This window comes from Rhinatrema bivittatum, chromosome 16, assembly GCF_901001135.1.
Source record: "Rhinatrema bivittatum chromosome 16, aRhiBiv1.1, whole genome shotgun sequence".
NCBI lineage: Eukaryota > Metazoa > Chordata > Amphibia > Gymnophiona > Rhinatrematidae > Rhinatrema > Rhinatrema bivittatum.
Genome location: NC_042630.1, coordinates 11,007,832 through 11,079,920, shown reverse-complemented (window position 1 = coordinate 11,079,920; position 72,089 = coordinate 11,007,832). Strand labels below are relative to the sequence as shown.

Here is a 72,089-nt window from a genome sequence, read left to right as displayed (position 1 = left end):
CAGTCTGTTAGTGGCTCACAGCTCACAGAAATGAGCTCCCTTGTCAAATGAAGAAAAATTGTTAAGCTCATAGGAGCTTTTGAAGCTCAGAGTGCAGTTTATTCTCAAGCCTCTGAATGCCTACATTGGTCTTTGGCCATATTACCAATGTTAATGACAGAAAAGACCTCTGTTGAAAATTGCTTGGAAATACAGTTTCCTTGTATAAATAACATTGAAAAGAGAAACACTACATGGTCCTGCAAACTATAATCAATGTATGTGTATTATTTATTTATATGGCTGTATATTGTTTATTTATTTGTTTGTTTGTATATTAGGATTTTCCACGTTTCTTTTTGAATGATTGTTCAACCAAAGCAGGGTACAATTTAAGTAAACAAAGGTACAACAATATAGATACGCATCACAACAACATAAACAAGCAAACAACCAATGGGGATCTTTTACTAAGCTTTGATATTTTATCGTAGGAGGGGCAAGATATCATGGAAGAGTACCCCTGTGATATTTCTCCCCTCCATGACAAAATATTGTGGCAATATAGATACTTTATTTTTTATCATGGGAAAAGTCTTCAATAAAAAAATAGCATGGCGGGGGCCTGAAAAACTTGTGATGGCAGCTTACTTTGCACAGGGCTGCCATTGTTTTAAAGGAAAGTGAAGTCCAAAAATGAGTGAAAAATCCATTCAGAGGTCTTGGGAAAACCCCCACCCGTTCACCCCTTATTCAGAGGAATACTATAATATGCAAGTAAACTGCTTTCATTTAGTAATTACAACGATGGTATATTGAATGCAATAACCTAAAGTAAACTAATCATGCTCTTAGCAATAAAGGAGGTCAATGACCTAAAGGGAGCAAAGGTTAGCAGAAAATTTGCAAAATTAAGTGCAATGTCTGTCTATGAGGACATAAACAAATAAGCTGGGTAAACAGCATGCAACATTTAACTATGGGAAATTTCAAAAATATAGTTCTCATTATAATAATTTTCTTTTTGGAATATTAATCTCATGAATCAACTTTGCCTGTAATTTTGCTATGCTACGTGCTAATAGTTAATGGGGTACGTTGCTAGATTTTCATCACTGCAACTGAACTATTAATTGCCATTTTCGCATACAAAGCATCCCTTTGTGATTTTCTTCTAATAGGTTAGCCTAGCCTCAAGGTCAATAATATTCATATAGATAACATATCACCTGTGCGAGTAGTATTTCTTTGAAAAATTACATAAAATACATCTGATAAAAAAGCCTGCATATTTTGAGCCTAAACACACCCTTAAGGAATGTGTCCTCGCCATGCTGCTAAAATTACGTGTGTTGTGGAATCCCATGTGCACTTGCACATTTCCCAAAAGGACAGTCTTGGCACATTAATCCATTATATATTGTTTTGAAACCTGCCCTGCAAAAATGTTACTTTCCACTGCACACATGTCCTGTGAAAATACGAGCTATCTACCATTAAAAATTTGGGGCAACACATATTATATTATAGTTCATACCCAACCTCAATTTTGGAAACAATGGATGAGTCCTGAGCAAGATGCTCCCATCAGAACTGAATGCTTCCAGTCGCTAATCTGAACAATTTTAATGAGTACCTCTAGTGCACAATTGCTTTACTTTGCTACGATTTTCTTTTATATTTTTAAAACAAGTTGCTAATATTAAAAAAAATAATTGAGGCATGCTGATTCATTCATAGCCACTGGGGCAGTGGGGAGATTCAGTGAAACCTGGTGGCTGGCTATAGGGTCCATGATAACTGGGTTCTTGGCCCCTACACCTTAGGATTACTGTTATGATGTCTGGATTGAGTTGAGAAGAAATATATAAAACTGTGGACAAAATTCCCTAATAATTTGCAAATGAAAGCTCATAAAAGCAAAAGAGGCAGATTCCAGAGGTTAAAAAAAGCAGTAGAAACCTCTAGGTCAGAATTATCTAAAGGAAAAAACTTATGTGAAATCAAAATCTAGTAAATGCTTTGTAAAAATGGATAATTTTTTGTTGGCCTTAGAGAAGGTATCACAAACTCAAGACATTTTCTCCCTCATTATTTTCCTCAGGGCCCCTTTCACCTCTTTATTCCTCAGGCTGTAGATCAGCGGGTTTAATAAAAAAAAAACTGTTAAATTAATAAATAAAAGCAAAAACTCATCTGCATAGCCTGTATCTTGCTGAAAATATGCAAGCATGGTAGTCCCATAGAATAAGGTAACATCAGCAAGGTGAGAGGCGCAGGTTGAGAAAGCCTTGCTTCTCCCATCTGTGGAATGCATCCTCAGCACGGTGGAGATAATGTATATGTATGAGGAGAGAATGACCAGGAATGGCATAAGTAATAAAAGTAGTATGTCGTTGAAAAAAGTATCTGCACAAGACAACCTCAATATGGATGGCCCATCACAGAAGACGTGATGGGCCATCCTTCTTAGTGTTTGGGTAATTGCCAGGTTCTTATGGCCTGGATTGGCCTCTGTTGGAAACAGGAGGCTGGGCTTGATGGACCCTTGGTCTGACCCAGCATGGCAATTTCTTATTTTCTTATGTTCTTACCTTAGACCCACAGAAAGGTAAACTTAATATGAAAGTAATCTGAACAATCTGAAACACACCACAAAAAAAAATCCAAGAACCCACAGCCATATGAACACACCTTTTGTTGCTCCTAAGAGTGGAGTAACGCAAGGGGTCGCATATGGTGACATAGCGATCATAGGCCATGACACCATGAAGCATGCATTCCTCACTGCCAAGAAAAAAGAGGAAATACATTTGCAAGGCGCGTCCAAGGAATGAGATGCTTCTGTCCTCAGCCAAGAGGATCACTAGTGTTTTGGGGGCTGTCACTGTAATAGAACAGATCTCTAAGAAGGACAAATTCCTGAGGAAGAAGAACATGAGGGGTGTGGAGGACAGGGTCTACTGTGAGGATGGTAAAAAGAGCAGACTTCTCATCATAGTAAAGATATAGATGAAAAGTAACAGCACAAGAAGATCTTGCTTCATCGGCAGACAGAGATCTGAGAATCCCAAAAGGATAAATCTGTTTGTAAGGGTCTGATTTTCCAGTGACATTTCTTTGTGTTTTAATCTGAGGTGGACATAGAGGACACAGTTTATTAATGTATTTCTCAGCCAGCACAAGTATCTATCCTTTAGAATAAAGGAGGCACTCTTACTGCTTGGGATAACTTTTATTGGAACAAGAAATAAATATTTGAAAAGAGGTTAAACCTGATTACTCCTTAAATGTTCAATCAAGAGAGTTGCAAACTTCAAAATCCATGCTGAGTATTTTAATTACAATGAAAATTCAATTCAATACAGTCCCGCGACACAGCCATGTTTCACCAGTGGGGCTGCGTCGGGTGGGACTCACAACAGTATCTAGAAACAAAATGTAATAATTAAAATCAAAGTACAGGAACAAAAGTTGTATGGCTAAAACACAGCAGTGAAACTGAAGGATTTATTATTCAGTCAACAAAACGTCCTCTACACAAGGGAATACTAAAATCTGTATGTAAACTGCATTGATTTATTAATTAAAAAGGTGTAATATTAAATGCAATAAACTAAACTAAACTGATTACACTTAGAAAACAAGGAGGTCAATGCACTAATGGGAAAAAAGTTAGCAGAAAGTTTTCAAAATTAAGTGCAATGTGGGGCAGATTTTTAAACCTGTGCGCGGTACCCAGCACGCACAAATGTACGCCCACTTTTATAACATGCGCATGCAGCCGCGTGCATGTTATAAAATCCGGGGTCGGCGCGCGCAAGGGGGTGAACACTTGTGCACCTTGCACGCGCCGAGCCCTAGGGGAGCCCCGATGACTTTCCCTGTTCCCTCCGAGGCCGCTCCGAAATCGGAGCGGCCTCGGAGGGAACTTTGCTTCGGCCCTCCCACCTTCCCCTCCCTTCCCCTATCTAACCCGCCCCCCAGCCCTACCTAAATCCCCCCCCCCTACCTTTATTTTGTAAAATACTGTGCCGGAGGCCTCAGTCCCACCCCCGCCCCGCCCCTTTCACAAAGCCCCAGGACATACGCGCATCCCGGGGCTTTGCGCACGTCGCCGGGCCTATGCAAAATAGGCTCGGCGCATGCGCAGGAGCATTTACGTGCGTGACCCTTTTAAAACTCACCCCTGTATGTCTACCAGGACATATGCAAGCAAGCCTGGTATTAGAATAGCATGCAATGTTTTTCTATGGGAAATTTAAAAAACATACAACTACATTTCATTATAATTATTTTCTTTCTGCAATATTGAGCCCATAGAGCAATTTTACCTGTAGTTTTGCTATGCTATGTGCTAATAGCTGATGATGTACTTTGTAAGATTTTCCATTAATTTGAATAAAATTGTGCATATGGAAAACTGCATGTGAAACTTTACAAATGCCACTTCATACACTACAATAGCAAACAGAGCACACCATCACAAATAATGTGCACTATTTGCCGTTTTTACACACAAAGCGGCATTTGTGATTTTTTTTTTCCTCCCATTATTATGTTAGCTTCATGGTCAGTAATATCCGTGTCTAGCATATATCTTGCATGAGTAGTTTCTCTTTGAAAATTAGCATAAAAGGCATGCACTAAACTTGCCTGCGTAACTTTGATCCAACTATTTTATGCGAGCAGCTGAATTGGGTAAAAGAGAGCATGAATGTTTCAAAATAATATGTAAGTGCTATTTTTCTCCCCCAAGCTAAATATACCCATCAGGCATGCATCCCCACACTCCAGGTAAAATTACAACATGTTGCGGAAGTCCACATGCAATTCTATCCAATTCGAGGAGGGTCATTTCCCAACACGAGATTCTTGGCACATTAATCTGTTTAAAATTACTTTGCCCTCTAAAAGTTTTATTTAACACTGCACACTTGATCTGTGTAAATGTGGACTTTTTTTTTTCATTAAAAATGTGGGTCTCCACACATCATACTGCAAGCTGGCTATATTTTAGACCAAACTTCCATTTGTAAACAAAGAACAAATCCTGAGCAAGGTGTTCCTATCAGAACCCAAACTAGCCAGTCGCTAGTTTGAACAATATTAATGGGTTCCTCTAATGGAGAATTGCTTTCCTTTACTGCAATTCCTTTTCTATTTTTAAAATCAGTATCTGATATTGTAACAGAAAAACTCTGTCATGTAGATTCATTCACAGCCCTTATTTTAAGGCATTTTAAATGCCATCGTTCCAAAAGCACAATGCTGGCCTTGGGACAGTCAGGAGACTCAATCGTCATGAAATGGAGACACCTGTGGCTGGTTTTTCGGTCCATGTTAACTGGGTTCTAGACAGATCTACAGTTCATGGCCCTTGCCTGTTAAGAGTGCTGTGATGATGGCTGTGCTTGAGGGGAAATATATATAATAATTGGGGGGAAAATCCCTAGGGATTTAAAATGAAGGCTCTTTGCACCAATGCCCAATAGAGGCAGATTTCAGAAGTAAAAAAAAAAGCACGGTAAAATGAAAAGTAATGATCTGAGGAAAGAGCCTGTGTGAACTCAAAAGCTAGTAACATCTTTGGATAATTGGATTATGCTTTGGTTAGTCTAAGAGAAGGTATCAGAATCTGAATAAAAACATTCTTTTCTTCAGGGCCACTTTCACCTCTTTGCTCCTCAGGCTATAGATGAGCGGGTTTAACATTGGATTGACAAAGCAATAAATAAAAGCAAAAACTCTCTCATCTGCATAGCCTGCATTTTTCTGAAAATATGCAAGCATGGTAGTCCCAAAGAATAAGGTCACCACAGTAAGGTGAGAGGAGCAGGTTGAGAAGGCCTTGCTTCTCCCAGCTGTGGAATGCATCCTCAGCACGGTGAAGATAATGTAAATGTAAGAAGACAGAATGACCAGGAATGGTATGAGTAATAAAAGTACAGAGGCTACCAAACGGACTATATCATTAAAGTAAGTGTCCGCACAAGATAACATCAACATTGGTGGAACATCACAGAAGAAATGATGGATTACCTTAGACCTACAGAAAGGTAAACTTAAAATGAAAGTAATCTGTCCCAACTGTATGACAAGACTCACAATCCAAGAAACCACAGCCATATGAACACATCTTTTATTGCTCATAACAGTGGAGTAACGCAAGGGGTTGCATATGGCGACATAGCGATCATAGGCCATGATGCCAAGAAGCACGCATTCCTCACTGCCAAAAAAAAAAAAGAAATACATTTGCAAGGCGCATCCAAAGAATGAGATGCTTCTGTCCTCAGCCAATAAGTTCGCCAGTGTTTTAGGGGCCGTAACTGTCGTAAAACAGATCTCTGTGAAGGACAAATTTCTGAGAAAGAAGTACATAGGTGTGTAAAAGACTGGGTCCACTGTGAGTATGACAAAGACGAGCAGGTTTCCCATCACAGCGAGGATGTAGATGAGAAGCAACAGCACAAAAAGGAATTGTTGCATCTGCAGAGAGAGATCTGAGAATCCCAAAAGGATAAATCCGCTTGCAAGGGTCTGATTTTCCAGTGCCATTTCTTCACATTTTAATCTAGAGTGGACACATGAGGACACAGTTTATTAATGCATTTCTCAACCAGTGAAGGAATCTAGTAAACGTATTGCTTTAAAGAGGGGAATTTATAGCTTGTCATGCCTTTTATTAGACCAGTATTAGACTTGGTAAATACCCACTTTTAAATGAGGAAATGCTATATGCGTTAAGAGGTGCACATAAAACAATGTAAAATAAAAGGGAAAATTAGCACTGGGGATGTCATTCCCCCACTATCTCCCCTTCTCCCACACAAGTAATTATGATCTCTGTGGCCCTGACATTTCACAAGCAAGCATCACAGTGGGGGCCCAATGACTCTGATATCATACTTATCCCCATTATTTATTTATTTAAATTCTTTTAATATACCGATGCTCAAGACAAAGTCTTAACGCACCGGTTTACAACAAAACCAGGGGAAACCATAATTAACAGAATGAAAGAAAGTTACAATGAACAGGGAGTACAATTCAGGACAATTGAAAGAAAATTGTGTGCGTTACCTTTTTTATTGTTTTTATTGAGTGCGTTACCTTTTTTATTATTTATATTGAGGTCCATATTCAAAAGCCATTTAGATGGATAATGTATTAGTCATCTTTCCAAATGACTTACCCATCTATTTTCAGCATTTATCTGGCTAAATTAGCCAGCTAATAAGTTAGACAGAATTAAGCCGGCTAAGTTAGGGACAGTCCAGGGGCATAACTGGGAGGACCTATTAGCTGGCTAAGTCTGAATTAGCAGGCTAAGTTTGGTCGCATCAAAGAGCTGTCCTAAAGTTAGCCAGCTAATTAAGATATTCAAAAGTGTGGCTGCACTGTTGAATATGCCTCCAAAGTTAGTCATATAAGTTTATCTGGACTGTGAATATAGACCTCATTATGTATGTACTATTATTTACTCTGCCCTGAACTTTGGAGTGACAGGAAACATATTTTTAAATAAACAAATAAAATAAATATGCTCCGACTCAACCATCTACCAAGAGCTTGATGGACCTAACATAACATTCCTTATTGATTGTCCCTTCAAAGCTCAACTTCTGATCCATGCCCTTCCATAAATGTATCCCTTATCCTATGAATAAGCCCCCATGAAGGTCAATCCCCTCCTCAAGGCAACCCTCCCTTACCCTAGATTCCTCAGATTGCCAGCCTCTCGTCCCCACCTTCTGTGGTCAATATCCTTTCTATTGCAAAGAGCTCCAATGTTCATTAGTGGGGGAGACTATCTAATTGTGCACAAAAACCACTAGGTGGAACCATTTAGTGGATTGCAGCTGTGTTGGAAGGATCATAGAGTACTTCTTGCTTGACATTATCAAATTGGATTAGAGGGTTCAAGAGCTATATTTCAAATCATACACAACAGGTAAGATGTAGCTGTCCATATTCATCTTGGCATCATTTGACTATTGAAGTACCCCAAGGGGGTCGATTTTCAAACAAGCCCGCATCCTTGCCCAATGAATTCATTTATATTCTTTTTTCATGAGCCTGTAAATCATTATATCTTTCTTCTATTTTCTTATGCATTTCATCCCAGTCTAGATTTCCACTTCTTTTGTTCCTATAACCTCCAAACTGGAAGTTCTTTGCAATGTTAATATTAATTCAAATCTCAGCTTTGTTTATTATAAATGAGATATTTCCATGCAATTTAATGCCATTATTAAGAGTGATTGCTGTCTTTTATCATTCCTGATTATAATCTGAATGATTATAACCTGATGTCGAAAGCTAATGTCATACATCATCTTTTGTGAAATTTTACAGTCTGTTGATGTTGTTCCAATTAAATGCATCACACTCTGTAAAGAATCTGCTCAAACAATGAAAAATAAGAGGAAAATGCATTTGGTACCTGTACTAGAATATCCCTTATTGTCTTCTTGTTTGCTTTGGCACCTTGGTATTGATGAAACCTACGTGGTCTCAGAATTTCAAGTACTTCTTCACCTTTATTGTTGTCCCATAAAATACACCATATGACCTACTAAGATCTCTTTGTTAATGAGACCAGGCAGTATAAACATTTTGCTTTTTATCTACAGATAACTGGATATTTGCAGCACTGTTATCCATCTAATTATCTGTTATCCATCTAATTATCTGTTATGAATTCCCTCCACACGCCGGCAGATGGATAACAGTGCTGCAAATATCCAGTTATCTGTAGATAAAAAGCAAAATGTTTATAGTTAACCTTTCATTCTTCATGCCCCTTGACATTAATTATCAGGGAGGGTTTGTTTTCAACAATTTTTAATGAGAAAATTTGCCATCACAGATGGCACATGTGCGCCACGGAAGTTGCACAGAGGTGCATTTCAACTCTTTCACCTGTCACCGTCTCTCCCTCATCCTATCACCACTGTAGTCACTACCACCAAAGGTTCACTGGTGTCATCGGACATTGGCAGCAGCACCAAAACTCACACTGCTCCCTCAACTCTACAAAGGCCTGGGAGAATGGAGTCACGGTCTTCTGCTTCTCCTCCCACGGTCTGGTCCTCCCACTCTGTTCCTGGATCCTCTGCTGAAGTGTGACATGTACGGGACATAATCCCTTCAATAAGGATACTATTTAAACCCAGTGCAGAAGTGCTGGTTTTTCACTGACCCGATGAAGAAAGGAGAGCTCTTGAATGCACATTACAGATGATTTAAGTTCATCTGATAAAAGGGTATCAGTTACAGTGTGCCATAGTCTTTTGCCTATGATATTCCTTCCTTTGCATGCACATACACACAAGTTTTAGAGTGCCCACACTTTTCCAGACTACTTTAATGTGCATGGTAAGGTCATATTTCATAGCACACTATATTTAGGGGTAGATTTTCAAAGGGGTACGCGAGTACGATACCCCCCGAAAACCTACCCCAAACCCCCCCCTGCGCGCTGAGCCTATTTTGCATAGGCTCGGCAGCGCGCGTAAGTCCCGGGGCTTGTATGGAGGGGGCGTGTCGGGGGCATGTCGGGGGCGTGCCGCGAGTGACACGGCGTTTCGGGGGCGGCGCCGCGGGGCGTGGGTTCGGGCCGGGGGCGTTCCGGGGGCGTGACCACAGCCTCCGGACCAGCCCCCGGACCGGAACTCGGAGCACGGCAGCTGGCCCGGCGTGCGCAAAGTTACGCCTGCTTCCAGCAGGCGTAACTTTGCCGACAAAGGTAGGGGGGAGGTTTAGATAGGGCCGGGGGGGTGGGTTAGGTAGGGGAAGGGAACGTAGGCAGGCTGCGTGGCTCGGCGCGCATAGGCTGCCGATTTTGGGCAGCCTTGCGCGCGCTGACCCCGGATTTTAATGGATACGCGTGGCTACGCGAGTATCTATTGAAATCCCGCGTACTCTTGTTCGCGCCTGGTGCACGAACAAAAGTACGCCTGTGCGCAGATTTATAAAATCTGCCTCGCAGCGTGCAAACAAGCACCTTAAAGTATTTGCTAAAATTTATTGAATAGGCTGTTTATTTATTTATTTTTAAAACTTATATTAAGCACGTATTCAGGGTGGATAACAAGCAAAACATTCATAAAATTTTAACCTAAATAACTTCATACAATAAAAAACAAATTAAATAATTTAAATACAACATATAGGGGTGGATTTTCAAAGGGTTACGCATGTAAGTTACGCGTGTAACCCTGAGAATCTTCTCCTGTGCGCGCCGAGCCTGTTTTGCATAGGCCCGGCAACGCGTGCAAGCCCCAGGATGTGCTTATGTCCCGGGGCTTGAAAAAGGGGGCAGGGAGTGGGCAGGGCGGTCCGGTGCGGGGGGCGGAGCCTCCAGGCACAGCGGCCATTTGCCACTGTGCTCGGGATCGCGGGCCGGCACGCGTAACCTATGCCTGCCCGGAGGCAGGCGCAACTTATCAGATAAAGGTAAGGGTTTTTTTAGGTAGGGCTGGGGAGCAGGTTAGGTAGGAGAAGGGAGGGGAAGGTGGGGGGCGGAAGGAAAGTTCCCTCTGAGGCTGCTCCTATTTCGGCTTGGCATGTTGCACAAGTGTGCACACCCTTGTGCGGGCCGACCCTATAACATGCATGCAGCTTCGCGCACATTATAAAATCGGGTGTAGATTTGTGCGCGCTGGATTGCACTCACAAATCTACGCCCACGCGTAAATCTTAGAATCTGGCCCATAGAAGATAAATATATAAAATACAGAAAAACATAACAGATCAAAGACTGCCATCTTACAAATCCACAATCATTTGCCTACCGTTTAAATCATCACAAAATACACCAAATATCCATGCACCTTCACAGATTGCCACATAGAGGCTAAGAAATTACCTCCACACATTAATCCTGGAGTCGTTTACTGCAAATTGCTAAAAGCTTTTCAAAAATAATGTCTTCACTACTTTTTTTAAAAAAGAAATGCAAGTTAAGGGGTAGATTTTAAAATGTGCGCACATGTAGGTCCAATTTTGTAACATGCACACGCAGGAGGAGGAGCAAGATGAGGAGAAGAAGAGGGACACTCAGCTGACAGCAACTCTGACATGCACTCAATATGTCTGCCAGCATGAAGGTGGCTGGAAGAAGGGCAGCTGAGCAGAGGAGGACCTTGAATCTCCAAAAGAGGTGCAGGCCAGAGGCCAGTCCAATGGAGAGGCACATTATGGAACAGAAAGTCTGATAGACGGAGGAGATCTCAGACTCAGGACTCATATCCAGGGCCTGAGAGATATCAGAAAGAAGGAAATGCAAGGTGCAAGGCAGAAACTAAGGGGCATTCATGAGCATCAGGAGGCTCAGACTGCAGTGAAAAGGGCAGTGCTGCAGAGAATGCACTCCTGCAGTCCACAGCTTCCCAACAGCTCTGTACTATATGATAGAGATGTGCAATCGTTTATCATGAATTAGGCAATTTCAATGAAATTGCCTAATTCGTCGTGGGTCGGGGCCCCCGAACCCCGAAACAGATTTTCCCCGAACTTCGGGGAAAATTTGTTTTTTGGGTTTGTATGGGGGGAGGGGCACATTTTATTTTTTTAAATAAAAAACCACCCCCAAGCATTACAATTAACTATAATACAACCCCCCCCCCCCCCCACCACCACCCCATCCCTCCCCAAGGCTTACTAACATCTCTGGTGGTCTAGCGGGGTCCTGCAAGTAATTTCTCCCTCCATGCTGTCAGGCTGTTGGGCCTGCCTCGCATCAAAATGGCACCGATAGCCTTTGACCTACTATGTCACAGGGGCTACCGGTGTCATTGGTCAGCCCCTGTCACATGGTAGGAGCAATGGATGGCCGGCACCATCTTGTGCTCCTACCATGTGACAGGGGCTGACCAATGGCACCGGTAGCCCCTGTGATATAGTGAGGGCAAAGGCTATCGGCGCCATTTTGAATACTGGCAGCTGACGGCCCGACGGCATGGAGGGAGAAATTGCTCGTGGGACCCCGCTGGATCACCATGGATGTTAGTAAGTCTTGGGGAGGGATCGGGATAGTGGGGGGTTGTATTTAATGTATTATTGTACATTTTAATGCTTGGGGTGGATTTTTTAGAGCTTTGTTTTCCTGCATAGTTTTTTGAGCCGGTTTCGTTTTTCCCATTTAATTTTTTGTTCGTTTTTCCAAAAAACTAACTGAGGAAAAATGAATTTTACCCCGAAGCATCTGACTTAAAAAATGACCCCGAAGAAAAAAACGAAGCTCATCTCTACTATATGATACCTCCCTGGATGCAACCCCCACCAGCCTTTGCTGCACCACCACCCTGGATGGGGCCTCCCCAGACTGGAGTTCCACCTGCTCCATTGGCAGCTCCAAATAGCTGCCAATGGACCACCAGCTGTACCACCAGCTGTACCACCATCCATTGTGGTTCCACCTCCTCTTCTGCCACCATTATCCACACAAATGCAGCCTATAATATCACCACCACCACTGCCACAACCACTGAGTCTAAGACCACAGGTAGCTGATGAGGAGAGGTGCACCTCCATTTCAAAAAATGAATAAGATCAGAGAAAGGTATTCCAAGAAGAGTTAGAATTCAGGACCAAATACTGCCAGTTGCTAGTCTGAACATTTATAGTGGGTACATTTATTGCACAATTGCTTTACTTTGTAAAATAAGACTCTAATTTCTTAACAGAAAAAATGTAAGCATGCAGATTCATTCACAGCCTCTGGAGCAGTAGGAAGACTTAGTAATCATGCAGTGGTGACACTTAGTGGCTGATCTTACAGCCCATGCTAACTGATATCTAGAAGGATCCACAGTTCATGGTCTTGCCCCTTAAAATTGTTGTTATGATTGCAGGGCTGAGTTGAGAGGAAAAGTATAAATGGGAAATTTCAAAACAGGTGCAATATAAATATATTAAAAGAAAATGATAAATAACTAAATAAATAAATAAATAATCTTTAGGGAGTTGCAACTGAAAGCTCAGAGCAGCATAACCCAATAGAATCTAATTTTCGAGGTCCAAAAAAAAAAAGCAGAAGGAGACCACCAGGGTCAAATGAAAAATAATCATCTGAGGAAGGGGCCTATGCAATCTTAAAAGTGAGTTAACATCTTTAAATAATTGGTTGCCTCAGAGAAATTAACACAACATAAAGAAAGACACTTTGCGTATAAATCTGCTTTACTTTGCTATCATTTCCTTTTCTAATTGTAAACTCAGATTCTGATTTTTTTCAATAAAAAAAAAAAATTAGGCATGCTCTTTCATTCCCAGCCCCTGGAGCAGTAGGGAGCCTCAGTCATCATTCAATGGTGACATCTAGTGGCTTGATTTAGGGTCCATGTTAAGTGGGTTGGAGAAGGGTCCACAATTCATGGCTCCACCCCTTAGAAATGTTGTTCTGATGGTTTTCCTGACTTAAGAGGAAATGTATAAACTTGGGGGGAAAAATTCCTAGGGAGTCGCAAATGAAGGTTCCTAGTATCTTAACCCAATAGGGACAGATTTCAGAAATCTAAAATAAATGCAAGAGGAAACCACCAGGTCAAATGAAAAATAATCATCTGAGAAAGGGACCTGTGTGATCACAAAAGCTAGTAACATATTTAAATAATTGGATAATTCTTTGGTTGGCCTAAGAGAAGATATCACAACATAAAGACACTTTTCCCCAAATTTGTTTCCTTAGGGCCCCTTTTACTTCTTTGCTCCTCAGGCTGTAGATCAGCGGGTTTAACATAGGATTGATAAAGCAATAAATAAAGGCCAAAACTCTGTCATCTGCAGAGCCTGCATCTTGCTGAAAATATGCAATCATAGCATTCCCAAAGAATAAGGTCACCACAGCAAGGTGAGAGGAGCAGGTTGAGAAGGCCTTGCTTCTCCCATCTGTGGAATGCATCCTCAGCACGGTGGAGATAATGTAAATGTATGAGGACACAATGACCAGGAATGGTATGAGAAGAAAAAGTAGAACTGCAGCCAATCTGAAATTCAAATAAGTGTTTGTACAAGACAACCTCAATACCGATAGACCATCACAGAGGAAATGATGGATTACCTTAGACCCACAGAATGGTAAACTTAATATATATGAGATCTGTCCAAACTGCAACATAGTACACATAATCCATGAGCCCACAGCTATATGAACACACTTTTTGTTGCTCATGACAATGGAGTAACGCAAGGGGTTACATATTGCAACATAGCGATCATAGGCCATGATACCAAGAAGCACACATTCCTCACTGCCAAAAAAAAAGAAGAAATACATTTGCAATGCACATCCAAGAAACGAGATGCTTCTGTCCTCAGCCAAGAGGACCACTAGTGTTCTTGGGGCTGTAACTGTTGTAAAACAGATCTCCAAGAAGGACAAATTCCTGAGAAAGAAGTACATAGGTGTGTGGAGAACAGGTTCCACTGTGAGGATGGTAAAAACGAGCAGGTTTCCCATTACAGCCAGGATGTAGATGATAAGCAATAGTAGAAAAAGGAATTGCTGGACCGTTGAAGAGAGGTCTGAGAATCCCAGGAGGATAAAGCCACTTATTACACAGGTCTGATTTTCCAGTGCCATCTCTTCACGTTTAATCTAAAGTGGATATAGAGTGCACAGTTTATTAATGCATTTCTCATCCAGTGCAGGAATCTAGTAAACAATAACATATTGCTTTAAAAGAAAGCAGTATACTAAAGAACCCACTCAGAGTGAAAAAAGAAACAAATATTAAAAAAACATAATTTCACCCTAATATGCAATGCAAATGAATCTAGAAATATTTTTTTAGCTGGATCTCATAAAAAGGCACTGAAGACTATACCATGTAAATGGTGTCCTGTGTCTTATACATTGAACAAGTACCTACTTTGCATTTATAATCATTGACCCAAAGGAGAATCCAATCTAAGGTAAGCCCAAGTCCAAATATCTTGAGGCTCCAACAGGAAAAAGAACTTGATGTACACCAGTAACTTAGGCTAATGCTGTCTCTTAAGTCTTATGCTTAACCCAACATAAACCCAACACCGCAGCATTTCAAATTTAACTCTTCTTCAGGGGTCAAGGTTAGCACCCGGTGAAAAGGCTAAAGCCAAATGGGCAAGAAATACCTCTTGAAAAATCAGAGCATAGTTTAAATCGGAGGTTGGACAGGCTGTCACTCCCACTGCGTTCTGTGACAGCCTGTCGGCTCGCACATGTTATAAAATCGGCGCGTCCATGTGCACACACTGGGAACCGCAAGCACATGGACGCCTGCATACCTGTTCAAAAATCTACCTCTATGAACCAAATTAAGGAGGTAATTTTTAAAGGAGTTTCACACATACATGTAACAATTGCAGGCCTAAATATATGTTTGTAAGTTTCGAGCCTCTAAAGTTATGTGAATTTTCTGCTGAAAACTTAAGGTCCTAGATTCAGCTAAAAAATAAGCACCTAATTTAGATACTCTGCTTTTTTAAATATTTGCCTCAACATATACAAACCAATCTTTTTCAAAGCTCTCACATATTTTCTGTCCATTGAATACTTCAGCATGGTTTTCCTCACTATTTAAGGCATTGTCTGTATTGATCCGTTTTTATGGATATGATTGCCTTTGAAAACCTTTTCATAGCTGAAGCAGTCTCATGCATTCTTCATGGCCTCACCTTGCTTTGACTTTTATTTGGACACAACGTAATATAACGTCCTTCCATCAGCCGCTGCGAATTATGGGCCAAACTAAAATCAAACAGAACATTAGCTATGCTGTATTTATTTATTTATTTATTTATTTATTTGTACATTTATATTCTGCAATATTCATAATTCTACATGAACAGTAAAACATTCATAAAAAGCACACAAATGACAAAGTAAAACAAACACGAACCACTACCATGCCTCATGCCTTATTACACAACTTATAATCAATATAAGTCAAAAAATGAAGTCTCAGCAAAACTGCTAGTGGCAAAAGTCATACCATGTCCCGCATCCACAAGACTCAAGGGCTAATAGCAAAGAACATGACACATGTTGTCTCCTGCATTCAGGAGTCCTGAGTAAGCAACAGGATTTTCAGGTGGATAGACTTGCTTCAGCTCTTAAGCTCTTAGGATGCAAGTTCCAGAGAGTAGGATCTGCAATGGAGAAGGTCCTATCCTGGTTCTCTACTAAGTGAGTTGCTCTGACTTGAGGGAACATCTAAAAGATTCTTCCCAATAGAACAAAGAAAATGCAAAGGTCTGTAGATGTATTTTTAAAAAAGCACTAAAATAAGAGGTGCATCACTGATTAGGCATTAATTTTGCATTAATATAAGAATTTTAAATGGGATACAAATTTGAATGTGTAAACAACATAGAGAAATTTAGAGAAGATCCACCTTGGATAACAGAGTTAATTTCTGTAAAAGCAAGTTCCAATCTAAACTATAATCAAATCTACTCTGATTTCCATTTTTTAACTCCTCTTAATACTCACAAATTGACTGCTTTGAGGATGACAAATTTCCCTGATAAGGCAGGCAAAACTGGTGCTATTTGTTTCACAGATCTGAAATGAATTATAATGAAATCTTAATACCAGCAGTAGATGATATTACAACTCTGAGTCTCCAACTTATAAAAAAGCACACTAGGCGAAACTGTGCAAATTTGAGTCATCAAAATATCCAGAAACACCCAGGAAATACCAAAATACCCAGGAAACACTACAGAAGACAAAGAAATGCAGACAACAAATTAGCATGGCTACATCTGAAATGGATTCCAAGTTGGACTGGATTGACCTATTCTAAATTAATGAGACATTAGGTTGGATTGCAGACTGACTTGAAACTGTTAAAGCTACAGCAAATCTGTACTCTCTTGTTCACTCATCCTTGCAATAAATTCATTACTATTCTTCTTTCAAGAACCTATAGATCAGGATATCCTACTTTTATTTTCTTTATATCCCATTTGAGATTTCCTGTTCTTTCCTTCATATGATCCCCAAACTGGGAGCATTTGCAGTCAATTATTTGTAATGTTTCTATTAATTCGATTAATTTATTATAATTGAGATATTTCCATGCAATTTAATATATTTTTATGGTGCTTTTCTGTCTTTTGTTATCCCCAATTATATCCTAAGGAAAGGGACCAGTGATGATACCGAAAAATCACATCCTACATCATTGTTCCAATTAAATGCATCACACACTGCAAAGAATCCATACAATGAAAAAGAAGGGGAAAATGGTTTTTTTTTTGTACCTCTGATAGAACGGATTCTAAAAATATCCTTCTCTGTCTTCTTGTGTGCTCAGGCAGCTTGTAAAAGAAGAAACCAACGTGATTTCAAAATTTCATGCACTACACCACCTTTAATCTTGATCGCATAACCTACAAAGATTTCTCTTGCTTTATATCTACAAATAACTGCATGTTACAGCACTGGACCCCATCTGTCCCTGTGTTTGGGGGAATTCATAATGGATAATTGCCAACATGCTAATTAACCTTTCATAAGTCATTGTCCCTGGACATTAATTATTGGGAAGATTTTGTTTTCAACAATTATTTCAAGAAAATTGGTGAATATGGTTTCGTAGTAAAAGAAATAATGTTAAAATATGTATGCCACACGCATTGCACGGAGCTGCATTTCATAGAAACATAGAAACATAGAAATGACGGCAGAAGAAGACCAAACAGTCCATCCAGTCTGCCCAGCAAGTTTCGCACTTTTTTTTTTCTCATACTTATGTTACTCTTGGCTCTTAGTAACCTTTTGGTTCAATTTCCCTTCCACCCCCACCATTAATGAGAGAGCAGTGTTGGAACTGCATCTAAGTGAAATATCTAGCCCAATTAGTTAGGGTAGCAACCGCCGCAATAAGCAAGCCACATCCACGCCCACCTGCCCACCCAGACTAAATAATTCAGTCCTTGTTGGTTGTTGTCTGTATATAGATCCACCTTTCTTCATTCCCCCTGCCGTTGAAGCAGAGAGCTATGCTGGATATGCATTGAAAGTGAGGTATCAGACTTTCTCCCCTGCCATTGAAGCAGAGAGCTTCACTTAACTGTTTCCCTCTTTCCTTGCTACCCCCCCCCCCCCCCAGCATAGGCATCAGGTGGCAAAGGGGTAACAAATGCCAGCCCAAAACAATGTTTCTTCATTTTCATGCGCAGAAATGCTAATTTTAGAGTGCACATGCTAGCGTTTCCCAGACCACTTTAACATTCGCAGTAAGCCTTTATTGCAGCGTATTATTTTTAGCATATACAAGTGGGCCGTGAGGCACTTGATAAAATGTATTACACAGGCCCCTTTGACTGTCGGGTTGGTTCAGAAGCAGCTCAAGAAAACCTTTTTTTTTCTGAGGTTACGGGATGAGATGGCGCCCTCCCCCAAAGGCGTGGCACAAGTAGAATCTTCAATCAGGCCAATGGGAAGGGGGTTTCCAATTATAGTTTTGCTAGCAGGGGTTTCCCTTGGATTCTGTACCTTTCAGCGATTTGAAATGCAGGAGATGGGCGGAGTCCAGGGTCAGAGTTCCCAGAATTTTGGCAGGAAACTAGCAACCCTGGTGTAATCTCAGTAACCCTGCTATCTACCTCCCACCCTTCTCCGGTATCTATTCCCCCCCCCCCCCCCACCCTTGAGGGGTGGATGAAGATTGGGAGTAATGTGTGTGTCATGTATTCTCTCACACTACCCCCATACAATCTTTGCTCCCCTCCCCTTCCTATACCACTATCCCATGCCCCCTTTCTTTCTCTCCCTAATCCTCCCCACCCACACACCACCCTTTCCCTATTTCTTCCTTTCCATCCCAGTTTGCTTCCATTGCCTCTCACTCTCCCTTAAGCTTCCCTGCTCTCTCACTCACATCCTTCCCTATCTCCCTTCTCACTCACACCCACCATGGATCCATCTTCCTCATGCTGGCAGCGGGTGGGAACCCTGCAGACTCATCAGTAAATCACATCGCTGAATTGGTCTTTTGCTCCATGCAGATCAGTTCTTTCTATGCCATAATTTACAGTTTGCTTCCTGAGGAGCAAAAGACTCAATGTAGGCATGTGAATACATGCTGACTGGCAGCACAGAAACACCTTTCATTTGTTGAATATACTTATGTCCTTTTATGAGGAATCCAGCATCACTGGTCAAGAAATAACACGTCAAACTGACATGCCTAAATTCAGATGAGTTTGCTTCTTCACAGCGATTTCATCTTCCAAATCAAGGGGCGGATTTTAAAAGAGTTAAGCGCATAACCCTTAAAAAAAACCCCTGTGTGCGCCAAACCTATTATGCATAGGCTCGGTGGCACGCACAAGCCCCGGGAAACGCGTATGTCCCGGGGCTGCCTTTCGTAGAAACTTCAAAGCAGATTGCATTCAGGTATTTTAGGTATTTCCCTATTCCCAGAGGGCTTACAATTTAAGGGAACATCTACTAAGTTGTGGTATTTTTCCCAGAGTGGAAAATATCACGGGGTTTACTAAACTGTAGGGATGTGAATCGTTTTTCAACGATTAAAATTATCGTCCGATAATGTTTATATCGTCTTAAATTGTTATAGAACACGATACAATAGAAATTCTAACGATTTATCGTTAAAAATCGTTAAATCGTGTTAGTGCGCACTAACTCGAGTTAGTGCGCACTAACTCCCCGTTAGTGCGCACTAACTCGATTTAGTGCGCACTAACTGAAAATGATACAAATAAACACTTTCCAGGTCACTGAAGGTCAGTTAGGAATGAATATGTGTTCCTATTGGCTGGCTGCCCTCTTATCTATTGATATTACCAAGGTTACCACTGAGGTGATGGTTGGGGGGATGGGAAATGGAACTGGAAACTAACGAACACCAACAGAAAATGAAACAAAGTGTTCACACTTCCCAGGTCAGTAAAGGTCACTTAGGAATGAATATGTATGTATGTATTCCTATTGGCTGGCTGTGCTCTTATCTATTGATGTTACCAATATGGTTGGGGGGATGTGAAATGGAAACAGTTGGAAGCTTGACAAAAAAAGTAATGTAATGATCAGCACTCACGTGACTAGAACTTGTTTGTTTATTATTTTTGTTAGCAGGCACCTGAAATGCTAGTGCATGTTGAATTTGCCAATCACTGTGCATTTTAGAAAGGTGGTCCTGGCTGGAACTGTACACAGTTCAAATATATGTAATTGATTGTTGGTAAGTGTATTTTTTAAGTAGCCACACTGGCACCAGTATGTTTACTTTTCCTCCTACTTAACTCACTAGCTCAGCTTTGTAAGAAGGGCTTCTCTGCTTGTGTGTTGTTTTTGTTTGGTGTGAGGAGAGCAGAAACATCAGATCTTTATTCAATCTACTACAGTCATCTCTTACAGTGCCCTATCCCTATTAATACCAGGAGTGTTGTGATCTTCCTGCACACAGTGCCCTAACCCTGATACCAGTCTGAGACAGCTCCCTCCCTGCATTACTAGTGAGAGGCTGGCTTCACAGACAGGGGGGAGCTGCCTGACCCTCACTCCTGACTTCCCCCATGTCCCAGCTAGTGAATGGTGTGTGGGTGAGGGGGGGGGGGGAGGATGGTGAAGTCTGAGACAGCTCCCTCCCTGCATTACTAGTGAGAGGCTGGCTTCACAGACAGGGGGGAGCTGCCTGACCCTCACTCCTGACTTCCCCCATGTCCCAGCTAGTGAATGGTGTGTGGGTGAGGGGGGGGGGGGGAGGATGGTGAAGTCTGAGACAGCTCCCTCCCTGCATTACTAGTGAGAGGCTGGCTTCACAGACAGGGGGGAGCTGCCTGACCCTCACTCCTGACTTCCCCCATGTCCCAGCTAGTGAATGGTGTGTGGGTGAGGGGGGGGGAGGATGGTGAAGTCTGAGACAGCTCCCTCCCTGCATTACTAGTGAGAGGCTGGCTTCGCAGACAGGGGGGAGCTGCCTGACCCTCACTCCTGACTTCCCCCATGTCCCAGCTAGTGAATGGTGTGTGGGTGAGGGGGGGGGAGGATGGTGAAGTCTGAGACAGCTCCCTCCCTGCATTACTAGTGAGAGGCTGGCTTCACAGACAGGGGGGAGCTGCCTGACCCTCACTCCTGACTTCCCCCATGTCCCAGCTAGTGAATGGTGTGTGGGTGAGGGGGGGGGGAGGATGGTGAAGTCTGAGACAGCTCCCTCCCTGCATTACTAGTGAGAGGCTGGCTTCACAGACAGGGGGGAGCTGCCTGACCCTCACTCCTGACTTCCCCCATGTCCCAGCTAGTGAATGGTGTGTGGGTGAGGGGGGGGGGGGAGGATGGTGAAGTCTGAGACAGCTCCCTCCCTGCATTACTAGTGAGAGGCTGGCTTCGCAGACAGGGGGGAGCTGCCTGACCCTCACTCCTGACTTCCCCCATGTCCCAGCTAGTGAATGGTGTGTGGGTGAGGGGGGGGGGGGGGAGGATGGTGAAGTCTGAGACAGCTCCCTCCCTGCATTACTAGTGAGAGGCTGGCTTCACAGACAGGGGGGAGCTGCCTGACCCTCACTCCCCCCATGTCCCAGCTAGTGAATGGTGTGTGGGTGAGGGGGGGGGAGGATGGTGAAGTCTGAGACAGCTCCCTCCCTGCATTACTAGTGAGAGGCTGGCTTCACAGACAGGGGGGAGCTGCCTGTCCCTCACTCCTGACTTCCCCCATGTCCCAGCTAGTGAATGGTGTGTGGGTGAGGGGGGGGGGTGGATGGTGAAGTCTGAGACAGCTCCCTCCCTGCATTACTAGTGAGAGGCTGGCTTCACAGACAGGGGGAGCTGCCTGACCCTCACTCCTGACTTCCCCCATGTCCCAGCTAGTGAATGGTGTGTGGGTAAGGGGGGGGGGGGAGGATGGTGAAGTCTGAGACAGCTCCCTCCCTGCATTACTAGTGAGAGGCTGGCTTCACAGACAGGGGGGAGCTGCCTGACCCTCACTCCTCCGGGGTATTGTGATCTTCCTGCACACAGTGCCCTATCCCTGATACCAGGGGTGTTGTGATCTTCCTGCATGCAGTGCCCTATCCCTATTAATACCAGGAGTGTTGTGATCTTCCTGCATGCAGTGCCCTATCCCTATTAATACCAGGAGTGTTGTGATCTTCCTGCATGCAGTGCCCTATCCCTGATATCGGGATGTGTGCAAGAAGATCACAACACCCCCGGTATCAGGAATAGGGCACTGTGTGCAGGAAGATCACAACACCCCCAGTATCAGGAATAGGGCACTGTGTGCAGGAAGATCACAACACCCCCAGTATCAGGAATAGGGCACTGTGTGCAGGAAGATCACAATACCCCTGGTATCAGGGTTAGGGCACAAGTTCTAGTCACATTGACTGATCACATTGCTTGTTTTGTCAAGCTACCAACTGTTTCCATTTCCCATCCCCCATATACTGTCAGTAGGAAACTTGGTAACATGAATAAATAAGAGGGCAGCCAATAGGAATACATATTCATTCCTAAACTGACCTTAACTGACCTGAAAAGTGTCAAATTGTATCATTTTCATTTAGTGCGCACTAACTCCCAGTTAGTGCGCACTAACTCCCGTTAGTGCGCACTAACTCGAGTTAGTGCGCACTAATCGGAAAAAAACGATTTTTAACGATTTTTTAACTAAAAAATCGTGCCTAAGACGATTTTCTTGCCCTGCCACACGATTTCTATCGTTAAGACGATATGGAAAACGATTCACATCCCTACTAAACTGTGCTATTTGGTATTGCAGCTTAATAAACACTGCAATATTCTCCCCAGTGGTAAAATCCTATGGTGTAACTGCCCCTACAAATTTTGCACTGTGGTAGCCCCAAGCTATGGGGTTCCCATGTCAAAGGGACTGATCAGCCTGGAGCAACACCCTCAACTGTTGCAAAGACACCAGGGGTCTCTGGAAATCCCCTGTCCTCCCCACCCCATGATTCCTGGAGGAGGCCAATGCTGCCAAAAAAAGTTTTAAACATAACAACCCTAGGGCGCCGGATCCACCCCAATCCTCAAACCTGCCCTTTTTCAAATAATTGCCCTCATGAGACCAGCTGCCCTCTCTTCCAACCCATATCTGGAATTACTAAACGTGCCTTGGTGGTCTTTCAGTGTGTCCCCTAGGCTCCAGACCCATGATGGGGCAAAGTCAAGTTATTGGCCAGCCTGGTGCTGCGCTCCCCCACTAGACCACCATGGCAAGTTTGGTAAATCCAGGGGGGGATTGAAAGGGTGGGCTAGATTGATGTGGGGATGGCCTCCAGGGGATTTGATTGTTTTGGCAAAGGAGATGTGTTGCGAGGTTGAGCACAGGGCCTGTAAACAGGGGTTACAATGCTTATAACTTTTTATGGGGAACTTCATCTCCCTCCATGGGTGGTAGGGGGTTGTGACAGGGGGCTCAGGCTCTTTGTGAGTGACATGAGTCGACTGGTTTAATATGCCCAAGCAGATGTTCAGTCCCCTGAAAGTCAAAGTAGCATTTTAACTGCAGAAAAAGAGGCAGCCAGTGGGAGATAATAACTTGGACGAGGGCAGGGGATATGTTTGCAGCACTTGGGAGGGGTGTTACTTGGGGCCGATTTGCTGCTTAAACACATTTCCCTGTGAGCACCGGGAAGCCCATTAGGATTCTGATGATCTCAGGGGGAGACAGCTAGCTCAGGATGAAAGAACACAGCTCACAATTTTTTGAGGCAAGCCGAGTTATTTTGTTTGCATATATTAGGCCAGTAATGAGATGATTTGCATGCTAATCAGCTCTTTTGCATACTCGCAGTGCAGGGGCAGAATAATGCACAGTATTGTAAATACTGCATGTTATCACTGCAGTAGTCCATTTACAACAGGAAAAACACCTAATCAACTTAGTAAATAGACCTGTAAGTTTGTACTTGAGGCAAAGAATGATTCAGTGACTTGCCCAAAGTCTCAAGGATTTGAACCCTGGATTCCCTGTTAACTATTTCCCAACAGAACAATCTAGGTACATTAATCCATTTGAGACTGTCTTAAAAACTACCCTCCAGGGGACTGCAAAGGAGAGAGCCAGCTGTCCTACCTGCTGAGAGAGCCCTGAATTGCTGGGGAGTTTGTTTCTTCTTGCCCCGCAGTGGTTTCGTGATCCCTGGCTGTCCTGGTCATCTGATATCATCAACCCAGGATGCCAGGAGGGGCCTACATGATCCAACCTGCAGCAGAAAGTGGACCAAGACTGTGGAGGAGACATTCAGCTGTCCTACCCGCCTGGAGAACCCTGAACTGCAGAAGAGTTACTTTCTTCTTGCCCCGTGGTGGTGTCTTGATCCCTGGCTGTCCCGGGCATCTGATATCATCCATTCAGGATGCCAGGAGGAGTCTACAAGGTCTGACCTGAAGCAGCGTGCAGTCGCTGCCGGTGCCAAAGCCACACGGGCCAAAGAGGCACGCGGCTTGAGGAGCTCATTGATGTCTCTTCATTGTTTGCTTAAGAAGATCTTGGGAAGTAAGTCTCTCTCCTTGGAATTTTCTTGCTTGCTACTCTCCTCTTGGTTAGATGGGAAGAAGAGAAAGGGAACTATTTGCTTTCCCCCTCCAAACCCCTCACCTTTGTCTCACTCAACCATAGAGGGGGGTTATGTGAGCATTGAGCTCTAGTACTCCTTCAGGGCTGATTCAGCTTGGCAAGGTTTCCCATTCTGCTTTCTCTGGGAATTCCATCTCCCTAAGCCTTGCTTTTCACTTGCCACCTGCTTTGGATTCTGTGGTTTCAGCAGGTTCTCAAGAAATTTCATTGCAGCCTCAAGGTGCTTTGAATGTTCATCCTGTGGTGGGGAAACCTGCTTTGATTGAGACTCAAGATCTTGATAGGAACACCAATGAGCCTTTAATGATCCCAGCAATGTTACATCAGCCAATTTTACTGAGAGGCCAGCACAAATTGCATTGGAGACACTTTGGACTGCTATTAAGGGACTGGAACAATCTTTAAGGTCCAAATTTGAAAATGTGATTACAGTTGTTAGGCAAATTCAAAAGCTGGTTGTGGAGCTTGATCAAGTAATCAAGAGAATGTATTTTTGTTATAGAAAAACAGTCCTTGGGGAAATGCAATGTGGCTTTGATTAAGGGTCTGGAATTTATTCAACGAAGATTAGAAGCTTTAGAAAATTGTTCCAGGAAATTAAATTTGAGAATACTTAATTTTCCTAAATCTATTAGTGTTTCCCCAATTGAATTGCTTAGGAAATTCTATGTGGAGGTTCTTAAAATACCTCAGGCTTCAGTTCCACCGATTACTAAGGCCTTTTATCTATCTTCTAGACAGACTGCCTAGTAGTCTCCCCTTACAACCTAAAGTCTTAGATAACTTAACAAGCTATGCTTCAAGACTCCCAGATTGAAATGCAAGGTTCTGCTACTTTGCTTGCGGCATATGCTATGGAGCTTGATCGTATATGAACCATGAAAATGTTTTCTGTGCTCCTGATTAAAGTTTTCTTGGCCAACAACTGACATTATTTCCTGATGTTGCTAAGGTGACCCAACTGAGATGGAAAGCTTTTTGATTAAAAAGTGATGTGTAATTGATACAGGTATATCATTTCTTCTTCAATTTCCCTGTAAATGAAGTATTAAATTAGGTTCAATTAGAAACCTTTTCTTTGATCCTGACCAGTTAGAAGAATTTTTACAGAATACAGAAATACCCTTGTTTGTACCCTCTTAGCTTAGTATGTCCATTGGCTTTATGATGCAGTGGATTATATTAATTATTATATGAGCTTACTTTTTCTTTTATTTGTTATAATGAATTCAGTCCCCTAATTGAGATGTTATATGAATGACAAACTTTGAATTGTAATTTTCTTTATTACCTTAAGGAATGTATCCTTTTGTTTTGGTTGTTCAATAAATTGTAAATGTCAGTTTGACTTATAATTTGAAAAACTGGAAAATAAAGAGTTTAAAAAATTACCCTTCAAAAGATTTTTCTATTGCATATATGATGGTCTGTCTTCCAATAATAATTTGAGGAAACACATAACATACTGCAAGTTGCCTCTACATGACGGTTCAGACCCAACATCTATTTGGAAAAAATGGATGAGACCTGAGAAAGGATCTCTGAGCAGAGCTGGAATTCAGGAAGAAATGCTGCCATTTGTTAGTCTGAACAACTTTAATAGAAACCTCTAATTCACATTTGCTTTACTTTGCTATGAAAATCAGACACTGATTTCTTAACAGAAAAATTCAAACACGCTGGTGGATTAAGAATCTCTGGGTCAGTAGGGAGACAGTCATCATGCAATGGTTACATCTAGTGGCTCGAGTTCATGTTATTTATTTATTTATTTATTTATTTAAACCTTTTCTATACCGACATTCAAGTGAATATCACATCGGTTTACACAGAACTGGGGAAACCATTAACTAAAGAAATGCGAAGTTACATAAAACGTAAGGGAACTGAACTAGGAGAGAAGGCTAGAATAGCAGAGTCAGAGGAGTAGAGAAAGGCTTCACAATTAGGGGATAAAGGGGAGGCATCAACGTGGAGGTTGAAATCTCCGAGGATGATGGATGGATAGTCAAAGTCCAGATTCTCAGCTAAGAATTCAATGAGGGGTGAGGGATTATTTTCAAGGAGGCCGGGGGGAAGGGGGGGGAATAGGTGAGGCAAACTTGCAATGAGGGTAATTTAAAGGGTCCGATTTTGAATTTCTGAGAGATTAGTCCAAGTTCCTTTTTGGAGGCAAGGAGAAGACCTCCGCCTCTGTTTTTTGAGTCTGGGTAGTGAGATAATGTCATAGGATTGTGTGGGAAGTTGGTTCAGTTGGTTCAGTATCATAGGATTGTGTGGGATGTTGGTTCAGTGTTAACTGAGTTAAGGAAGGTCCCCCAGTTCATATCCCTGCCACTTAGAAATGTTGTTATGATGGTTGGGCTGAGTTGAAAGGATATGAATAAAACAGGGGGATAACCCTATGGAATTTTAAATGATGGCTCATTTCAGCAAAGCCTAACAGAGGCAGATTTCAGAAGTCCAAAAAAAGCAGGAGAAAACCACCAATTTAAATGAAAAACAATCATCTAAAGAAGACACCTGTGTGATCTCAAAAGCTTATAACATCTTTGGATAATTCTTTCGCTGGTCGAAGAGAAACTATCACAACCTGAAAGACAATTTCTCCAACATTTTTTTCCTTATGGCCCCTTTCACTTCTTTGCTCCTCAGGCTGTAGATCATTGGATTTAACATAGGATTAACAAAGCAATAAATAAAGGCAACACTTCTCTCATTTGCAGAGTCTGTGCTTTGCTGAAAATAAGCAAGCATGGTAGTCCCAAAGAATAAGGTAACTACAGCAAGGTGAGAGGAGCAGGTTGAGAATGCCTTGCTTCTCCCATCTTGGGAATGCATCCTCAGCACGGTGGTGATAATGTAAATATAAGAAGACAGAATGACCGCAAAGGGTATGAGAAGGAAAATTACGGATGCAACCAACCTGATTATGTCATTGATATAAATGTCTGTACATGACAACCTCAATACAGGTAGACCATCACAGAAGAAGTGATGGATTAGCTTAGACCTGCAGTAAGGTAAACTTAATATGAAAGTTATCTGTCCAAACTGCAACACAACACTCATAATCCAGGAACCCACTGCCATATGAACACATCTTTTGTTGCTCATGAGAATGGAGTAACGCAAGGGGTTACATATTGCAACATAGCGGTCATAGGCCATGATACCAAGAAGTACACATTCCTCACTGCCAAAAAAATAGAAAAAATACATTTGAAAGGCACAAGCAAAGAATGAGATGCTTCTATCCTCAGCCAAGAGGACCACTAGTGTTCTGGGGGCTGTAACTGATGTAAAACAGATCTCCAGGAAGGACAAATTCCTGAGAAAGAAGTACATGGGTGTGTGGAGAGTGGAATCCAATGTGAGGACAGTAAAGACGAGCAGGTTTCCCATCACTGCAAGGGTGTAGATGAGAAGCAACAGCACAAAAAGGAATCGCTGAATCTGCAAAGAGAAATCCGAGAATCCCAAAAGGATAAATCCACTTATTGCATGGGTCTGATTTTCCTGTGCCATTTCTTCACATTTTAATCTGAAATGGACATAGAGTATACAGTCTATGTATTTATTTCATATAATTTTTTTTTATTTTAGTCAGTCATGCTAGTCGGGTTACAATCAACATTAAAACATTAACAAAGATAACGACTTAAAATAACTTTTCAAAAAATAAAATTGTTTAAAAAATTTTTTTAATACTAGCCAGCTATCACAAAAGCTTCCCGAAATAGAAGCGCTTTAAGTTATTTCCTAAATACTTTACCATCAGGAATATTCCAAATCTCTAAAGGACAACTCTTTCATAATGTGGGCCCTATGACAGAGTGGACAAGTTTCCTTGTCTTCTGAGCATGAACAACCTTAAACACTGGTATCTCCAATAAACAATTATTACTGGAATGTAAGACTCTTATCAGAACACATAAAAGGAATCATTCTGATAAATAACATGGTGCATTATTTTGCAAACAATAGAATAAACTCCTTATATTTTATACGCTGTTCCAGTGGCAATCAAAGCAATTGGCATAAAAGTGGAGTAACGTGATCTCTAGAGGAGTTTTAAAAACTGGCCAGATACTCGTGTACTTGCCGCTGCGAACATAAATGTAAAACAGGGGCGGGATGTGGGCATGGTCTAGGAGGGTCATGGGCATTCCTGGATTCAAGCTTAAAATTTGCGTGTAAATACGCACACTGGCGCATGCCAGGGTCCTCTGCCGCGTAACGTTACTTCTGCTATGGATGACGTGTAAGTTGTAAAACAAAAAATCCTAGGTAGATCATTGGGAGTTTAAAGGTCGGGGCTAACAGGGGAGAAGGGAGGCTATTAAACAAGGAGGATTTGGAAATTCTGTCTCTTACCTACCTGAACTGAAAATGAACTGTGAAAGCTGGCAATGGCATTGGCACACGTGTCTTTTAAAATCCCCCCCCCCCCCACCTATGTGGTAGAAGCTGCATTTGTGTGCATAGGCGCACATCCACTTAAAATGTGTGCTCTTAAAATGCAGCTAGGCTGCGTTACAACATGTAAACACATAAGTGCGCATGTTACAAAATGGCCGCATCCCTGGGCATGGGCCGACAAATGCGTGCACATGTTGAAAGTTATCGTCTTCATTTTTATTTCTATGTGGAAAATATACAAATAAGCAAAATAAACATTAAACAAGCGGAACCTGAAGGAAAACCCCAAAAATGAAAATGACCCTGTATATGTTCCCCAATGAAATTTCAACAGGAATTATCTTCTCTCTCTCTCTCTCTCTCTCTCTCTCTCTCTCTCTCTCTCTCTCTCTCTATATATATATATATATATATATATATATATATATATATATAAAATGTGCTTGGAATGTGCATGGAATGAAGGGTGCACCCGCACACCCCTTCTATCAGTACCCGCAGAATGGAGAACCTTCCTTTCCCTGACCAGCATCAGAAACTGTGGCACAATGCACTGTCTTGCCTTTACTGACAGGCTGAGCTGGAAGGGGTGACCCCACTCAAGAAATGCAGTGCCTGCGGAGAACTGTTCTGATGCCTTTGTCTGTGCCCCTTGACAGATATCTTCTGTCTGTGTCAGCACAGAATGAAAGGGTGTGCATGCCTGCTCCTATTTGTTCAAGATCTCCGAGGAAACTCATTCACTCTCCCGCGTTCACCAACTTGCTGCCAGTTGTGGTACACAAAAATAGCACAATTAACATGATCTGGCTCCAGTATGTTCTTGGACACATTACTGTATGTCCTGACACTTTCGTGTGCCTCCTTCCTCTCCAAACATATTCCTCGGTCCATTGGCCTCCTCATACATGCAAAACCTATCATTCTAAGGATGCTTGTCACCTATTTTGCCACTATCTCATTCCTCACATGCAAACACATTGACATGTTGACTACAGACTCATCCCTTTTTTCACTCAACGCACAATTGTTTTCACTCAACGCACAATTAAACTCTGGAATTTGTTGCCAGAGGATGTGGTTAAGGCAGTTAGTATAGCTGTGTTTAAAAAAGGATTGGATAATTTTTATTTTATTTTTATTTAACATTTTTATACACCGACATTCATTAATAACATCACATTGGTTACCAGTAAACAAAAAATGCAGCCACAGATGCTTTACAGTAGAATAGTAGATAAGATCTTGGCGGAGAAGTCCATTACCTGCTATTAATCAAGTTGACTTAGAAAATAGCCACTGCTATTACTAGCAACAGTAACATGGAATAGACTTAGTTTTTGGGTACTTGCCAGGTTCTTATGGCCTGGATTGGCTACTGTTGGAAACAGGATGCTGGGCTTGATGGACCCTTGGTCTGACCCAGTATGACATGTTCTTATGTTCTCCTTACACAAACAACCCTCTAAACTTCGCCTGTTTCACATCCACTCACACACAGACATTCTAACATCCAGGCTCAACAATTCTCCTATCCCCCTCCACATATTCAGCCTCTCCATTTGTTCTCCCCAACAAAACACACACACACACACACACACACATACATATTCCATTCTCCTTCCTCCACTCTATTCACATACACTCCACACTCATCCTCTCCACACACAAGCCCCCACACACTCACTCATTACTCCTTCTGCCAAACCTCCATACACAAGCACATAAGATGATGACTCTACTTACAGACACACACTTCAAGCTTCTCCTCCCTACTCTCCTGATATACTCCATACACCTCCTCTTACAATTGTATACACACACACACAAACACATAAATGTTTGCACTCGCACATCCATCCACAATCCTCACCTTCACACACATACCTACATGCACACACATACACACACACATATTAGAGACACACACACACACACACACACACAGATTAGAGACGACTGAGAAAGGCAGGCAAAAAATTCAGGTGGCTACATCTGAAATGGAATCCAGGTTGCGATGGTCTAACCAATTCTAAATTCATGAAGCATTAGATAGGATTATAGAGTCTCTTGAAACTGTAAAAGCTACAGCAGACCTGGTCCCTCCTGTTCACTCACCCTTGCCCAATAAATTTCTTTTTTATTCTTATTTCATTAATCTATAGATCAGCGGATTCCTCTTTTCTTTTCCTTCTACCTTAAGCGTCTCTTCCCATGGATTTCCTGTTATTTCCATCCCATAATTTCCAAACTGGGAACCTTTGGATGTTCCCAATACCGCAATGGGAGCATCCAAAGTTAGTTTGAATCTCAGCCTTATTTTAATTAAGATAACTCTAGGCAATTTTATGACATTTTTTTTAAGGTGCTTGCTTCTTTTGTTATTCCCCAATTACAACTTGAAGAAGGGACATGCGTGATAGTGATAGCTCATGTCCTGCATCATCTTTTGTGAAAATCTACAGAATGTTGATGGTCTTCCAATTAAACGCATCACATTCTGTAAAGAATCTGATCAAACAGTGAAAAATAAGGGGAATATGTATTTTGTACCTGTGTTAGAATGGCTTCTACAGATTTTCTTCATTGTCTTCTTTGGCACCTTCTCAAAGAAAAAAACCCTTGTGGTCGCACAGTTTCATGTACCACACCGCCTTTATTCTTTATCCCACAAAAGGCATCACGAGCTACCAAGACTCCTCCTGTTAATGCAAAACCGGGTAACACAAACATTTTGCTTTTTATCTACAAATAACTGCATATTTGCAGCACTGCTATTCATCTGTCCCTGCACGCAGGGAATTCATAACGGATAATTACCAACATTCTAATTAATCTTTCATGCTTCATTGCCCCTGGACATTAATTATAGGAAAGAATTTGTTTTTAATAATTTTTATTGAGAAAATTTGCCTTCACAGATTCTGAGTCAATAAAATAAAGAGGCTGGGTTTCAAACAGTTTAGGCTTCTAACTTTTGGAATTAGGCTCATAAATTGGCCTTTTGAAAATTTATTTGGGCTAAATGACAAAATTTAGGCTCCTAGTTTTTCTAAGCACATACATTTAGGGTCCTAGAAACTCAGGGGCTATGGGGTCAGAGTTAAGATGGGAAAACACAGTTAAGGGCTTAGCACTGATTTTCAGCACTAGCCACCTAAGGGGGTCATTTTCAAAAGCGATCGCATGCGAAAAGGGACTTTTCGTGTGCGATCACTAAATGGGGGCAGAGTCGGGGTGGAGTCAGCCCCAGAAGAGGAGGAGTCGGGACGGCACCGGGGCCGACGCTGCAGTGACATCGCTGGTGACAAAAGATAAGGACCCTTATCGCCGCTAGTTTCGCGCCGAATAACTACACCTTTTAAAGGTGTAGTTATTCGGTGCAAAAGCCGGCAGCCAGCGCACCACAGTGGTGCGATGGCTGCCGGCTTTCACAGGCCTGCCCCCTCCCCCCCCATTCCCCGTTACCGCCGTATTTTCTAAGGTCTGCGACCTTAGAAAATCCAGGCCTAAGTTAGGCTCCTAAGTCTAGGAAAATGAACAGCAGGCCTATTTTTAGGCTCCTACATTTTAGGGTCCCTAAATTTTAGATCAATACTCGGGCTACCAAATTTGGCTGCTAACTTGTGCCTAATTTAGGGAGCTAAAATTAGGGCCCTAAATGTAGGCGCTCAGCTTTTTTTTGAGTATTGGCCTCACAGTTAAAATACATGTGGCACAGTTATTGCATGCTGTCTTTCACATTACTCACCTGTTGCGGAGACAGGTGCATATGTTTAAAACCATATCGCCTCTGTGTCTTTAAAGATCTTCGTAGAGTTGTGGATGGAGATAGAATGGAGCATGCATGAGGTGGTAAGTAACCCAGGGAGAATCTGACTGCCCCTAACAGAAGGGCGCCAGCAAATAACCATTCCCCCTTCCATGACCACCCTGTCATGGAGGTTCCATAACGGCATGAACACACAATCTGTTAATGACTCACAATTCAGAAAAATGAGCCTCCACTCAAACAAAACAATTGGTAAGCTCATAGAAGATTTTGAAACTTTTAGTGTAGTTCAGTCTCAAGTCTCTGAATGCCTACAGTAATGTTTGGCCATATTTACAATATTAATGATAGCAAAGACCGCTTTTCTCTGTCAGCTTATTGCCTGGAAATACTTTTTCTTGTACAAATAAAGGCAAATTTATTTTTTAAGTGCTCAGGTGTGTGTGTGTGTGTGTGTGAGTGAGTGTTTTCTCTATCTCCTTCTTTCTCATTCTCTCCCTTTCCAAGTACGTCCTGTCCTACTGGTGAGCTGTAAATTATTTCTTTGTACATATTTGAGGGGTTTGGGCTGGGCTGGGCTGACTGCTTAGTCAGGTCCCCCAAGGGGTTTGCTTTTTCATTAGCCAGAGTATGGTCTGGGTTTCTCATAAACACTGAAATAGTGCTGATCAGGATGAAGCCTCTAAATGTCTGCAGCACTTAGTGGGTCATACCAACCACAACAGGGATAGCAATGATCCCAAAAATCATGCCAATACCCTGGGTTCTGTCCCTTTCCCCCAAAAGTATGAAACCTTTTTGCCTTGTATGTTGTGAACTGTGGAACAAGGATTGAAGAACCTCTCTAATATGCAAATGTTTTGTCTGAGAGGACATATTTGTGGTATGGCTATGGATATACAGTATTTACAAGAATTTGGTTTAAAGTATGTATTAGCTGCATTTTGTTTTAGCAAATAAAAGTGTGGTCAAATGTATTCATCCCCAAAAGCCTTATGGTAAAATTGTAAAGTGTCGTTGTACAGCCTCTGTTTTTTTCAGTTATTTGAAGCCTCTCAATAGTAAATTAACACCAATTTGAGTTGAGCCATGAACAAGGACTTGCTACAAAGCATGGAGAGCCATCATTGGTAGGTGAGGCTGTTAAGATGTGGGATTGTGCCATCACTTTTGGCAAGGTGGCAGTAACAGCTAAAGGCTAGATTACCAAAGAGCATGCAAGAACAAATAAATAATCATTACAGGCTGAAATTTACCTTATATAGAAATAAGCAAATCGTTTACAGAAAAAGTTGACAGATTATGTAGGCAAAATGTAAGCTTATATATTGGTATTCGTTATAGGAATTAAATCTAAATTACTGGAATTTAATGCATATTAAAATAGAGTTGCAAATGCTGGCTCCTGATTGGTTAAAGGCTTATTATCAATATCTCTGGATCATTTATATTGTGTGAATTTCATTTGCAACACAGATATTTTAGGTTGGGTACTGGGACTATTTTCCATGGCAATGTCCTGAAACTGAATCATCCTTTCTTGCCCTTAAGCAGGCCTTGTCTATTGCCCTTGTACTGGGCCTTCCTGATTACTTACTTCCTTTCTCATTAGATTGCCATGAATTGGGTGGGATGTCTTCAGCGGTCCTCATATAGATCTATGGGGACCATCAAAGACCTGTGCCCTACGTTTTTCCACCTTCTTGATCCTGTGATGCAGGTCTTGCTTACCTGTCTGAAAGCTGTCACGACTGTGGTAGATCTTGTTCAGCTCTCACAAACATTTGTTCTGGATCACCTTCTCAGACTGTTTCACATGCTGTTTCCACTCTCCTGACTCATTCCAAGGCTCAGTTGTTTTCTCAGGCCCAGCTAACCCAATATGTTACTGCACTCCTCCTCTGAATCCAGCCTCTTTATTGCCCCTTCCAGTGGATGGGGAGCCACATAACTGTGAAGCAGCTGTTCATGTTGATGTCTGGTTCTGTCTTGATTTGCAGAATGTCCCATTGCCAAATCCTGACTTGATTTATTTCACAGATGGCTCATGCCTGTGAGGTCCTACAGGAGCTCTACAGGTGGGGTATGCTGTGTATACAACCTCTGAAATTATCAAGGCAGCCCCATTCCCATCAAATTATGACTCTGACCAGATGGTTGAACAGTTTGGCCTAATGATAGGCCTACTTATCAGCTTCCTCTTGATCAGTTAGCATTTTCATGAACTCACAGTATGCTTTTAGTGTAGTCCATCATTTTGGAGCAATCTGGAAAACTAGGGATTTCATAACTTTCTCTGACTTCCCCATCAAAAATGTTGAATTCAAACAAGCATTGTTACACTCTCTATTTTCTCCCTCACATATTGCAGTTGAGAAATGTGTCACCCATACCACATTAGACTTCTTTGAAACTCAAAGTAATGCCTTTGTGGATGCGTTAGCTCACCAAGCCACCCTCCAGCTATTGGATTCTTCCTCTAGAACTAACACATACTTGTTTCCCTTACAGGTCTCTACACCCTCCCAAATTTCCTTTAATGAAATTCTTGTTTTGCAGAAGAGGTAGTGAATGAACATCTTTTCTGGAAATGCATTAACTGTTATGATATGGTCCTGATAAAAAGTCAGGTGGCCCTCCCAGTCACTCTTGCCATACCTTGCTTGAGTGGCACCCTGAGCTACCACTCTAGCAACATGGGGGTGATATCTGAGATCCTGTCACATTGGTGGGCCCCTACTGTGGGACCCATTGCTTTCAAAGTTGTACAAATATATAGCACATGTACAGTTCACAATGTAGAAAAAGGTCTTTAGGCCATGCTCTTTCAAAATGTCCTCTGGGGACCTTTTGTCAGATTGCAAATGAACTTTATTATAATGCCACAAGTGTTGAACTGGAGGTATATTTTACATATTGTTTACATGTTTAGAGGGTTGACTGAGGCATTTCCTACAGTCAAAGATGATGCCATTTCTGTTGCAAACAAACTTTTAACTGAGGTTGCACCAAGCTTTGTAATCCCAGAGACATTTGAAAATGACAGTGGTTCACAGTACTGGAAAAGCTGTTGGGCATGAGCATCCACCCTTATTGAGCATTTAAATCAGGTCCTGAAGAATAAACTGGCCAAAACCACTCATGAAACAACTTTGAAGTGGCCCCCTGAGCATGAGGAACAAACCAAATTGCAAACATTTATTTATTTATTTATTTTGTATACCGACATTCATTTAGAAAAACATCACATCGGTTTCCATTTAACATAACTTAGCAACAGAGCTTTACAATTGTCAAAAATTAAAGAACAAAGAGATTGATAAAATCTCCCTGTTATTTGTACTTCCAACCTTAGCTATATGTAAACTGACGCGATATGATTTTTCATGAGCAGCGGTATATAAAAAACTTATAAATAAATAAAGTTACTATGTCATCTAGTCCTCACTTCTGCCCTGACAGCCAGGAATACACTGATATCAAGAATTGCCTCATCAGAGCCTCAGAGAACTCAGATAAATTCAGGATCTCCATCGGATTACCACTTTGAAGTGTCTCCTGACTTGATCTCTGACAATATGAAACCTCCAGATAGTGACGAGATCCAATTGTTCCATAGGTCTATCTTTGGGATGACCCTACTGTCTCGCCTTGCTATAAGATACATGGTCAAGATGTTGTCAGTGTTCCTTATTCTGTTTCTAGTGCCTATTGAATTCTCTGGTTTGCATCTGGGACTTGTGTTGTATTCTACTCGGGACATTTTAAGATGAGTATTCTCTTACTTTCATTTGTTTGGGACTTTCACTTAATGTTTGCCAATGAAAAATGAAAGGTGTGCTCCCATGATTTTTGATATAGGAAGTTGAAGTTGCAGTTTGCAGTTTGTCAGCATTTTAATTAAAATTCAAAACATGAAAAAATTATTCACAAAAAGTGGTATTTAAAATAAAGTAAAGAAACCCTTCACCAAAGTTTTCTGAGTTTGATTGATATACAAACTCTATGAGTGTGGGTCTTACATTTAATTGCATATTCATAGTTTTTTTTTATGTCTAATATGGCTATTTAAAATGATATAAAGAATATACCAGTTAAACCAATTGAATATTGTTTGTGTTGCATCTCTAGCCACCATCACAATCATGCTGACAAGTTGTTCAAGTCCATCACCTCTGGCCTTAACCTCTCTCAGTGTTGGCTCTGCAAAAAATATGCCTACCACCATGACTGACTTTACCAATATATTTACGGTTCTGCCAGTATGGGGAGATTTGTGCAAGCCAACAGCTAAATGTTGACAAGAAGCCCATCTAAAAGGGCCCACTCACTCCAATTACTTTATCTGATGTACATGAGCCAGAAAGAGTGGTATTTTAAGCTTAGGCCACATCTCCAACATCAGCCACTAATACTTCTACTGATTACCCACTATGTAACAACATTCTGTTTGCTATTCTGATGGAAATATTCCACTCACTGGAATTTGGGGGGAAAATTCTACTTGCCTGATGTGATTTTCTCAAAGTCCTGTCCTTGGGCCTTACATAAATTGGTCCTCTGACTCCTTTCAATATTTATCAAAGGACAGTGTAGCCCCCCCTGAGGGAAAGGTCTAAAGAAAATGTATACCAAAGCAAATACTACATCAACAAACGCAAACTGTACCATGCTGGTGAATGTCTTCCCATAAACCTAATCCATGTTACTCACAATTTAGTACCAGATGGATGATTCTTATATCAGGATGGAAAATGATACTATAGATAAAACACAGTATTTAAGAGGGCAACTGACCTGCTATCCCTGTGGCAATCTCAAGGTCATTATTCCAACTCGGGGAGCTGAGCTTTCAAAAAACTGTATGCTCACATGACTATGCATTTTACCCTTAGCCAGGTGATCCCTTTCTTTTTTGTTCATCACCACAGTAAGAGTTGTCCTTCATCTTTCCATCCTGATATTCATCCCCATCACGGTGTATCTTATCATCCTGATATTCATCCCCATCTCAATGTGAAGAAGAGTTATCATCATCCCCTGCAACAGAGTGGTTGAAATAAATGTGTCTGATACCTTTATCCAAGGCAGGGGGAGTTGCTGAACTTGAGACATTTCTCCATAACCTTTCCTCCACTGTTGAAAGCACTGCTAATCAAAGTAGTACAGCTATTAATGCCCTGCAGCAAGAAGTTTCTTCCCTGTTGGGAGTGATCCTGAACAATCATATGGGCAGCATTTGCCAAATGATTAATACCACCTTCTGTACTTACATCGATAAACATGAGGACATTCAGAAAACAGTCCTTATCCTGTGAGATTTAACAAATCAGGCCCATGAACTGAGTGTATGTGTGTATGGTGGGGGGGGGGGGTCCTAAAATGGAAGAAGATTGGGATATTTGGGGGATTGTTTCCTTGTTTGGAAGTTTGGGAAAGAAAATTGCAAATGTCATAATTCTGATTGTTGTTGGATTAGTTGTGATTTTATCTGTGCATTCTCTTGTGCAATTCATTGTGGGCCAGATTTTAAAAGGGTTACGCGTATAAGGTACGCTGCTGGCGCGCGCGAGTTATGCTTGCCAGAGGCAGGCGTAACTTTTAGAATAAAGGTAGGGGGGGTTAGATAGGGCCGGGGGGTGGATTAGGTAGGGGAGGAGGGGGAAGGTGCGGGTGGGTGGAAGGAAAGTTCCCTCCGAGGCCGCTCCGATTTTGGAGCGGCCTCGGAGGGAACGGGCAGCGCGCACAGGGCTCGGCTCGCACAAGGTGCACAAATGTGCACCCCCTTGCGCGTGCCGACCCCGGATTTTATAAGATACGCACGGCTATGCGCATATCTTATAAAATCCAGCGTACTTTTGTTCGCACCTGGTGCGTGAACAAAAGTACGCGCGCGCGCGCTGTTTCTTAAAATGTACCCCTATGTCTTGTGCAGTTCATTATGTCTTTCTGCAGGAGGAGGATCATCTTCTATATGTCCTCCACTGCTATAATGATTGTTGAAACCCTTCTACCACCTCCACCACTCTTGGAGTATCCAGAAGCAGCTTCGCTGCTGAGCCATCACATAGCTGAATGAAGAACATCAGTTGCAGTGGATACAGGGAGAGGTCCCCCCAGGATTTTGCCCAAAGATTAGTTTAAGATTATAACAACTGACAGCCTCAACAGGAAGGATTTTGTGAAAAAATTCAGGATATCCAGCTTAGAATTCCTTTAGATGAGGCTTTCATAAGAATTGAGGTTGTGCTGTAGCTTTAGGGAAGATGGCATTAACAGCTAAAGGGGAGAACCAAAGATGGCGTATAGCTAGATCATGCTAGGATAAATAAATAAATACATACATACAAACATAATCATTAGAGGCTAAAGTGTACCTTATATAGAAATAAGCAAGTTGTTTATAGAAAAACTTGACAGTTAGATTATGTAGTCAAAACATAAGCTTATATATAGGTATTTGGTTTTAGGAATTAATTCTAAATACAGAAATTTAATGCATATTAAAATAGAGAAGCCAATGCTGACCCCTGATTAGCTAAATGCTTATTATTAATGTCTCTGGATCATATATATTGTGTGAATTTCATCCGTGACATAGGTATTTTAGGTTGGGTCCCAGGACTGTAATCTGTTTTATTAGATTGCATGCAGATATGATAAGGATTAATAAAATGAAGTCCCTAACTGCATTTCTGTTGTTTTCATTCTATTATAAATTTTACGTTTGACTTTTAAATAGTGCTTGACAGAAATATTCAAAGCCAATCTTGAGACCTCCAGTGAATCCCAAAAGGGAATTTCCTAGGGATTTTCCACAGAGAAGCTATCACAACCTGAAGAGAGACAATTTCTCCCACATTCTTCTCCTCAGGGCGCCTTTCACCTCTTTGCTCCTCAAGCTGTAGATCATCGGGTTTAACATAGGATTGACAAAGCAATAAATAAAGGCAACAATTCTCTCATTTGCAGAGCCTGTGTTTTGCTGAAAATATGCAAGCATGGCAGTCCCAAAGAATAAGGTAACCACAGCAAGGTGAGAGGAGCAGGTTGAGAAGGCCTTGCTTCTCCCATCTGTGGAATGCATCCTCAGCACGGTGGAGATAATGTAAATGTAAGAAGACAGAATAACCAAGAATGGTATGAGTATGAAAACTGTAGATGCAACCAACCTGAGTATGTCATTCAAATAAATGTCTGCACAAGACAACCTCAATACAGGTAGAGCATCACAGAAAAAGTGATGGATTATCTTAGACCTACAGAAAGGTAAACTTAATATGAACGTGATCTGTCCAAACTGCAATACAACACTCATAATCCAGGAACCCACAGCCATATGAATACACTTTTTGTTGCTCATGACAATGGAGTAACGCAAGGGGTTGCATATTGCGACATAGCGATCAAAGGCCATGATGCCAAGAAGCACGCATTCCTCACTGCCAAAAAAAAAGAAGAAATACATTTGCAAGGCACATCCAAAGAATGAGATGCTTCTGTCCTCAGCCAAGAGGATCACTAGTGTTCTGGGAGCTGTAACCATCGTAAAACAGATCTCTAAAAAGGACAAATTTCTGAGAAAGAAGTACATTGGTGACTGGAGGCCTGGGTCCACTGTAAGTATAGTAAAGACGATCAGGTTTCCCATCACAGCGAGGATGTAGATGAGAAGCAACAGCACAAAAAGGAATTGCTGCATCTGCAGAGAGAGATCCGAGAATCCCAAAAGGATAAATCCATTTATTACATGGGTCTGATTTTCCAATGCCATTTCTTCATGTTTTAATCTGTAGTGAACATAAAGTATAAAGTATATTAATGCATTTCTCAAGCTGTGCAAGAATCTAATAATTATATTGCTTTAGATGAAAGCAGGGACAATTATAGTTTGCATATCATTTATTAGATTAGAATAAGACTTAGAATATACTTACTTTTAAATAAAGGAATGTCTAAACTTTGACAGGTGCACACAATTCAATTTGTTATGATCTCTGCTAAGGCCTTGAAGGTAACACCAGCCTTGAGCAATCATCTGGTCCAGAAGTTAAAGACAGGGCCACCCTATTAGTATCACCACCGAGAGATCCAGGGCCCGCAGGAGACACGAAGGTGGTAATCGACTGCTGACCAGGTAGTGGTGAGGGTTTAGTGGGAAAAATCCCTGATTTTCCTTTTTTCTCTTCGGAGCCATAGCAATTTAAGCAAGAAGATTGAAGAGGAAACATTCCCGTGTCTACTGACTCGTGGCCATCTTCTCCTATTGTTACCTTAGAAAAATATTTTCTTCAAGTCTTAGGTATTACACTTGAAGAATTTCCTTCTATTAATAAAACAACTTTCTTGCCTTCATCTTCTCAAGCTTTTGTGAAGGTTCCCGCTATAAATCACGGAATTCTTAGAATCATCTGGTCCAGAAGTTATAGACGGGGCCACCGTATTAGTATCTTTTGTTGCCGATTCAGATTTGTCTAAAGTGATGTCTTTATATTTTCAAAATTGAAATTCTCCTTTTTATGGGTAGAACCTATAGATTTTTCTTGATATATCTTCTAGGCTTACCCAGCAAGGGAGGAAGAGTTTTTTTTAGCTCTTAGGAAAAGTACTCTTGATTTGGGGGCCACTTTTGTATTACATTATCCTTGCAAATGTTTTGTAAAGTTTCATTTAGATATGTTTGTCTTTTTCACACCTGAGCAACTACAATCCTTTCTCAATGCTAGAAAGGTTATGAGTTACCTACAGCTACATTTGGACATAACAGTCTATATAATGGAATATGATATTTTTTGTTTTTCTTGTAATTTATCTTTATTTCTTTTTTATTATCCTCATGTTACTGTAACAAAGTTGTATTGCTTTGTTAATTCAAAACTGCATAAATAAAAAGTAAAAAAAAAATTAGGTATTTCTTAGGATTAGTTTTTTTGTGTTATTTTGCAGTCTGTTTCCAAAAATCACAGAACACATAGTCATTAGACACTGTGACATGATTTCTGAAACATATATTTTGCAAAACAAAATTTAATATTTAAAATTATGATATCCAGTTGTGTGATTTGACTGGATTGTTTTGGGAAGGGTTATTTTGGGGACATAATGATAGTTGAGTTAAATTATAAAAACTCAGGGGGAGCCTATGAGCCTGAAAATAGGGGCGGTAACTTTGCACTCGCTTCATCTACACATATACATATGCACACACCAGACTTCAGCAGCATTCCCTCCAACGTTCTTGTCCCCCTCCTCTGCTGACATACATTCACGCCATACTTACAAAAGACTACATTACAACTCTCAGCCTTCTTGCTTCAGAAGAGAACGCCTGTACAAACAGTGCAGATTTTCACCCCGGCAATCTTAAGTTAGAGAAGAATGAGAAATGCAGGCAAAATGGCTGCATCTGAAGTGAAATTGAGGTGGGATGGGTTGAACAATTCTAAACTCATAAAGCAGGTTAGGCGGGATTGCAGAAACACCTGAAACTGTTAAAGCTACAGCAAATCTGGGCTCTCATCTTCACTGATACTTGTTCAATAAATTCATTTCAATTCTTATTTCATGAATCTAATGATCAGTATATCCTTCTTTTCTTGCCCTATGCATCTCAACCAATTCTAGATTTCCAGTTCTGTCTTTCCTATAATTTCCAAACTGGGAACATTTAGAATTCATTCTTTGCAATGTTTCCAATCATTTGAATCTCAGCCTTGTAATATGCATACATCGATATTTCCGAACAATTTAAGATTTTTTTATATGGTACTGTCTTTTGTTATTCCCGATTTTAACCTGGGACCGATGTGGTACTGAAAGTTCTTGTCCTATATTATTTTTTGTGAAAGTCCACAGTACGTGCAATATAAGTTATTATAAATCAAAATGTTGATGTTCCAATTAAGTGCATCACACTCTGCAAAGAAATCTGTCAAAAAAACTGAGAAATAAAGGGGAAAATGTATGTTGTACCTGTTAGAGAATGGCTTATACAAATTGTCCTCATCTTCTTGAATGTTCTTGCACCTTCTTAAGGAAAATACATCAAGACCTACTAAGACTTCTCTTGTTAATGAAACCGGGTGACATAAAGATTTCGCTTTTTATCTACAAATAACAGGATGTGTGTAGCATTGCTATCCATTTGTCCCTGCATGGAGGGAATTAGTAATGGGTGAATACAAACAATCTAATTAACTTTTCTTACTTCATTGCCCCTGGACATTAATTATTGGGGAGATTTTGTTTTCAATAATTTGAATTGAGAATTTGTGATAGCAAATTTTCTGAGTAAATAAAATGAAGAAGCCAACTTTCATTTTAGAATCCTTTCTTTGGAATAAGGCTCCTAAATTAGCCCTTTTGAAAATGTATTATGGCTGAATTCCTAAATGTAGGTTCCACTATGAACCTAAATTCAGAAGCCTAAAATGTCAGTGACGATAAGGGCAGCGTTAAGGTGGAAATACAAAGAAGTATATTTTAAAAGCCTGGCACGCGCATCAGTGAGGGGGATGCGTGCACAATTCGGGCTTCTGCGCCAAACAAATTTTAAAAGTCCAAATGGAGGCTATTAAACCAGGGGGGTTTGGAGGACCTAACTGTAGACTGGGCAAACTGGTGGATTAACCAGTGACACTGGTCATGGTGTGGATGCACGCCCATTTTAAAATACACCGACTTACACGGTAGAGTCCAAATTCAAGCGACTGGGCATGCAAGTTATAAAATGGCCACAAATCTGCGTGTGTCAATGTGCTCCTGCACACTGCTCTTAAATTAACCTTCAAAGTTAGGAGCTTAAGACTGATTTTCAGAACTAGTCACCTAATTTAGAGGCCTAAATCTAGACAAATGAATAACAGTGCTAAATTTAAGATCCTATATTTTTGGGGCCTTAATTTACGTGAAATTTTAGATGAACATTGGGACTCCTACATTTGGCAGAACGTAGGTGTCGAACTTACCCTTGGATTCATCAAGCTGCAATGTTATGTTTTGTAGAAGAGACCCCACTATCACGGAGAATGGAGGGGGTATTGTCATTGCAATAGAGGGATTCCTCACCCAAAAAAAACAATTGCGGCACTATGGTGCATTATTCTGTCTGATGGCCAAACCTCAGGAGGCAAAAGAATGCGCCTTGCAGTCCTTAAATGCGATGGCGGCCCAAACCTCAAGGGAACGCCATCGCCTTAAAGGACTGATGGCCCACAAAATAACAAATTGCGGCAAAGAGCACAGATTGAGCAGGGGTCCAGGATGACAACTGGCTCAACTTGGCGATGCTACTCGAGGTGACCCCGATTCCCCCAATCACAGATTCTGAGTAAATAAAATAAAGAGGCAGACTTTCAGTTTTGACACCTACCTTATTTTAAATATTCGCCTCAAAGTTAAAATATGTGTGCCACATTAATTGCATAATGTGTTTCACTTAATTCACCTAGTGCACAAAGTTGAAAAAGAACAGAATTCTGTCAGGGGCGCATGTTTAGAATCTGTAAGATCTTCAAAGAGTTGTTTGAGAGGATATGGGATAGAGAAAGAAGGAAGCATACAAGGAGGGGTAACCCAGGGAGAATCTGACTGCCCTGATTCAGAAGTCACAAGCAAATAAAAATTCTCCCCTCCATGACCACCCTGTAATAGAGGCTACCACAATGGCATCACCACACAGTGGGTTACTGTCGCACAGGTTCTGCATTTCCAGTCATCTAAACTCTCTCAATAGTAAATTAACACCAAACTGAGTTGAGCAGTTAAGAAGGACTTGGTACAAAGCACGGAGGATGCACGGAGGATGCACAGACCAATGTATTTACCTTGTTTGTGCTGTCTCATTTGTATATTAAGGGGAAGATTTTAAAACATATGCGCGGGCATAGATTTGTTCGCGCAACCCAGCACGAACAAATCTACACCCGATTTTATAACATGAGCATGCTGCCGCACGCTTGTTATAAAATCCAGGATCAGCACACGCAGGGGGGTGCACAATTATGCAACCTGCACGCGCCGAGCAGCCTGCCTCCATTCCATCGAGGCCGTTCCAAAATCGGAGCGGCCTCGAAGGGAACTTTTTTCGGCCCCCCCCCCCCTTCCCCTCCCTTCCCCTTTCCCTCCCTTCCCCTACCTAACCCACCCCCCAGCCCTAACTAAATCCCCCCTACCATTGTTGAGAAAGTTACGACTACCCGAGGCAGCTGTAACTTGCGCGCACTGGCTGGCCATGCCCCTGGACCGCAGCTGCGCCCCAGACACGCCCCCGGACTGCGGCCCTGCCCACGGCCCCGCCCATGGACCGCCCATTTTTCGAAGCCCCAGGACATATGCACGTCCCGGGGCGCGCGCAGGGGGAGGCAGGGGTAGGTTTTCGGGGGTTGCGCGCGTATCTTACACGCACAACCCTTTGAAAATCTACCCCTATATTCCTTCATTTGCATGTATGGACAAACTAATTTTAGAATATTGATGCTAAGGTTTTCCCAGACCACTTTAAATGCATGGTAAGGCCTCATTACACATTGGACTATATGTAGTGTGAACACGTTGGACTTAAAATTTACTGCATATGATCCTTTGTGATTGACTATGAGATTGCTCTATGCAGGTTGGAAAATATGCACATACTTTATCTTTCAGCTGCCTTATTAAAAATTTACGTTTATTTGTATCAGACACGGTATACATCGGATTTACTTTGTTCAATGCAGTATACAGCAATGGAGCACCAGAAGAAAACATCAGAAGAGAACACAAAATGGCTTATAATTAAAGTTTTATTCACATATTCATAAGTGAAGAGTGAGGGTAGGACAAATGAAGAGCACCTCCAGTACCTGAATGTAATCCACTTTGAAGTGTCAAAAAGCGGAATATAGATTTAAAAAAAAAAAAAAAAAAAAAAAAGACTGATGAAGATTCACATTAGCTATGAAAATCCCTACCATGATTATTTAGCATTTCAAATCCATACAGATTACAAAAAAGTATTCTGGCATGCACTGAGTGTGTGACAATTATTGAACTTGCATCCTTCGCTGTCTGTAAATGAAAAGCAATATGCAATGACTCCTGGAAGTTGAAATAATGAATGCTAAAGATGTTTTGCTGTCTATCCCTTCTATAATATTATTCAGCAGCAAGTTATCAAGAACCAAACTATGCTGTGCTACTTAAAAGCTGCAATGTTTTCCTCGGTGGTAAAATATCACCAGGAAATAAACCCTGGCCTTGGGGTTGTCATGTCTTAGAGGGATAGATCAGTCTGGAGTAACCCCCAAGCCCCCCCAAGTGTTGCAAAGACCCTAGCAGTCTCTGGAAAACATCTGCCCATCCTGGAGGCCAATGTTCCCAAAAAAAAGATTTAAACCTTACAACCCAAAGGCGCAAGTCCCGCCCCAACTCCCAAACCCTCTCCTCTGTCAATCAATCATCAGCCACATCCATCTGGAATACCAAATTTACCTTCGTGGTCCATGGGAGGGCTCAGCCCATTCCCTAGGTTCTAGACACATGATAGGACAAAGGAAAGTTACTGGCCAGGCTGGGACTCCCATCCTTCACTAGACCACCGAGGTAAGAGTGGTAAATCCAATTAGGGTGTGGATGGGGGCTAGAATGGGGTAGGGATGTCTTCCAGGGGGGTGAATTTTTATCAAAGGAGAAGGACAGTATTTGGGAGCTAAGAGCAGGGCTTGTGCTGGGGGGAGTCTAAAGTTTATACATTTTTTAGGAAACATCATCTGCCTCCAGAGGTGTTTGGATGGGTGGGACGGGGGATGTCTCCCACATTTGAGATAGATGTTAATTAGGGCTTATTTTCCTTTTTAAGGTATAGTCCTGGGAGCATTCAGATGCCACCCAGTGTCCTGATGATCCTGTAGGAAGTAAACAAACTTGGAATCAAATAACATGGCTTGCATATTTTGAAGCAACACAACACAATTTACATGATAATTCAAACCCTACCTCCATTTGGAAAAAATGGATGAGACCTCAGCAAGGTGTTCTGAACAAAGCTGGAATTCAGTAACAAATGCTCCCAGCTGCTAACCTGAAGAATTATAATAAGGTCTCTAGATCACATTTGCTTAACTTAGCTATAATTTATTTTTGTATTTTTTAAAACTGGACTAAAATTTAACAGAAAAATTCAAGCATGCTGATGGATTCAAAGCTTCTGGGGCAGTAGGGAGCCTCAGTCATCATGCAATGGTGACATCTAGTGGCTAGATTTAGGATCCATGTTAACTGGGTTCTTGAAGGATCCAGAGTTCACCACCTGCCCCTCAGGTTCCAGAAGTAAAAAAAAAAAAAAGGAGGAGGAAACCACCAGGAACCATCAGGACAAATGAAAAATAATCATCTTAGGAAAGGACCTATGTGATCTCACAAGCTAGTAACATCTTTGAATAGTTAATTCTTTTGTTAGCCGAACAAAAGGTATCACACCCTGAAAAGAGACCATTTCTTCCACATTTTTCTTCTCAGGGACCCTTTCACCTCTTTGCTCCTCAAGCTGTAGATCATCGGGTTTAACATAGGATTAACAAAGTAATAAATAAAGGCAACAATTCTCTCATTCTCAGAGCCTGTATTTTGCTGAAAATATGCAAGCATGGCAGTACCATAGAATAAGGTAACCACAGCAAGGTGAGAGGAGCAGGTTGAGAAGGCCTTGCTTCTCCCATCTGTGGAATGCATCCTCAGCATGGTAGAGATAATGTAAATATATGAGGAAAGAATGACCAGGAATGGTAAGAGCAGGAAAAGCACAGCTGCAGCAAACCGGAGAATGTTAGTGACATAAATATCTGTACAAGACAACCTCAATATGGGTAACATATCACAGAAGAAATGATGGATTAACTTAGAACTACAGAAAGGTAAACTTAATATGAAAGTGACCTGTCCAAGCTGCAAGAAAATGCACATAATCCAGGAACTCACTGCTATATGTACACACCTTTTGTTGCTCATGACAATGGAGTAACGCAAGGGGTTACATATTGCGACATAGCGATCATAGGCCATGATACCTAGAAGCACGCATTCCTCACTGCCCAAAATATTGAAGAAATACATTTGCAAGGCGCATCCAAGGAACGAGATGCTTCTGTCCTCAGCCAAGAGGACCACTAGTGTCCTGGGGGCTGTGACTGTTATAAAACAAATCTCTAAGAAGGACAAATTCCTGAGAAAGAAATACATGGGTGTATGGAGGGCGGGCTCCACTGTGAGGATAGTAAAGACGAGCAGGTTTCCCATCACAGCGAGGGTGTAGATGAGAAGCAATAGCACAAAAAGAAATTGCTGCATCTGCAGAGAGAGATCTGAGAATCCAAGGAGGATAAATCCACTTATTGCACGGGTCTGATTTTCCAGTGCCATTTCTTCATGTTTTAATCTGAAATGGATATGGAGTACACAAGTTTATTATTGCATTTCTCAACCAGTGCAGGAGTCTAATAAATAAATATATTGCTTCAGAGGAAAGCTTGCATTTTATTAGACCAGCATAAGACTTTTAAATAAGGGAATGACATATGTTTTCACAAGTGTGCACAAAACAATTTATTTATGTATTTATTTATTTTAGTTAACATTTTTATATACCGAACTTCATGTAGCAAAGTTACATATCAGTTCGGTTTACATTATAACATTAACAGGCATGTAAGAACACGATTACATCGAACAGGGAAATGAACTTGAATAAAGGAACTGGGGAATAAAGTACAGTGAAATACTAACGGTAATGAGATTCTAGACTAAAACCTGGCTAAGTATGTATGAGTAACGGTACGTGGTGTACAAGTTGGATAGATTGGGAGATTATTGGTATGGATGAAAAGCTTGTTCAAATAGCCAAGTTTTGAGTCTCTCTTTTTTTTTTATTTATAGTTTATTAGAATTTTTACAAATCATAAAATATGCAAAAATCAAGAAACAATTTGCATTTAAACAGAAAAATAATACCATCAATAATCATAAGCATTTTCCACCAACACTACAAATTATAGTCCCCTAGATGGGAGGACCAAATTAAGCAATACTTAACAAGCAAATGTTTATCTAAACAGTAACATCTTGCTGGATTATCATTTTAAATGCAGTTACTTTATAACTCAACCCGTCTCCTTATCTGCCAGAAAAACTTCCAAATGTGTCGGATCATGAATTTATTCTTTTGGTAAACTACCAAACATTTACAGGGGAATTTAAGAAAATATGTTGCCCCTAGAGACAAAACTCTAGATTTCAAGGAAAGAAATTGCTTCCTCCTGTATTGTGTAGATCATGAGACATCTGGAAATACTTGGACTTTATGTCCGCAAAATAGAAGTTCCCTATTTCTAAAATATTTCTGCAAAATATTAACCTTGTCACTCTCTCTACAGAAGGTTACTAAAAGGGTAGCTCTTTGTGGAATGTCATCTATAGATGACTCTAGGAAGGAGGTTAAGTTGGGGGACTCTTGTTGTATACTGTCCATCCCATCTTCTCCTTCCTGTCTCTTAACCTTTGAAGTCAATACATAATAAATTTTGGATACAGATTTATCATCTACATCTAATATAGCCAAATTCTCTTTAAGATATTTTTTCAATAACTCTATAGCAGAGAGAAGTCTTGTCATGGGAAAATTCAAGAACCTTAGGTTCTTAGCCCTATTCTCGTTTTCCAAACTCTCTATCTGTCTATGGCTACTTAGACTATCCTTTATAAAGGAATTGAGTCTCTTTTTAAAAGTGGTATGCTCTCTACTCTCTGCTAAGGCCTTCAAGGTGCAACCAGGCTCCAACCAGATACTCACATTTTATCAAGCATTCTGGGATTCAGAATCCTCCAAGCCTACAGGTTTAAAGCAAAAGGGAGAATTTGCACTGGGGATGTCATTCCACCACCATCTCCAATTTTCCCAGACATGTAACATGGGATGTCATCTGTACCATTTTAAAAAATGAATGGAGAAAGGAAATAGAGCCATTGAAGATGTTATTTAAAAAACTGTTTTGACATCTTATATTAATAGTTTTATTTTCAAAATGAAATGGAGAATAAAATTGTCTATTTATAGATCTATGATACAGACTTGGGTATTGTATTCAGTTCTGGTCATCCCCATATCAGAAAACTATAAAGTTGAACAAGAAAATAGGGATGTGCATTCATTTGGAGCAAATGTATAATCTGAAACTAAAATGTTCATTTTCAATTTGGTTTTTTTCAAACTAACTGAATCCTTGCTTTGACTGAAAAACCAGACATTTGGGGGGTTTCAGTTTGGCAAATACTGTGTGCCTTCTAATAATAATGTGTACTATTTGCCAAGAAATGTTTAAAACCATGGCCTTCTCCACCCCCTTATGCATTCCTTAGTGATTTACGAAGACTAAAAGGCCCCAATCACTCATGGGTAATGATTCAGATGGACTGAATCAAATCACGGTGAACCTAGAAGATGTGGTAGGCCTGACTGACAAACTGAAGAGTAGTAAATCACCCGGACCGGATGGTATACACCCCAGAGTTCTGAAGGAATTAAAAAATGAAATTTCAGACCTATTAGTAAAAATTTGTAACTTATCATTAAAATCATCCATTGTACCTGAAGACTGGAGGATAGCAAATATAACTCCAATGTTTAAAAAGGGCTCCAGGGGTGATCAGGGAAACTACAGACCAGTTAGCCTGACTTCAGTGCCAGGAAAAATAGTGGAAAGTGTTCTAAACATCAAAATCACAGAACATATAGAAAGACATGGTTTAATGGAACAAAGTCAGCATGGCTTTACCCAGAGCAAGTCTTGTCTCACAAATCTGCTTCACTTTTTTGAAGGAGTTAATAAACATGTGGATAAAGGTGACCCGGTAGATATAGTATACTTGGATTTTCAGAAGGTGTTTGACAAAGTTCCTCATAAGAGGCTTCTAGGAAAAGTAAAAAGTCATGGGATAGGTGGCGATGTCCTTTTGTGGATTGCAAACTGGCTAAAAGACAGGAAACAGAGAGTAGGATTAAATGGACAATTTTCTCAGTGGAAGGGAGTGGACAGTGGAGTGCCTCAGGGATCTGTATTGGGACCCTTACTTTTCAATATATTTATAAATGATCTGGAAAGAAATACGACGAGTGAGTTAATCAAATTTGCAGATGACACAAAATTGTTCAGAGTAGTTAAATCACAAGCGGATTGTGATAAATTGCAGGAAGACCTTGTGAGACTGGAAAATTGGGCATCCAAATGGCAGATGAAATTTAATTTGGATAAGTGCAAGGTGATGCATATAGGGAAAAATAACCCATGCTATAATTACACAATGTTGGGTTCCATATTAGGTGCTACAACCCAAGAAAGAGATCTAGGTGTCATAGTGGATAACACATTGAAATTGTCGGCTCAGTGTGCTGCGGCAGTCAAAAAAGCAAACAGAATGTTGGGAATTATTAGAAAGGGAATGGTGAATAAAACGGAAAATGTCATAATGCCTCTGTATCGCTCCATGGTGAGACCGCACCTTGAATACTGTGTACAATTCTGGTCGCCGCATCTCAAAAAAGATATAATTGCAATGGAGAAGGTACAGAGAAGGGCTACCAAAATGATAAGGGGAATGGAACAACTCCCCTATGAGGAAAGACTAAAGAGGTTAGGACTTTTCAGCTTGGAGAAGAGACGGCTGAGGGGGGATATGATAGAGGTGTTTAATATCATGAGAGGTCTAGAACGGGTAGATGTGAATCGGTTATTTACTCTTTCGGATAGTAGAAAGACTAGGGAGCACTCCATGAAGTTAGCATGGGGCACATTTAAAACTAATCGGAGAACATTCTTTTTTACTCAACGCACAATTAAACTCTGGAATTTGTTGCCAGAGGATGTGGTCAGTGCAGTTAGTATAGCGGTGCTTAAAAAAGGATTGGATAAGTTCTTGGAGGAGAAGTCCATTACCTGCTATTAAGTTCACTTAGAGAATAGCCACTGCCATTAGCAATGGTAACATGGAATAGACTTCGTTTTTGGGTACTTGCCAGGTTCTTATGGCCTGGATTGATGGACCCTTGGTCTGACCCAGTATAGCATTTTCTTATATTATGTTCTTATGCCCCTCTAGGTCTTCTAAAAAAAATGGTACCAGTTGGCGCCATATTGTTTTTGACCATAAAGTATTGTGTATGTAACGTAATACTGCCTCAAAACAAGCTTTCCACAACTAGCAGCATTATTAAAGAGAATCTATTGAGGCAGTAGTGAGTGGGGATTGCGGCTGTCCCTTTCAGCATTGATAGACCACTACAGCAGGGGCAAAGGGGTGACAGGGCTGGCATGGAGGGGCCATATCTGTTTGGCTTTCTGTTTCCTTTGTAGTGCGTGAGTTACTAAATGTTTATTTTTCTTCACTTAAAAGATTGGTACCCAATGCTCTCCATTGTTCAAGATGGGAAACAGAATGAAACTTTCATATTATCAAACACACAGAAACAAATATAATACAGAGTGACCATAAGTTCCTGGACCAGACTGTTGGGATGATGGAAACCATTCCTTGATTTCATTTAAGGAAAGAAGAAGAATTGATTTAAGAAGTTTACAAAAAAGATGCTATATAATTCAACTCAGTTTGGAGAGTTTATTTTCTTTCATTTTTGGAATTAATATATGCTAAGCTATAATACTTTCGTATTTATGTATTGCTGTTGTTTTTATTTATTTATTGACTATTCTTTTCCTCAAAATTTTGAAACAAAGAAGACATTTATTTTATAAACTAAGAGTCATTCTCAATAACATGTTTAGGTGTGGGGAGTATCAAGCATGCAAAGATGTGGATTTTCAAACTTACAAACTACCCCGATCCATTGCAAAAATACAAATGCAGAGTTTGGCACTTGGATCATGTGGGTAATTATCAAAAGGAAATTACCCATTTAGTGTTCCTTTGATAATTAGCCGCAAAGTGCATAGATACAAAATTGCCTGCACTAATATGGGCTATTCAAAATTGTCCCCCGGTGGATATCTGATGTGTCCAACTTTTGTATCTTCAAATTATGCCTCCTTACCTTTTGAGTGTAACCCAATGAAACAATTTTACTGTTTATCTGATCCACATATTGAACTTATAATAGTATATAAGTATTCTCATTCCCTTATGATGTTGGATTACTTATTGTAATACCCTTACCTCCCAGCATGCCTGGCATAGCATCAAGCACCATGCAGCATCCTACTTCCTGCCACCAGGACTACCTCTTATAGGCCCTGCTACCAGAATTTCCTAGGGCGCTTCCTGATGACATCACACTCTGTCATAATATATAAGGAAATCCTTTGCTACCAGCCAACTGCTCAGTAACAGGTCACTAGCCGTGTCCATGCCTGCAGTGTGTGTTTGCCTTGCCATGATCCTCTCTTGCCTGCTGTTCCTGCCCTTGTCTCTAGTTCCTGCCTTTGACTCCAGTTCCTGACTCACAATAGCCTTGCCTCATCCTTGCCTTCTTGCCCTGTCTGTTCCCACTTCTTCAGACTGTCATGGAATGGATTTTAACCTTGCCTGATTGCTGCCTGCCCTGACTTACATTTGTCTCTCAGCTTCTGCATGTTCGCTGCCTACTTCAATCTCGGTCCAGATCTTCACTTATCTGCTATCTATCTGCCCTGGACTTGGACTGTTTCTACACTTTGCACTTGTCTTGTCTTGCTTCAGTTGCTGCCTGCCAGGACCTAGGCCAACTTCTCCAACTCATGGCACATATTAATCTAGTTCTAAATTGATATGTTTTCTTCTTTCTAGCTTGTTCTTAAGATTTATTAACTTAAGTTAATGGCTCTCCATGTTTCTGACAATACTCATACTAGAACAGTTTATTCAAAGGGTCCAGGTTTGCCTTCCATCTTACTCTTATTCCAAGGTCTCTGTAGTATAATACTCACTTCTCATTGAAAACAGCATCCTTGCTATTATGAGAGTCAGATTCCTAAATGGGCCCTTTTAAAAATTTAATAGGGCTGAGTTCCTAAATTTAGAATCATAGAATTCTAAATTCAGAGGCATTTAGCAGGATAGCTCACATTTTATCCAGCCAAATGCTGACTTTTGAATATTTTGAGCACTTTTCCGGCTAAACTGTAGCCAAATAACTCATTATCTGGCTAAAAATGTATCTGAATAATGTAGGAGTGTTCTGGGGGCATTTCTGAGAATAGTTAAATTAGTCAACTGAGTTATATTGCTAACTCCAGTATTGAGAGTTAGCCAGATAACTTATCTAACTCTCGTTGCACCAAAGAGCTGTCCTAAAGTTAGCCTGAAAAAGTTATCTGGCTACCTTTCAGACTTCAAGCCACTTCTGGATAGGTGGGTGCCTTAAGGGGAGTCATTAGGTTGCATGCATTTTCAGCACTAGGAACCTAACAGAAACTTTGCCTTGTCTTTTATTCTGTCTTTACGCATTATAACACCTTTCCAATAGTCACTGCAACTCATGGGCCAAACTGGAATCAAATATTGTGCATGAAGAGAAAATCCACTTTACATGACAAAGAATTACTACTCTACAAGCAAGCATCTTTTGACATTCTTTTTTTTTGGGGGGGGGGGGGTTGGCAGGGGCATAGGGGGCTTGGGAAGATTGTTGAAATGAAGGTTCATTCTTTGCAGTTCCAGTATGAGCCACAATCAACTCCACTCTGATTGTTACTTCTTAACTCCTCTTTGCAATGGCACTCTTTGCTTCTCAGATACGAAATGGTTTATAATAAAATCTTATACTGGCAACAGAGTGCATAGCTCTAATCCTGCTTGCTTAAAAAGAGCATGCCTTGGGAAAATGTGCAAATTAAATTTGAGTCCCATCAGAAAATCCAGGTTTTCAGTCCCGGCAACATTATTTCTTAGTCAATACAACCTAGAATGGGAGCATTTCAAGTAAAATCCAGGTTGCGATGAGTTGAAACATTCTAAATTCATAAAACAGGTTAGCTCACTTGAAACCATTAAAGCTACAGCAAATCTGTCCTCCCATCGTCACTCATTCTTGCACAATAAATTGTTTCCCATTCTTCTCTCATTAACTTATAGATCAATTTACCCATCTGTAAATATCTTTCTACTTTATGCATCTCTTTCCATTGATTTCATGTTCTTTCCTACTGATCATGTCCAAACTGAGATCATTTGGATGTGATTCTTTGCAATTCATCTATTAATTTGAATCTCAGCCTTGATTTATTTCTAAGCAATTTAATGCCATTTTTAAGGGGCTTGCTGTCTTTTGTTATCTCCAATTATAACCTAAAGAACGAACCTGTGTGGTGGTATCAAAACTTCATCTCTTACATCATCGTCTGTAAAACATTTACAGTCTGTTGATGTTGTTCCAATCAAACTCATCACACTCTGCAAATAATCCCACCAACCAATGAAAAATAAGGGGAAAATGTATTTTGTACCTGTGATAGAATGGCTTCTACAAATTTTCTTCTCTGTCCTTTTGTTGGCTTTGGTACCTTCTTAAAGAAGAAACCTATGAGGTCTCACAATTTCATGTACTACACCATCTTTATTCTTGATCCCATAAAATACATCATGAGCCACTAAGATTCCTCCAACTAATGGAAAACCTGGGAGCACAAACAATTTGCTTTTATCTACAAATAACTGCATATTTGTAGAACTGCTATCTGTCCTTCCATGGAGGGAATTCATAACGGATAATTACTGACATTCTAATTAAGCTTTCATGCTTCATTTCCCCTGGACATTAATTATTGGGGTAGATTTTGTTTTCAACAGTTTGAACTGAGAAAATTTGCCATTGAGATTCTGAGTAATTAAAATAACGAGGGTTTCAGCTAACAGCTCTTGGAGTTAGGCCCCTAAATTGCCCATTTGAGAATGTATTATTGCTGAGTACCTAAATTTAAGCTCCTAGTTTCACAAGGCATGTATGTTTAGGTGCCTAAATTTTGGTGGCGACATGGGTGGCTTTAGAGTGCGCAAACATCATTATGAGTTTAATACAAATGTGAAGCATAGGTACCTAATTTAGGACCATAAACGTAGCCAAATAAATAGTAGGCTTAAATGTATATGAATTTTTAGCTGAAAACTTTGGCATCTAAGTTAGGGATCTAAAGGTATAAGCTCAGTTGTTTGTTTGGTTTTTTTTTAATACTGGACTCCAAGTTAAACTAAATGTGCCATAGGTATTGCATGATGTGTTTCACATCACTCACCTGTTGCCTTTTCTCTGTCCTTCCCCTGCCACTGCAGTCACTTCTGACAACAGCTCCATGGCTCCATTGGGCATTTCCAGCAACAGTGGTGCCAAGACTCCCACTGCAACTTCAACTCTCTGAAGACAGTGGGAAGAGCGGCACCACAGGCTTTCGCTTCTCATCATTTGGTGACAGTGGCAGTGAGAGGAATGACTCAGACTCCTGCTGCTTCTCCCACTCTGCTCCTTGGTCCACCTTTGCTGAAGTGTGATATGTATTGTGTGCACAATCCCTTCATAAAACTGCATGAGCACTATGAAAAATGCATATGGCCATTCAGACAAAGAGCGACCACATGAAGAAGAAGAAGATCGGTAAACACCAAGGAATTTATTAATATTTCGTAGTAAAAAGCCTGACTCAGGCTGAGTTTTGCTCTATTGAGCTGCTTCAGGGGCTACATAGACACAAATGAAACACATATGCAAATGTATAAACATAGAAACACATATATAACCAATCATAACATAATAAATGATTAAAAAATCAAAACAGTTACAAACAGTACTTGATAAGACTAAACAATAAAGGAAAACACATAAGTGTTACCCATCAAATTAATAGTTATGGTCAGATGAAAGGTACAGAATTGATTCAAACTTTGCCTATGATTGAAAGATAAAGTAAACTAGTGGTCATATATTATAAAATAACAATTGTATAACAAAACAGGGGTTGGTAAGAGTATAGAATTGATTAATAATCATGTAATTTGCTGTGTATCATTGAGCTACTGAAACTAAAACAGGGGTTTAGTATGTTTCTTAATTAGTGTAAAGATATGAACTCCCATTGTTCCATATTAATTCATTTGTTAAGCATTATCCTCCCATTTGAAAAATTCATATATCTACAACCGGTACCCATATAAAATCAACACAAGGTGAACAATTATTTTTATAATTTTATAATTTTATTATTTAATGTTATTATTTATTTTATAATTGTATCATTTTTAATTTTATTATTTAATTTAATTTTTTAATTTTATTATTTACATTTTATTATTTAATGTTATTATTTATTTTATAATTGTATCATTTTTAATTTTATTATTTAATTTAATTTTTTAATTTTATTATTTACATTTTATTATTTATTTTTTCACCTTGTGTTGATTTTATATGGGTACCAGTTGTAGATATATGATTTTTTCAAATGGGAGGATAATGCTTAACATATGAATGTATGTGGAACAATGGGAGTTCATTTCTTTACACTAATTAAGAAACATACTAAACCCCTGTTTTAGCTTCAATAGCTCAATGATACACAGCAAATTACATGATTATTAATCAATTCTATACTCTTACCAACCCCTGTTTTGTTACACAATTGTTCTTTTATTATATAAGACCACTAGTTTTCTTTATCTTTCAGTCATAGGCAAAGTTTGAATCAATTCTGTACCTTTCATCTGACCATAACTATTAATTTGATGGGTAACACTTATGTGTTTTCCTTTATTGTTTAGTCTTATCCAGTACTGTTTGTAAATGTTTTGATTTTTTAATCATTTATTATGTTATGCATGGTTATATATGTGTTTCTATGTTTATACATTTGCATATTTATTTCATTTGTGTCTATATAGCCCCTGAAGCAGCTCGATAGAGCAAAACTTGGTCTGTCGGGCTTTTTACTACAAAATTTTAATACATTCATTGGTGTTTACCGATCTTCTTTGTGTGGTCGCTACTTGCAATATTGGATCGGTTTCCGGTTTGTTTCTTCAGACGGACAAAGAGACATATATATATCCTCAGCAAAAACAACTCTCAGATTTTCCAAATGCACACAAAAACATACACAGCCAGATATTAATTAGTGTTAAAGGGTCTTATGAAGTCATTTCCTCTTCTCAAATATAAACTATAAGGGGTAAATGTTCAAAGGCTTAGTCAAGCTCTTTGTGACTTACATGAGTAGAGTGGTTTGTAGTACGTGTCTAAGTAGATTTTCAGCCTCCTAAAAGTATAATTTTAGCAGCAATTAAAGAGGCAGCTTGGGGAAGCAGTAACTTGGTCAAAGGTGAAAAAGACATGCGGGTATACTACAGTTTAAAAATGTAGCTTTTCAAGGAGTCCAGCTTAGGAAACTCATAAATGCAACAAGCTGTCCGGAAGCGAGGCCCACAGCTGGATCTCCTTCACTATGCTTGGTCTAATGACTGCTGCAAGGTGACAGGCAGAACTGGAGTTTGTGGTGTCCGATCCATTGAATGGCCCTTTGGAAGGGATTTGAAAGCCATTCCTGAATCTATCCAAGAACATCTTGGTTGCCTGTAAGTTCAAATATCTCAAGTGCCATGCTTCCTTGGGTCTCCAGTTAACCAGGTTGGAGCTCCTCAAACCAATGCCGGATTATTTACCAGAATTGGCCCTGATTTTCCTTGGTCATTTGGAGAAAGGGTGTAGTGCACCGCACTGAGTACACACATGTCAAAAGCATCATTCTGAGAGGAAACAATTGTTATTGTTGAACCACCAGCAGACATTCACAGGTCCAAAGTTCCCTCTGTCGTGTGAACTACCACTGGCAGGAGGGCCGAAAGGGGCACACCCCTTGGCTTGCCTCATAGGTCTTTGCATCTTGGCTCTGCACTTCCATATGAGTGAGCCACAGTTTGGTATCCTGAGTTATCCAGGTCACCACAGGGTTGCTAGCCATTTTTTTTGTGGAGAGCTTCATGATAATTAAGCCAGGTATATCCCCCATCCTGCTTGCAGGGCCCAAGAATGGCATCCAAGTATGGTTCCCTTAGTCGGAGTGTTAAATATGGAGTCCCTCAGGAAACATCCTTATCTTCAATACTATTTAATATCTTTTTGGCATTACTAGGGCATGTGATTCGTTCATTTGGGTTTGTTCTATATTTATATGCAGATGATATGTAGATTTTAGTAGTTTTGGGGCAGGATCCCATGGAAGTTTTAACAGTCTGGGAGGGTTGTATGTGGGCAGTGGATAGCTGGCTGAAGTGAAATGGCTTGATGACCTTGATGACCTTCCCCTCTCAATGGGGGGCTGAGACATGTGTGAAGGTGCAACAGGTCCAAGTTGTGGCAGAAGAATGATGGGGCATTTGCTTGGGGTCAACAAGGTACTCACGTGCTAATCCCAGGACCTCTCGTGGTAATCTCCCAGCTCCTTTGGGTAGCTGAGACTAGATGCAAGCTCAGTAGGTATCCCTGTTATATAAATCAAATTGCTTGCCAAATTATTTAAAGACATTTAATCCATGATCTTTTTTTGTTTATTAATCAGGCAGCATTTCACTAGAGCTTCTAATGAATCAGCTTGACCATGCAGGGAGAAAGGCTGTGGGGGCTGCTGATCCTGATGCTCAGTTTGAATTGCATCATCTCCTTTAACCCCTTCCCTTCTCTGATTTTTTTTTTTTTTTTTAGTTTTGCCCCCTACTGATGTCGATCTCAGGAGAGCAACATGTCCTCTGGCCAGGAGGATGACAAATCAAAAGGGGAGATGGATAGGCTCCTCTCCCCTTTAATTCCAGCCAGCACCCCTCCCTCAATTTTAGGATGCCAGCCAATGGCAGCTCATCACTGCTGGCCACTGTGATGATATCACCATGTGGCCTGAAGCACACTGGGATTGACCCAAAATGAACCATATGGCCATATAGCCATGCTTGCATTGTGGGTGGGACCAGGAAGCAAGCCACATGCTCCTATCCATCTCCCCCCCCCCCCCCCCCAAATCAGGATACACACTGTTAAGCCCAGAAAAACTTGCCGTGATGGGCAGAGAGAGCAAGGGGAGGGGGCCTGCACCCTACCAACATGCATAGGGGTTGGAAGGAGAGGATAGTAGAAGGCAGGGAGGCCTGGGCACCTGTTAGCATTGGTACACCCTCATGCAGTGGCTGTCCAAGTATTCACAGAATGTAAACAACAGAACACCCAAAAGAATTTTCCACAAAAACAAAAAATAGACTAGATTTTAAAGAAATATATCTTATTCTTGAGCAAATGGTACAAAAGTACATGTTGTTCATAACAAAAAAGTAGTAAAAATTAAAACAAATTAATAACCACACAAGAACAATAAAAAAAATGTGTATGCATAAAATAACAACCGTTAATCCTGATGATGCAGTATGATTTTTGAGGAAACAACATCACGGTAAGAAGCTTATGTAGCAGACGCGTAGTAATGTTGAAATATGCAATGAAGTTTAGAGTATGAGGATAGTAAGGTTGCATGTGGGTATTTACATGTTGTGAAGGAGTTTACCCCCTGAGAAAGCCAAGTAGTGGGGTGAAATGAGCGTCCCTTGTCAGGGAATATCAATCTGATTGTCTTAAAAGACAGGAGAACTGCGGTAGAATACTTATGGAAACAAGATAGTGGAATATCAAGACAATCATTTTAAAAGACAGGAGAACTGCAGTAGAAGCAAGTCAAGATATTGTGTTAGAAAAGATATTGATGAAGGTTTGTTCAATATGGAGATTCTACTGATATCATGCTTGTGATGTTCGGTTATTTATTTCTAAGTACAACTTTATCAGTTGGTGGATATTAAGTTCGTTTAGGTTTACATCAAGAAAAAAATCACACATTCATCAATTATTTATGTAGGTTTACATAAAGAGAGAATTGCACATTAACATAGAAACATAGAAATGACGGCAGAAGAAGACCAACCGGTCCATCTAGTCTGCCCAGCAAGCTTCACACATTTGTTCTCATACTTAACTGTTTCTCTTGGCTCTTAGTAATCTTATGTTCTAATTCCCTTTTCACCCCCACCATTAATGTAGAGAGCATTGCTGGAGCTGCTTCCAAGTGAAATATTAAGTTTGATTAGTTGGGTAAGCGGCAGCATAGCTCTCTGCCATGAAGCAGAGGGCAATGCTGGAAATGTGTGAAGTATCAGTTTTTCTTTTCCCCTGTCATTGAAGCAAGGAATCATGCCGGACATGCACCGAAAGTGAAGAATGCCTTGAAAGTCACATTAACTATCATCAAATATTGAAAAGCCTAATAATTGGTAATACCTATAAGCCCATGAACCCATCCCTGTTTTTTTTTCTTTTTTTCTTTTCTTTTTTTAATTGGGAGATGGATGCCCTTCATCCTTCTACTCTGTGAAGGTGGACACCTACCACCGGCCACTGGCATCCCGCTCCGTTAATGCCTCTGTGGCTACTGCCGCTCCATGCAGTGTTTTACTACCTGCTCTTTATATGCGTCCTCTAGAACTGATGGATCCCATCCCTGGGTTTTTTTATTATTTATTTAATTGGGAGATGACAGCCCTCCATCCTTCCGCTCCGTGAAGGATGGAGGGCTGTCATTCATTAATTATTCATATAAGATTGGTGTTTTAATGGGTGTGTGTGAGAGGGTATGAGTATGATGAGGTATGTATGAGGTTACGATTTTAAATGTATGGTGGGTTGTTTCATTGATGTATGTTGGTGCTTCATACAGTTGTGGACAATATTGACTATTATAACATAAATACAATCCAAGAGAAATGTGGTCAAACTTTATGAAGAATCCACACAAAGCAAAAGAATGGTGTTCATAAATTTTTAAATCAGTACGGCCACTCCATGATTCACAAATTGCAAAGTATCCAAAATTTTTGGTCCCATGTTTCGCCGTGCGGCTGCATCGGGAGGGACAACGAAAGAATTTCAATATCTATAACACAAAAGAAACTGAAATGTGGAACCAGAGAAAAAGAAAGGAAACTGCTTATTTATATCATATTATTTCAACATACCTTAGTCGCAATTTGGTGCACAACTTTACCGGGAGTGCATCGGAACAATACAACAAACCAACTTTTAAAGTTGAAAAGGTGCAAAAACAGTAGGTAAAAATGGACCTGACTGGGAACTATGAAACACTAACAGTAACAGTATAATGGAGAAAACGGACCTGACAGGAAACTGCAAAGTGTAACTATATGAAAACACCCCACTTGATTTCATTATTTAAACCAAATGGGGCTAAGCTATGCAAAGTGTATATACATTTCTGTTCCCGACGGATTAAAATTTCTGAAAAATTTCCACCCCGACGAGGGGGAGATATACACTTTGCATAGTTTGTGTGGATTCTTCATAAAGTTTGACTGCACATCTCTCTTGGATTGTATTTATATAAGTGCAGTATATATCCTGATTTGATTTTGGATCTATTTTAAAAGAAGACATTTATGCTGTGAAAATGTAAATTGATGATTATTATGTTGTAATATGTATTATGTCAATTTTTTTTAGCATTTATGGAAACAAGATAATGATTAAAGTTTTGAATAGATTAAAAAATTGTGTGAATTAAATCAGTAATACATGTTTTCTCTCATTGAGTGTACAGAACTGATATTACTATTGAAGGTTTGAAAAAAACTTTATTTTTAATGGAAACATACAATGTGAGAAATAATAGACAAATGACACTCGGTGCACACAATTTTAACATAAAAACTTTTGGATAACTGAACCCCAAATAATTCCCTAATCCTATAACTCCATTGTACCATTAACCAGGATGCATGAACTATTGAGAGGATTTTGTTGTGCTTTACCAGTACTGTATATGCATAAAATAGAACAGAAAACATGGACAACGCTAACTTACCTTACTGTAACAAGAGAGGCCAAATTATCCTGGTAAGGTGGCAACACCTGAAACCCAACCAAAGGGCACAGCTGTTCCACAAAATTAAGCAGCCTAAAGTCAGGGAAGTTGGAAAAACACTATATATAAGGAATATTATAATATGTTTATATTAACAAAATATAAAATGAAAATTGAAATAAAAATTGAAAATTGAAAATAGAAACAGAAGTTAAAATATATATGAATATAATAAAAATGATTTAAAATGTACTATAAAAATCAGTTGAGATCTTTCATGGATAATTTGCCTTACTATCTAGTTACTCAATTTCCTTTCTATTCATTCTAATGTTATTTCAATTTTCTGATTGTAAATTTACTGAAATAAAGAAATATAAATTTAAAAAAAAAAGCTAGTAACATCTTTGGATAATTGAATAATTCTTTTGTTGGCCTAATAGAAGGTATCATAACCTGAAGAGAGACATTTTCTCCCTTAATCTTCTCTTTAGGGTCTCTTTCACCTCTTTGCTCCTCAAGCTGTAGATCACTGGGTTTAACATAGGATTGACGAAGCAATAAATAAAAGCAACAATTCTCTCATTTGCAGAGCCAGTATTTTGCTGAAAATATGCAAGCATGGCAGTCCCATAGAATAAGGTAACCACAGCAAGGTGAGAGGCACAGGTTGAGAAGGCCTTGCTTCTCCTATCTTTGGAATGCATCCTCAGCACGGTGGAGATAATGTAAATGTAAGAGGAGAGAATGACCAGGAATGGTATGAGTAGGAAAAGTACAGATGAAGCCAATCTGATTATGTCATTGACATAAATGTCAGTACAAGACAACCTCAATATGGGTAGACCATCACAGAAGAAATGCTGGATTACCTTAGACCTGCAGAAAGGTAAACTTAATACAAAAGTTATCTGTCCAAACTGCAACACAACACACATAATCCAAGAGCCTACTGCCAAATGAACACACCTTTTGCTGCTCATAACAGTGGAGTAAAGCAAGGGGTTACATATTGCAACAAAGCGATCATAGGCCATGATAGCAAGAAGCAAACATTCCTCACAGCCAAAAATATAAAATAAATACATTTGCAAGGCACATCCAAAGAAAGAGATGCTTCTGTCCTCAACCAAGAGGTTCACTAGTGTTCTGGGGGCTGTAACCATCGTAAAACAGATTTCTAAGAAGGACAAATTCCTGAGAAAGAAGTACATGGGTGTGTGGAGGGCAGGCTCCACTATGAGAATGGTAAAGACGAGCAGGTTTCCCATCACTGCAAGGGTGTAGATGAGAAGCAAAAGAACAAAAAGAAATTGCTGCATCTGCAGAGAGAGATCTGAGAATCCCAGAAGGATAAATCCACTTATTGCATGGGTCTGATTTTCCAGTCCCATTTCTTCACATTTTAATCTGAAGTGGACATAAGAGTACGTAAGTTTATTAATGCATTTCTCAACCAGTGCAGGAATCTAATAAATATATTGCTTCAAAGATAAGCAGGGACTATTATAGCTTGCATTTTATTAGACCAGCATAAGACTTAGTACATGCCCATTTTTAAATAAGGGAATGTCATAAACTTTAATAGGTGTGCACAAAATAATGTAGTATGCTCTCTGCTAATGACTTAAAGGCAATACCAGCCTCTAATCATGTTGGGATTCAAAATCCTCCATGCCAACTGGCTCAAAATAAAAGGGAAAATTAGCACTGATGATGTCATGTTGTCATTCCACGCCATCTCCCAATCTTCCTCACAAGTAATAAGGGATGTCATCAATAGCTTTTAAAAAAGGAAAAGGAAATAGAAACATAGGTGATGTTATTTAAAAATCTATTTTGACATATACTAACATTTTTATTTTCGAAAACAAAGAGAATAAAACAGAGAATAACATAGTATCTCTGAATAGATCTATGGTACAGCCTTGAGTATTGTATTCAATTCTGGTTGCTCCCATCTCAAAACAGCCCAAATTGAATGGTATGTATCTAACATTGTGGTACAAAAAATTGGCTAAAATAGTGTTACTACATAGAAACATGACAGCAGAAAAAGACTGTATGTCCACCTATTTTGCTCATCAGCCCAACTAAGGGGGTCATTCTCTAACGCTATCACATGCAAAAAGGGACGTTTCGCACACGAAAAGTCCCTTTTCGCGTGCAATAGCTAGCTAGGGGCAGAGTCGGCCCCGGAAGAAGAGGAGTTGGGGCGGAGCCGGGGCCAACCCAGTGCAGACATCACTGGCGGCGAATGGTAAGATTCCTTATCGCCACCAGTTTCGCAGGACCGCCCCCCACCCCCCATTACTGCGGATTCTCTAAGGTCTGCGACCTTAGAGAACCCAGGCCTTAGCTTTTCATTTCCCATCCCCTATATTTATCCCATGCTTTCCACTGGTAGGCCATTTTATGCATTCACTGCCCTATCTGTAATAAATATTTGCTAAGATTACTCTTAAGTCTACTTCCTTTCATGTCATCCCATGATTCCTCATTCTAAAGCCACCTTTCCATTGAAAGAGGCTTGCCTCTTGTGCATGGAAATCTTTGAGATATTTAAATGTCTCTATCTTATCTCCCCTATTTTATCTTTCCTCTAGGATCTCACATGTTTAAATCTTTAAGTATATCATCATATGCTTTAGGAGAAAAACCACTGACCATTTTAGTAGCCACCCTCTGGACCAACTCTATCCTGTTTATATCCCTTTGAGATTTGGCCTACACTGACTTCTAAATGAGGTCGAGGGCAATATCATCTCCTTTTTTATGCTGATCACTCCTCTCTCTATACACACAAAAATCTTTCTGGATTTTTGCAATTGCTTTACCCACCTGTTTGACCACGTAAAGGTCATTAGATACAATGGCCCCCAGAACTCATTCTTCTTTTGTAATTAGAAAAATTTCACCTCCAATACTATATCTATCTCTTGGATTTTGTACCCTAAATGCATTACTATGCATTTTTTAGAAAAAAAAACTTGACTGCCAAAGCCTAGTCCATTACTCAAGCTTTTGTTGACCACGTCTCATATTTTCCACACCTTCATGGTTATCTAACTTGTTGCAGATTTTGGTGTCATCCACCAAAAGGCAAAACTTACCTGACAATCCTTCCAATATGTCATTCCCAAAAAACCCCATTCAAGGACCCATCCCTGCATTAAACCGCTAATAATGTCCCTCTCCTCACAGTAAACTAAATTTACCTCTACCCTTTGTCACCTCCCACTTGGCCAGTTTCTAACTCAATCAGCTTATTTATAAGTTTCCTATGCAGAACCATGTCACAGGCCTTATTGAAATCCAAGAACACTACATCTTGTGTTCTCCCTTGATCCAACTCTTTGACCAATCAAAAACATGAGAAAACATTAACGACAATGAAAATTGACCCCTAACCAACATGACATGAAACAACATTTTTTGGTCTGCATACCCCTATTATTGCATGCCCAATCACTGGTATGTCACCCTACCCTCTCACAAACATGTTCCCTTGGTCCATTAGTTTCAAAAACATCCAAAAGGTAAATTTTAAATGCCCAACGCATGCATCAGTTAGAGAATGTTTAAAAATGTTGGGCTTACCCCCATGTTTCTGTTAAAGGTAGTAACTGCCATTCTGTGCAGGTCATTTATTTATTTATTTATTTATTTATTTGCTTTTTTATACCGGTGTTCGTAAAGGTACATCACGCCAGTTCACATTATAACAAAAGTAGTGAAATTACATAATAACAGGGAAAAGGGATGGGGCAACGTAGTGAAGCACAGAAGTACAGTTCAAAAGAAACAACAAAACATATCAAGAATATAACAAGGTGTAAGTAACACAACTTTAATTAATTAATTCTACATTTTCTATTCCATCATTTCCAGTTTGTTCAAGATGGATTACAAATGAAACATACATAATAATACAATTTACAATACATTAAAAATAAAATTTCACATGTTAAAAAAATCAGAACAAACAATAATCCCTGATTTACATTGAACAAGATAAACTTGATTAAACAAAACAGAGTTCACCTTCTTTTGAAACCACAGTAGTTCTGTTCATTACGGACATCCAACATCAGAAGGCTCCACAATTGAGGTGCAACTATAGAAAATAGCCAAGATCATGTAATATTTACAATCAAAGCCAAGCAACTGTTAAACCCATAATAAAATTGCTGCTAGCAACATTATTATGTAGCGGGCAGACTTCCTGATAATTCAGACAATGGGCCTCATTTTCTAAAGTATCATAGGCCTGTGATACTTTAGGGAATGAGGGGCGGGGGGCCAAAACGAGGGGCGGGCCTGCGCTAGCCGGCAGCGATCGTACCATCGCGGTGCGATTGCTGCCGTTTTCATACCCAATAGCGCCACCATAGAAGGTGTAGCTATTGGGCGCGAACTTGGACGCGAAAAGGGCCTTACCTTTTCGTCATCTGTGGCGTTTTCGCGGAGTCGGCCCCAGTGACGCCCCGAGTCCTCCTCTTCCGGAGCCGACTCCACCCCCATTTTGGTATCGCACGCAGTTTAGAGAAAAAGCTATAGATATGAGAGCCAAATGTTATTTCACCTTTTGGTCTTTTGCATGTACACTTACCTTATCACTTTTTTTGTTGTCCCTTGTTTTAATTAAATAATTCCCACATTTTTATTTTGCTTTTTTAATTTACTAATTTACTTTTTTGTTTTTTTCATTCTTTGTTACACTTTTTGGCTAGATTGGTGACTAGGTGATTAGACATCCTACTCGCTCCATTAAATGTTTGTCATATGTTGTTTCCCAAACTGGTCACATTATCTACGTTTTTCAGTCATTTCATTTCCCGTTATTTACTCATTATACATCCCATCGTATCTTCATTTTTTTCTATATTTTCATACAGTTCACAGTTTTGCACTTTCTTTTTTATATAGTCAGAATTTTAAAGAAAGAAATCCCATGATAATAAGATCTTTCATACACGTATAACAGATTATTATACACAGGTAAAATCATCTATAATTTTGATATGTTTGTTACGTTCACACGTTAAGATCTGCAATTCATTAGATGAATGTATATTTGCCATTTTTAATGTTTATATATGTTTAGTACCAGTATGTTGGCTTTTATTTATTTAATTTAATTTTGTTTTAATCTTTTATTTGTTTACAGTCATCCGATGTTGCATTTATTTTCACATCATTTTTATGTTTGTACCATTATCACACCTATTTTACAATTTATAAGGATCATGTTCCATTTAATATGTTTTATATATGTTCTATATCCATTTGTTACCTTTCAGTATTTATATGTTTTTATGATTTTTGTGAGTCATATATATTTTTGTACAGTTATGTCAACAATTTATTTTTATTTATTTTAGCCCCTGAGGCAGCCCCGCGAGGGGGGCGAAACTCAGCCTGAGTTGGACATCTTGGTTATTGGACATAAGAGTCTCCCTAATAAAGATTTTCAACGGACATTTTTAGGCATCTATATTTTTTTGTGTTCCCCTAAGTGCCCAAATATACATCTGAATATACGGACCTCATAATTTCACTAGGCACCTAAATTTATTGGTCAAAAAAGCGGGTGCCCGCAGGAGTGGAGTTAGGGTGGGGAAACAGGTGCTTGAACTGATTGACAGCACCAGGTACCTAACTTAGGGGCACAAACTCAGGAAAAATGAATAGTAGGCATACATTTAGGATCATGAGGTTTAGGGCACTATTTAGGTGAATTTTCTGCTAAAAAAATAGGAATCTAACAGGCTTCTAACTTTGTTACCTATATTTAAGTACCCTGCTCTATTTTTTTAATATCAGCCTCAACATTTACAAATAAATCTTTACAGACATTTACATATCCTTATCTGTCCATTGCCTGTTTCAGCCATATGGCCTACCTCACAAATTAGGGAATTCTCTTCATTGATCCCTTTTTTGGAAAAGATTGCTTTTGAATAGTCCCTTTTTACATTAAACAAATCAAATAAATAACCTAAACCTTTCTCCATAGTTGATGCAATCCTGCATTTTTCCTTGTCTCCCTTCACTCTAAAAGCAGGTAACTTTTGACATTGTTTTATGTCGGGTAGGGAGGAGTTCCGAGTTATGAACAACCTTGCTAAAATTAAATTCTTTACCCTTGAAATGAAGAATCAATCTTTGCCGTTCCAGTCTGAGCCAGGATCAGCTTTCTATGTTCATCACAAATTTGAAATGGATTATACTGAAATCTTAATCCTGGCAACAGTGTAGATTGCAACCCTGAGCCTGCTGCTTAAAAGGAAAATTCCTGGAGAAACTGCCAATTTGAGTCCCATCAGAAAATGAGATTTTCACTTCAGGGAAGATTAGAGAGGACTGAGAAATGCAGACAAAAATGCAAACTAGAAAGAGTAGCTGCATGTGAAGTGGAAACCTGGTTAGGATGGGTTGACCCTTTCTAAATTCACAAGACGTTAGGTGGGATTGCAGAGTCACTTGAAACTGTTAAAGCTAGTAGCTACAGCAAATCTGGGCTTCATCTTCACTCATCCTTGCCCAATTAATTATTTTCTCTTCCTCTTTCATGAGTCTATAGAGCAGTAGATCCTTCTTTTTTATTTTTCTTTCTGCTTTTTGCCTCTCTTCCTATTTGTTTCTTGTTCTTTCCTTCCTATTGTCTCCAAACTGGAAATGCTTGTACTTGATTCTTTACAATTTTCAATTAATTTGAACAACAGCCTTGTTTTGTCAAATGGAGGGATTTCTAATTAATTTAATGCCATTTTTTAATGGAGCTTCCTGTCTTTTGTTAATTCCCGATTATAACCTGAAGAAGGAAACTGTGTGGTATTGAAAGCTCATGTCCTACATCATCTTTTGTGAAATTCTACAATATGCAGGATGTAAGTTAATGTAAATAAATGCACATGTATGTAGATATTGTTCCAATTAAGTGCATAATCTTTCTACAAAGAATCCTATCAACCAATGAAAAAGAAGGGGGAACATGAACTTTGTACCTGTTATAGAAGGACTTTTACAAATTTTCTTTATTGTCTTCTTGTGTGCTCCGGCACCTTTTTAAAGATGAAACTTATGTCTCAGGATTTCATGTACTTCACACCATTATCTTGATCCCATAAAATACAGCATATGACCTACTAAGACTCCTCCTGTTAATGGGTAACACAAACATTTTGCTTTTTATCTACAGATAACTTCATATTTGCAGCACTGCTATCCATCTGTCCCTGCATGCAGGGAATTCATAACGGATAATTACCAACATTCTAATTAATCTTTCATGCTTCATTGCCCCTAGACATTAATTATTGGAGAGATTTTGTATTCAATAATTTTTATCTAGAAAATTTGCCATCACAGATTCTGAGTAAATAAAATGGAGGCTGACTTTCAAACGATTTAAGGCTCCTAACTTTTGGATTTAGGATCCCAACAGTTCTCTTTTAAAAGTTTTATTTCTGGAAGGTATGGCCATTCAAATATAAATATTAGGTAGTAAGCATTGGACACAATAATTCATGGCAAAATGCATGCAGCCATTCTTGATTCTACTTTTTGTTTTTTTGACAAAGAAATAAACATCAACAAAGAAACAAAGGGGTAGATTTTAAAAAAGAGCGCGATCGCGTACTTTTGTTCGCGCAGCAGGCACAAACAAAAGTACACTGGATTTTATAAGATAGGCGCATAGCCGCGCCTATCTTATAAAATCCTAGATCAGTGCGTGCAAGGCTGCCAATTTTGGGCAGCCTGTGCGCGCCGAGCCGCGCAGCCTGCCTCCGTTCCCTCTGAGGCCGCTCCGAAATCGGAGCGGCCTCGGAGGGAACTTTCTTTCGCCCTCCCCTCACCTTCCCCTCCCTTCCCCTACCTAACCCACCCCCCCCCCCGGCCCTATCTAACCCCCCCTTACCTTTGTCCCTCGATTTACGCCTGCTAGAAGCAGACGTAAATCTACGTGCGCCAGCGGACTGCTGGTGCGCCGTCATCCGACCTGGGGGCTGGTCCAGAGGCCTCGACCACGCCCCCGGGCTGGCACCATGCCCCCGGTCCCGCCCCCGAAACGCCACATCCCGCCCCCGAAACGCCACGTCCCGCCCCCGAAACGCCGCGACATTCGGCCCTGCCCCTGATATGCCCCGACACGCCCCCTTTAAAAAAACCCGGGACTTACACGCGTCCCGGGGCTCTGCGTGCGCCAGTAGCCTATGCAAAATAGGCGCGCCGGCGCGCGAGGTCCCTGCTCGCGTAAATACGAGTGGCAGGGCATTTAAAATCCACCCGAAATTGCAGATGCTCTCTCTTTATTGGAATAATGGAATCAGAGGCCTCAGTCTTTATGTAATGGTGACATCTAGTGGCTGGATTTAGGGTCCATGTTAATTGAATTCTATAAAAATCCATAGTTTTTTAGAACTGTTGTTATTATGGTTGGGCTGAATTGAGAAGAAATTTATAAAATTACTAGCTGTACCCGGTCACGTGTTGCTGTGGCTCAGTCTGGTTTAATTTCACAATGCGCATTAGCTCTGCTCCGGCCGTCCCAACTCCCTCCCCCCTTTCCCCAGCGCTGGACAGACTGGCTTGGTGACTTTTACCCTTTCCTCCTCCTGTGTGTAACTGTCCGGCAGTCCCTACTCCCTCCCCCCTTCCCCAGCGGCAGAGGAACGGGCTGAGCCATTTCTCAGGGCAGTGACTCGTCTGCCCTTTCCTCCTCCTCCCCTCTGTGATACCCAGCACGTAGCGCAGAGCTCTATGGTCCACACATGCGCGGTAGAGCTGCTCTCTACTGCGCATTTGTGTTCCGTCGGTCAGAGCCCATTTATATTGTAGATAGCGTGTGTTGCTTTTACGTCCAACAAATGGCGCTGCTTTTCGCAAAAAGCATGTTTTTACCTGTCAAAGGTGTGACATCTATATAATATAGATATGTAAAAACACGCGCGAAATTGAATGAAACGTTGTGTGAAAATTTGAAAGCAATCGGTGAAGAACTTTCAGAGATTTAAGAATTTGAACAAACAAACATTTACATTTTTATTTATATAGATGGAAAACAAATACCTAGGGAGTTGCAAATGAAGACTCATCGCAGCATAGCCCAATTAGAGACAGATTTCAGAAGTCCAAAAAGGCAGGAGGAAAACACCAGGTCAAATGAAAAATAATAATCTGAGAGGACCTATGTGATCTGAAAGATAGTAACTTTTTGGATAACTGAATAATTCTTTGGTTGATAAAAAAGAAGGTATCACAACCTGAAAAAAGAGGTTTTCTCCCACAATCTTTTCCTCAGGGCCCCTTTCACCTCTTTCCTTCTCAGGCTGTAGATCATCGGGTTTAACATAGGATTGACAAAGCAATAAATAAAGGCAACAATTCTCTCATTTGCAGAGCCTGTATTGGGCTGAAAATACGCAACCA

At 40.4% G+C, this 72,089-nt stretch overlaps 5 protein-coding genes across 5 annotated transcripts; all 5 read right to left on the bottom strand.

Moving 5' to 3' along the window:
- Positions 1–5,610: 5,610 nt before the first annotated feature.
- Positions 5,611–6,540, bottom strand: LOC115077248 (olfactory receptor 10A4-like). The gene has a single exon (XM_029579531.1). The coding sequence runs from the start codon at positions 6,538–6,540 to the stop codon at positions 5,611–5,613; it is 930 nt and encodes a 309-aa protein (XP_029435391.1).
- A 7,084-nt stretch (positions 6,541–13,624) lies between these two features.
- On the bottom strand, positions 13,625–14,572 carry LOC115077246 (olfactory receptor 10A7-like). The gene has a single exon (XM_029579530.1). It carries the CDS (start codon positions 14,570–14,572, stop codon positions 13,625–13,627), a length of 948 nt encoding a protein of 315 aa, XP_029435390.1.
- Positions 14,573–27,134: 12,562 nt separating this feature from the next.
- Positions 27,135–28,076, bottom strand: LOC115077245 (olfactory receptor 10A7-like). Its single transcript, XM_029579529.1, has one exon. The coding sequence runs from the start codon at positions 28,074–28,076 to the stop codon at positions 27,135–27,137; it is 942 nt and encodes a 313-aa protein (XP_029435389.1).
- Positions 28,077–39,571: 11,495 nt separating this feature from the next.
- Positions 39,572–40,516, bottom strand: LOC115077244 (olfactory receptor 10A7-like). Its single transcript, XM_029579528.1, has one exon. It carries the CDS (start codon positions 40,514–40,516, stop codon positions 39,572–39,574), a length of 945 nt encoding a protein of 314 aa, XP_029435388.1.
- Positions 40,517–47,193: 6,677 nt separating this feature from the next.
- LOC115077243 (olfactory receptor 10A4-like) lies at positions 47,194–56,155 on the bottom strand. Its single transcript, XM_029579527.1, has 2 exons — positions 55,992–56,155; positions 47,194–48,154 (listed from the first exon to the last, which is right to left on the bottom strand). The coding sequence occupies exons 1-2, from the start codon at positions 56,153–56,155 to the stop codon at positions 47,194–47,196; spliced, it is 1,125 nt and encodes a 374-aa protein (XP_029435387.1).
- Between the last annotated feature and the right edge of the window lie 15,934 nt (positions 56,156–72,089).

Bases quoted from the DNA above. Each gene is read 5' to 3' on its own strand.
- LOC115077248 (XM_029579531.1), bottom strand. From the start codon at position 6,540: ATGGCACTGGAAAATCAGACCCTTGCAAGCGGATTTATCCTTTTGGGA.
- LOC115077243 (XM_029579527.1), bottom strand. From the start codon at position 56,155: ATGAGAAGCGAAAGCCTGTGGTGCCGCTCTTCCCACTGTCTTCAGAGA. The intron at 48,155-55,991 runs GTGAGTGATGTG...TATCCATTTCAG, and splicing joins GGACAGAGAAAAGGCAACAG to ATTAAAACATGAAGAAATGG.
- LOC115077245 (XM_029579529.1), bottom strand. From the start codon at position 28,076: ATGGCACAGGAAAATCAGACCCATGCAATAAGTGGATTTATCCTTTTG.
- LOC115077244 (XM_029579528.1), bottom strand. From the start codon at position 40,516: ATGGCATTGGAAAATCAGACCCATGTAATAAATGGATTTATCCTTTTG.
- LOC115077246 (XM_029579530.1), bottom strand. From the start codon at position 14,572: ATGGCACTGGAAAATCAGACCTGTGTAATAAGTGGCTTTATCCTCCTG.